At 42.8% G+C, this 69,421-nt stretch overlaps 1 protein-coding gene across 4 annotated transcripts; it reads right to left on the bottom strand.

The window, feature by feature from the left end:
• Positions 1 to 20,251: 20,251 nt before the first annotated feature.
• LOC106587393 (tyrosine-protein kinase Fes/Fps) lies at positions 20,252 to 62,358 on the bottom strand. 4 transcript variants are annotated; one of them, XM_014175745.3, is made up of 19 exons: positions 62,136 to 62,358; positions 59,890 to 60,166; positions 58,208 to 58,381; positions 50,006 to 50,102; positions 49,553 to 49,736; positions 44,525 to 44,662; positions 44,298 to 44,417; positions 37,784 to 37,906; positions 36,131 to 36,326; positions 31,086 to 31,163; positions 25,714 to 25,923; positions 25,516 to 25,638; positions 23,502 to 23,555; positions 23,261 to 23,379; positions 23,076 to 23,170; positions 22,848 to 22,971; positions 21,954 to 22,111; positions 21,392 to 21,514; positions 20,252 to 20,718 (listed from the first exon to the last, which is right to left on the bottom strand). In XM_014175745.3, exons 2-19 carry the CDS (start codon positions 60,112 to 60,114, stop codon positions 20,567 to 20,569), a joined length of 2,493 nt encoding a protein of 830 aa, XP_014031220.1. In that variant the 5' UTR covers positions 60,115 to 60,166; positions 62,136 to 62,358; the 3' UTR covers positions 20,252 to 20,566. The 4 variants fall into 4 exon arrangements, with proteins under 4 accessions (XP_014031220.1, XP_014031221.1, XP_014031222.1 ...); XM_014175746.3 differs by having other exon boundaries at positions 59,890 to 60,150; positions 62,136 to 62,343; XM_014175747.3 differs by lacking the exon at positions 31,086 to 31,163.
• Positions 62,359 to 69,421: the final 7,063 nt, after the last annotated feature.

Genomic DNA, 69,421 nt, shown 5'->3' with positions numbered 1-69,421 from the left:
ACGGCTAGCAGATGGGTCTTCGGTGACATCGCAACGGAAAAGCCTGTTGAAACCACATCGAACGATTACATCGGCAGACCAGTCGTGATGGATCGGCGGGGCTCTGTGTCGGCAATAAAGGGTCCAGGCCGATTGGCAAAAGAGGTATTGAAGCCCACGAATTAGCGGGTATACCTCTTCGGCTAGCCGGGAGATTGGCCTAGCTCGAGGCTAGCTCAAGGCTAACTGGTGCTTGCTTCGTGACAGAGGCGTTAGCCAGCGGTAGCCACTCGATTGCAGCTAGCTAACTGTGATGATCCGGTGTAATGGCCCAGACCTTGCGGCAGGAATCTGTTGATGTGATGGAGAAAAGCAGTCGGATATGCTCTGGGTTGATATCGCGCTGTGCAGACTGGCAGGTATTGACCAAGCTAAAGCTGGCTGGTGACTGACAAGCTGGCTGGTGACTGACAATGTGTACCACATTGGGTGTGGCGGGTTGCAGGAAAGTATATTTAGATCGTAGGTGAAAAGTGAGATTAAAATATATACAAAGAAAACTATGAGACCGACTATTTACATGGGACAAGACGGGACAAAACAAACACACGTCCGACTGCTACGCCATCTTGAATTAAGTTGTATGATATTGTATGACCACTATTCCATTCATATTGTAACGTAAAGTAGTAGTGTCTGAGATTTACTTACAGAAGTGATATAGCAGTATTCATTACAAACAACATTCTGCATTAGAGGTCAGAGAAACTACTAATACTGTAGGTCATGGTTGACATTTTTGGTAGTCAAAAGACAGATATATACAACATTTAAAGCTTGAATATGTAACTTTTTGGGTGACCGACCAAATTCACATAGAAATGTGAGTTATAGATCTGTAAATTGAAAGCAAGTCTAAGAAGCGGTAGATCTGTTCTATGTGCGCTATAGATGCTTCCCCTGCTCCAGTTTCGTTTTTGCATCTTTTACTTTTGGTTTGTACACCAGCTTCAAACAGCTGAAAATACAATATTTTTGGTTATGAAAAATATATTTTACAGCAGTTTAGATGGTACGTGAGAGTCATTTAAGATATTCTTCAAAGAGGTAGGGTTTCAGAGGTTTTCGGAAGAGGGGCAAGGAACCCTGTCCTGACTGTAGGGGGAAGCTTGTTCCACCATTGGGGTGCCAGGACAGAGAAGAGCTTTGACTGGGCTGTGCGGGAGCTGCCCTCCCTTAGAGGTGGGCTAAGAGACCAGGGGTGGCTGAACGGAGTGCTTGGGTTGGGACATAGGGTTTGAGCATAGCCTGAAGGTAAGGAGGGGCAGTTCCCCTTGCTGCTCTGTAGGCAAGCACCAGGGTCTTGGAGTGTGCGAAGCCATTGGAGTGTGCGGAGGAGCAGGATGACATGGGAGAACTTAGGAAGGTTGAACACCAGACATAAACAACACATTTGGTATGTTATCCCGCAGCACTGTGTTGTATCCCCTTCTACCTGCAGTGTTTATTTAAGAAAGCAGCTGATGGTTCAGCAACCTCAACTTTGGCTGCTTTGAGTTACCATGAACTGTATTTGCATCTTGGGGGGGATATTGCCCTATGAATTATGAATTAACATGTAGCTCAGTTGGTAGAGCATGGTGTTTGCAACACCAGGGTTGTGGGTTCGATTCCCACGGGGGGCCAGCACAGAAAAAAAAAAAAAAAAATAATAATAATGTATGAAATTGTATGAAATGTATGCATTCACTACTGTAAGTCGCTCTGGATAAGAGCGTCTGCTAAATGACGTAAATGTAAATTTCAATATTTATGTTTGGAAAAACAAATTATCCTTTTTGTTTAACATATGAGGACCTATTTGACAATGTCTGTCTTCCTTAATCCATTTGAGCAGACATAATTCATGTAGCCTAATAATGTTGAGATGAGTACCAAGGCTATGCAAATTACAGTACCAAATCTTCTACTTATAGCTTGCAGCTTAGTTGGTACATTATTGATAGAATTTAAGGTCAGTGCAATATAAAATATACTAATTTACAGCCTACATAGCGGCTTGGTTGTCCTGTTGATGGTGATGTTTGGGGTGATAGTGTACTACTTGGTGCCCTGACTCCTGTTGATGGTGATGTTTGGGGTGATAGTGTACTACTTGGTGCCCTGACTCCTGTTGATGGTGATGTTTGGGGTGATAGTGTACTACTTGGTGCCCTGACTCCTGTTGATGGTGATGTTTGGGGTGATAGTGTACTACTTGGTGCCCTGACTCCTGTTGATGGTGATGTTTGGGGTGATAGTGTACTACTTGGTGCCCTGACTCCTGTTGATGGTGATGTTTGGGGTGATAGTGTACTACTTGGTGCCCTGACTCCTGTTCATGGTGATGTTTGGGGTGATAGTGTACTACGTGGTGCCCTGACTCCTGTTGATGGTGATGTGTGGATTGATCTTAAATTAACACCGCAGGCAACAGGGGCATTTCTGGCATACAACACAGGCCTGCAGGATAACATACCAAATGTTTTGTTTATGTCTGTATCAATTTAAATAGACACACATAGAGCAATATCTGTCCAGTTATCTGCCCAAAGTGGTAATGAGGTGTATCTGAGGCTATAAGGGCATCCGGTAACTCCATGTGCCACAATGACTTCCCTGAACAGCAGGCCTGTATCAGTCTGGGTAATATTTACATAGTCAGAGCTTACTACTAAATATGTATTTTGAACAAAGTATATTGAATGAAATGGAATCTGGAATCTTAAAGTTTTGTTCAGGGTAGGGAGAGAATAGAGGAGTGTGAGAATTAGAAATTCAAGTAATCTAATCCTGAAACAAATGTTCAGTAAACAAAATTACTCTCACCTGGACCTTGATATGGATCAATGTTGTTTCGTTTACCTTGGAGACTCCCTGATGTGGTTTTCAGTAGAGCCCAAACGTTAGCTGTGATTTTGAGTTATAATTTGCCTTGATTGAGCCCCTACCAACCTCTACTTTCATTGATCAGTCATTGAAAAAACATTCAAAATTAATTTCAACATCTTCTAAAGGTACCGGTTGCTAACCACATAGGCCAACTACGGTACTATATATATGATGAAATACAGTATTATTGAATATTCCTCTTCTGAAACAACCCTTAGTGAACTCAGTATACTGTATCAATAAGGACCTGTGCACCTGTACAAGAAGAGAACATTCTCCTAAATGCATGTGTTTTCTAGGTATGCAGGCGACGCGTGCACATGGGGCCTGATAAGAACACACGTGACAGACACACACACAGCATGATGTTGCTGTCTTAGTTGGTGTCTTGCTGACGACTCTTATCTTAACTATGATCAAGGCCCTGGAGCGTTTCTTTGCTATTCTAACATCTACTGTAGTTTGACAGTTGATAATCAGAGGGAATTTATGGACAAGCCCGTGGTATTGGTACTGTACAAGATCTTAGTGACATAAGCATTAAAAAACTGTTAGGTAAAACCTAAATTGATGTTGTACTGTATGTAATCAACATGAAATACAATGATAATAATGCTATAATGATTGTAGTAGCTATTTTGCATTTCAGATTAGGTTTGAGGTGTCTCTTTACAATGTTATCTCCAGTGTTCAACTATGTTAGCCTGGTCCCATCTCTGTTCATGCTCTTGCCAACAAAAAAATAAATAAATGTAACCTATATTAAACTAGGAAAGTCAGTTAAGAACATTATTTATAATGATAGCCTACCAGGGAACAGTGGGTTAACTGCCTTGTTCAGGGACAGAACAACCAATTTTTACCTTGTCAGCTCAGGGATTCGATCCAGCAACCATTCAATTACTGGCCCAACACTCTAACCACTAGGCTACCTGCTGCCCCTTAATTGCTGTCATTATCAAGCCAACCATGACATTGGCATGATAACAAGTGATAGCGTAACTCAACTGGCACTGAGGCTTCAACTACGGGATAAAACTTCAACAAAATATGTTGTATGAGTAGGCCTAATTTGTCTGTAAAAAAAAGAAGAAATTATACGAGGACAGAAGTGCCTTGCACATCTAATAGGTTGTCTAATAAGGAGTTCTCTGATGGTTCGGAATAATACAACAACCTTATTCAAAAAGAAATGTATGACTGGGTCTCACCTCCTCGTTGTTATGAGCCTGAACAGCCTTCGAATAAGTAACCATTAGAGACAAAACTAATCAGTTAAAGAATGTGACCGAGGGATATGGAGGCACTCAGATCGTTATCTTCAAAGCTACATTCCTACAATGCTCTCTATCACATGGTGTGGTGTCCTCAACTGTCATTGTCGCAGCGCTGATACATTCCACTAGCGATGTACCATAAGATATCATGGAGAGCTGCCAATCAATTGGCAGGTGAGTCACAGAACAGCGTACCACAGATACTTCAGGCAATTTCTGAGTTTTTCTTCCTTACCCCTCTCTGCCCAAAACAGTGAATGTGGTTTGCCTGCCAATGCTGCAATACAATAACACTATTAACCATCTCTGACGCCACTGAGGGTTGTAAAACCACTTGAGCTCTGAGGATAAGAGAAGATGTACAATGTAAAGCAACAGGGCCCACTCTCCTTAAATTTAGCTGTGATTGCCTTGGTGCCAGTCTGTTTTTGCTCTCTTGCCAACTACTTATTGAATTATCATGTCTTTGACAAGGAGTTGGAATGATAGCACCGATCTGGGACCAGGCTATAGCTGTGAAGGAGAGAGACAGTGAATATGAATGACACAACATTGGAGATGTGAAGGGAAGGGGGATACCTAGTCAGTTGTACAACTGAATGCATTCAACTGAAATGTGTCTTCCGCATTTAACCCAACCCCTCTGAATCAGAGAGGTGCGGGGGGCTGCCTTAATTGACGTCGACATCATCGGCATCCGGGAAGCAGATGTTGTTAGAGGTTAACTATCTTGCTCAAGGGTAGAACGGCAGATCTTTCCACCTTGCTGGCTTAAAGGAAAATAAACTATGGGTTTTGCATCATGATGATGTGGCAAATGACACTTTGTCGAATATCTTGAAAACTTGAATGCTAATATGCAAAACATTTGGGGACTGTATCAACAGTAGACTAATGAAACGTTTTGGAGTGGGTTTTTCCTTTAAATCAGGGATTTACAACACAAGAAGATTTATAGTCCACCCGTTCTGCATAATAGCATTGCTATACCACAGTAATAGAAACCAAGCCAAAGAAAACAGGAACAACAGTAGAAGTTCCATTAAGGCCCAAGCCCAGTGATTGTTTAGCTTTGTCTCAGAAAGCTTCTCGTACGATCTCTACTGTGAAAACGAATCAAATGTGATTTATGTGATACATTTCCAGTTTGCTCCTTTGTTTGTGTACCTTGGTTGATGTTTATGGAGATAGCAACTGTACATTTTTTCCTCAGACTGTTACAGAGACATACAGTATGCATTCATGAGATAGGTGATAGCGTAGAGGAATGAGAGACAGACAGCTCTCTCTGGGTGACACCGACCCACGCTCACTCATAGCAGAGAGCAGAGATCACTGATCTACCGCAGAGATACACTTCATCATACCTCACTGACGTGAAACCCTTCACAATGGCTAATCATGTGATAACTCACTTTTAAGATGTCACAGACTGATGCAAACCCCTGCCAGTGTCATAAGGTTTCCTGCATCGTGATGTGTGGACAAAAAAAAACCCAGGTAATGCTGAGGGATGGGGAGATAGGCTTCTGAGAAGTTTGGAGATTATTGAAGTTATGGCACATAGAAGAAGCACGCTTTTATGAATTGGAATGTTTATGCAGCAGCATTTTGGGTTATTTTGTTGACCCCTACCCTGGTCATCCTGTGACATTCAGGCCCTGAAGTCATTGTGGTTCAAAGCTCAACCAGTAGGGTAGTAAGTAAAGTGGACAGGCTCGTAGAGCGGAGGGGCCAACCAAAACTAGCTATAAATCAGGCCCTGACTCAATTAAATGTTAAAGTACCTTTATAGCTAATGTTTAAAAATGGACTATTCCCAACACTTTGCTGTACTAGCTGCTTTTGAAATTGCTGTACTAGCTTTGAAAATCTTTATTAGCAATGAAATGTAATCTGTACTAGATGTACTAGCTCAGTAACTGTAACTGTACAAACTACACTAGCTTTGAAATTGTATCTGCTCAAAGAACATGCAGTGGTGTAAAGCAGGGTATCCCAAACTCGGTCCTGGGGACCCCCCTGGGTGCACGTTTGAATTTTTACCCTAGCACTACACAGCTGATTGAAATAATTTAAGCTCGATGATGAGTTGACTATTTGAATCAGCTTTGTAGTGCTAGGGCAAAACCCACAATGTGTGCCCGGGGGGGGGGGGGGGGGGGGGGGGTGCCAGGACCGAGTTTGGGAAACCCTGGTGTAAAGTACTTAAGTAAAAATACTTTAAAGTACTACTTAAGTAGTTTTTTTGGGGTATCTGCACTTTACTTTACTATTTATATTTTTTTACAACTTTTACTTTTACTTCACTACATTCCTAAAGAGAACAATGTACTCATTACATTTTGAATGCTTAGCAGGACAGGAAAATGTCCAATTCACACACTTATCAAGACATTTCTGGTCATCCCTACTGCCTCTGATCTGGCGGACTCACTAAACACAAATCCTTTGTTTGTAAATTATGCCTGGGTGTTGGAGTGTGCCCCTGGCTATCCGTAAATTAAAAAGAAAAACAAGAAAATGGTGCCATCTGGTTTGCTTAATATAAGGAATTTGAAATGATTTATACTTTTACTTTTGATACTTAAGTATATTTCAGCAATTAAATTAACTTTTGATACTTAAGTATATTTAAAACCAAATACCTTTAGACTTTTACTCAAGTAGTATTTTACTGGTAGTTGATTCACGTTGCTTAACCCACACTGTGAATGGAAAGAAGGAGGAAGGCATTTCTGCATTATTGATGTAAAATTAAGAATTTCTCCTGACCCATGTAAAGCTGGGATATATGAGATATGCGGTGCGAGTTTATGTACAAAAGCTTCAATGTCATGAATGTAAAACAGTTGGGCCACGTCAAGTGTTTGCAAACGGAATATCATTGTTGAAGAGTCAGGATGCAAGGTGTTCCAATTGTGATGGGAATCACATTCCAGAGTTCCCTGTTAGGGTGAAGGAGGTCAAAGTAGTAAGGATCAGGGCTGTCGAGAAGGTCTCCTATGCAGAGGCAGTGAAAATTGTCAAAGCAACGAGTTGAAATGATGAAGCTATGACAGTGGATGCCCAACAGTCTGTGGACGTCAGTCAGTTGAGAGATCCTGAAACATTAATCGTGAAGAATGCTGATTTTGTTTATTGCGCAGTTCATTAATTGTACAGGACAAACTAACAAAAAATCTGTAAATCATTGTGAAAGCGGCTAAAATATATTTGGATTTCCAGGATTTCAAAGCTGAAAACATTGCAGGGAATACTGTTTGAAGATGCTTCCACCTCTCAGGCCCCCATAGCCTGTAGTGATCTGAGTACATTTGTGAAGTGAAGGAGTACATTGACTTTTGTTTAGCTAGTTTTTTGATAATAAAACCTAGTTAGTTCGTAGCTCATGCAAGTTTATTGTGTATTGTCTAGAATACGGCTGGTCATGTAAAGTTATCATTTGAAAATGCTAGCGAGGCAGGTTAGCTAGCTATAGACTAGCTAATGTTAGCTAGTTATCTAGCTAGCTAACGTTGGCCTACAATTCGGGTTTGAAAGTTAGTTCGTAGCTCTTACAGGTGTGTTCTGTATTGTCTAGGGCAAAACGAATAATGGATGCAGTTATGGTGGTAGCTAACAAATGTCTGACTAATACAGTGAACTAGGACTGGAGCAACAAACCGTAACGGCGTTACCGGCCTGAATATAGTCCAATCTGGAGCTACAGTCATTCTACATCTGTAAAGCATATAATTAGGATTTCCACAAGTTACTACAGCCACAAAGTTAAAATTGTCTCTTTCGAAAAACCTATCAAAAAAATTATAAATCTAAAAGTTTGCCTTTTGGTCTTAAGTTAAGGTTAGGGTTATGCATAAGGTTAGCAGTGTGGTTAGGGTTAGGTTTAAAATCACATTCTAACAAGTGTAATTGTAGAAATAGGCAGTGTTCATAACTTTATAACTGTGCCTGTGGTAACTAGTGACGACCTAGAATTAGCTTGACCCGAGTTACTGCCTTGGTGACACAGACGGCTTCATCAACAACGGTAATGTGTGCTATATGAAAATGTGTATTAAAAAATACCCGGTAAATTAGTAGGTTAATTACTCAGCCAAGCAGATACAAGGAGTAGTTATTTTGGTTGTGAAGTGCATTATCAAAATCTTTGTCCTTTATAACAAAAAGCTATTTACCACTTGGGTATCTATTGAATAACCCTGTCACAGGCTCTCCCAGTCAACACCACCTCATAAGATGAGGAAGTACAGTGGGGGGAAAAAGTATTTGATCCCCTGCTGATTTTGTACGTTTGCCCACTTACAAAGAAATGATCAGTCTATAATTTGAATAGTAGGTTTATTTGAACAGTGAGAGACAGAATAACAACAAAAAAATCCAGAAAAGCACATGTCAAAAATGTTATAAAATGATTTGCATTTTAATGAGGGAAATAAGTATTTGACCCCTCTGCAAAACATGACTTAGTACTTGGTGGCAAAACCCTTGTTGGCAATCACAGAGGTCAGACGTTTCTTGTAGTTGGCCACCAGGTTTGCACACATCTCAGGAGGGATTTTGTCCCACTCTTTGCAGATCTTCTCCAAGTCATTAAGGTTTCGAGGCTGACGTTTGGCAACTCGAACCTTCAGCTCCCTCCACAGATTTTCTATAGGATTAAGGTCTGGAGACTGGCTAGGCCACTCCAGGACCTTAATGTGCTTCTTCATGAGCCACTCCTTTGTTGCCTTGGCCGTGTGTTTTGGGTCATTGTCATGCTGGAATACCCATCCACGACCCATTTTCAATGCCCTGGCTGAGGGAAGGAGGTTTTCACCCAAGATTTGATCCATCGTCCTTTTGATGCGATGAAGTTGTCCTGTCCCCTTAGCAGAAAAACACCCCCAAAGCATAATGTTTCCATCTCCACGTTTGACGGTGGAGATGGTGTTCTTTGGGTCCCAGGCAGCATTCCTCCTCCAAACACGGCGAGTTGAGTTGATGTCAAAGAGCTCCATTTTGGTCTCATCTGACCACAACACTTTCACCAGGTGTCCTCTGAGTCATTCAGATGTCCATTGGCAAACTTCAGACGGGCCTGTATATGTATTCTTGAGCAAGGGGACCTTGCGGGCGCTGCAGGATTTCAGTCCTTCACGGCGTAGTGTGTTACCAATTGTTTTCTTGGTGACTATGGTCCCAGCTGCCTTGAGATCATTGACAAGATCCTCCCGTGTAGTTCTGGGCTGATTCCTCACTGTTCTCATGATCATTGCAACTCCACGAGGTGAGATCTTGCATGGAGCCCCAGGCCGAGGGATATTGACAGTTCTTTTGTGTTTCTTCCATTTGCGAATAATCGCACCAAATGTTGTCACCTTCTCACCAAGCTGCTTGGCGATGGTCTTGTAGCCCATTCCAGCCATGTGTAGGTTTACAATCTTGTCCCTGACATCCTTGGAGAGCTCTTTGGTTTTGGCCATGGTGGAGAGTTTGGAATCTGAGTGATTGATTGCTTCTGTGGACAGGTGTATTTTTTACAGGTAACAAGCTGCGGTTAGGAGCACTCCCTTTAAGAGTGTGCTCCTAATCTCAGCTCGTTACCTGTATAAAAGACACCTGGGAGCCAGAAATCTTTCTGATTGAGAGGGGGTCAAATACTTATTTCCCTCATTAAAATGCAAATCAATTTATAACATTTTTGACATGCGTTTTTCTGGATTTTGTTGATATTCTGTCTCTCACTGTTCAAATAAACCTACCATTAAAATTATAGACTGATCCTTTCTTTGTCAGTGGGCAAACATACAAAATCAGCAGGGGATCAAATACTCTTTTCCCCCACTGTACATTGTTTATGAGGATTGCCTGCTGCAGAGATGTCAAGTTTGAAGCTGCACATGCAACATAGAGAAGACCAGCAAGGGGACCCTCAGCATCATGCAGACATGCCCTAGCTGTGAGCATTCCTATAAATGGAACATTTATAGTTAAAGGTCAAAACAGTTTAGAGTTTTTTTTCCCAATTCCCCTTCATAACTTAGCCTGGTGTAACCAGCCTGATCACTGTGTTTACCATTGTATTTCACTTCACATATCATTATATCTGAAGTGAAATAGAAAGGTGAATGCAGCAATCAGGTTGCTTCCACCATGCTAATCATAACCACCATTGATAATGTAATCAGTGCTTTGTGTGTGTGTTTGTATATGGCCGACCAGCATCTCTGATGAGGGGCCAGGAGCTGATCTACGCTGCCATGCCCATCAATGGGGTGCTGACAAAAACCTTACCTCCAGCCTCACCTCTTGCCATCTCACCAATGGTTGTCGATGGGGAGACCATAATTGATAGGTTTAGTCTGACCTGTTCAAACTTTAACATAGTATACAGTCGTGGCCAAAAGTTTTGAGAATGACACAGATATTAATTTTCACAAAGTTTGCTGCTTCAGTGTCTTTAGATATTTTTGTCAGATGTTACTATGGAATACTGAAGTATAATTACAAGCATTTCATAAGTGTCAAAGGCTTTTATTGACAATTACATGAAGTTGATGCAAAGAGTCAATATTTGCAGTGTTGACCCTTTCTCTGCAATCTGCCATGGCATGCTGTCAATTAACTTCTGGCCCACATCCTGACTGATGGCAGCCCATTCTTGCATAATCAATGCTTGGAGTTTGTCAGAATTTGTGGGTTTTTGTTTGTCCACCCGCCTCTTGAGGATTGACCACAAGTTCTCAATGGGATTAAGGTCTGGGGAGTTTCCTGGCCATGGACCCAAAATATCCATGTTTTGTTTCCCGAGCCACTTAGCTATCACTTTTGCCTCATGGCAAGGTCCTCCATCATGCTGGAAAGGCATTGTTCGTCACCAAACTATTCCTGGAAGGTTGGGAGAAGTTGCTCTCGGAGGATGTGTTGGTATCATTCTTTATTTATGGCTGTGTTCTTAGGCAAAATTGTGAGTGAGCCCACTCCCTTGGCTGAGAAGCAACCCCACACATGAATGGTCTCAGGATGCTTTACTGTTGGCATGACACAGGACTGATGGTAGCGCTCACCTTGTCTTCTCCGGACAAGCTTTTTTCCTGATGCCCCAAACAATCAGAAAGGGGATTCATCAGAGAAAATGACTTTACCCCAGTCCTCAGCAGTCCAATCCCTGTACCTTTTGCAGAATATCAGTCTGTCCCTAATGTTTTTCCTGGAGAGAAGTGGCTTCTTTGCTGCCCTTCTTGACACCAGGCCATCCTCCAAAAGTCTTTGCCTCACTGTGCGTGCAGATGCACTCACACCTGCCTGCTGCCATTCCTGAGCAAGCTCTGTACTGGTGGTGCCCCGATCCCGCAGCTGAAACAACTTTAGGAGACGGTCCTGGCGCTTGCTGGACTTTCTTAGGCGCCCTGAAGCCTTCTTCACAACAATTGAAACGCTCTCCTTGAAGTTCTTGATGATCCGATAAATGGTTGATTTAGGTGCAATCTTACTGGCAGCAATATTCTTGCCTGTGAAGCCCTTTTTGTGCAAAGCAATGATGACGGCACGTGATTCCATGCAGGTAACTATGATTGACAGAGGAAGAACAATGATTCCAAGCACCACCCTCCTTTTGAAGCTTCCAGTCTGTTATTCGAACTCAATCAGCATGACAGAGTGATCTCCAGCCCTGTCCTCATCAACACTCCCACCTGTGTTAACGAGAGAATCACTGACATGATGTCAGCTGGTCCTTTTGTGGCTTTACTGAAATGCAGTGGAATTTTTTGGGGGGGGATTCAGTTCATTTGCATGGCAAAGAGGGACTTGCAATTAATTGCAATTCATCTGATGACTCTTCATAACATTCTGGAGTATATGCAAATTGCCATTATACAAACTGAGGCAGCAGACTTTGTGAAAATTAATATTTGTGTCATTCTCAAAACTTTTGGCCACGACTGCACACTTAGTGGTCAGTTTAACTTGTTCACAAAAATGGATTGCTCCTACTGACAGTGAGTCACTGGGCAGTGGCTTGCTATATAAAGCAGGCCGACAGGCATCGAGGCATTCAGTTACTGTTCGATTGAATGTTAGGAATGGGCTAAACGAATGGCCTAAGCGACTTCAAGCACGGTATGATAGTTAGTGCCAGGAGTGCCAGATCCAGTGTCTCAGAAACGGCCTCCCTCCTAGGCTTTTCACACACAACAGTGTCGTGTTTACTGAGAATGGTGTGACAAACAAAAAACATCCAGTCAGCGGCAGTCCTGTGGGCGGCGGAAGGAGATTTGCAAGAGAGGTCAAAGGAGAATGGCAAGAATCTTGCAATCTAACCGGCGGGCCACAAACGGACAAATAACGGCACAGTACAACAGTGGTGTGCAGAATGGCATCTTGGAACACACAACTCGTCGATCCTTGTTACGGATGGGCTATTGCAGCAGAGGATCACACAGGGTTCCACTCCTATCTTCTAAAAACAAGAAGAAGCGACTCCTGTGGGCACACAATCACCAACACTGAACAATTGAGGAGTGGGAAAACATTGCCTGGAACATGACAGTGAGTTCAGTTTACTTGAGTGTCCTGCGCAGTCCCCAGACCTTAATCCAGTAGAGCATCTTTGGGATGAGATGGAACGGGCTGTTCGCAGCATGAACGTACCCCCGTCCAATCTGCAGAAAATGTGTGATGCCATCGCGTTAGTATGGACCAACATCCCTTTGGAATATTTCCGACACCTTGTAGAATGCCCCAAAGAATTCAGGCTGTTCTGGAGTCAATGGGGGGTCTGACCCAGTACTACTTAGATGGGTGTACCTAATAAATTGTCAGATATCAAGAGGATCTATGGACCCAGCACTTGGAGACTTGCAAGATGATGTGATAGAGTCCTGACTGACAGACAGGCTTGATACTGATGTCGCTGAATGGATGGAGACCTGGCACTCAGCATTAACATTTTACTAGACAACTTTACTTGTATTGTCTTTTTTTATTATTTAATTGAATCGTATGAGTCATTATGGGGAGAGAGAACTTGTGTGTATTCTACACCAGGATCAGGAAATTCCTGTTGTATACAGGACACAACACAGGAAGTTATGACCGCTCTGACATGTTTGCCAAGGTAGCCCTATTACCACCAGACAAAATGCCTAAGAATGACAATGAAGGTGCACATTGTTATATTAGCAGAACACTGCTTCTATGGTATTATGTAAATGATTGTTTATTGTACATGGACCTGTTGTTACATTTGAAACACTTAGTTTCAAATATCTACATAAATTCAGCAATTGCATTTGTCTCATATTACACTGTAGGCTACTGACCTATTCAACGCTTCACCAGGCATCTCACCATACTTTCATAGTTATTGAACTCAACCTGCAGGCGGTTTGTTTGTTGTGATTGAGTGGGGGAAACAGCTGCAGGCAAGGTTTTGACAGATGGGTGTGGCAAGGACACACCCAAGAAACACCCACATCAAATCACACCCCCAAGCCAACCCACATTTGGCTTCTGTCATGGCCTCCAGCATTTCTTGCGGAGCAAGCCAAAAAACGAGGCCAAATCAGCGGGTGCAGTTCCCCTTTAACTACAACAATGAATATAATTAAACACAAAGCTAATTTCAATCAAAGATGTTGCAACTGCAGCTTCCTATTTCATGTGTATAAAGTAGGGCCAAATTCACTCTTTGTTTTAAGTGAGATGTGAGAAATTGGTGTGTGTTGATTCCTGGAACAGAGTGCTTTTGGTCCTACATTTAAAAGCAGTCCCATTCCTTATTTTGCTTATATCAAATAGTGAATTTGGCCCTACTTTTATACACGTAAATGGGAAGCTGCAATTGCAACATCTTTGACTCTAACTTTTCATTTATGCATTTTCATTTTGTAGTTAATATTCAACTACTAAAAACCTAGAGACACACCACTGAGTGTTTGAACACTGCAATAATAAATAATTATCAATACAACTTTACTATAAGTTAAATGTTTAGTAGTTAGATTTTAACTACAAAAGGGAACATGCATAAACACATTGAGTCAAATATGTTGCAACTGCAGCAATCCATTTAATATCTACAAAATTCGGGCCAAATTAAGATCGGTATTCAATCCAATCACGAGTTATAGGCATTGCGGCTTTTAAAGGCAATGTTCCAAATTCACACTGTTACAGGAATCGAGGTAAAATCCTGGAACATAGTGAATTTGGTCCTACTTTTCAAACCAGCCCATTCCTTACATCTCACTTAGTACAAAGAGTGAATTCTACCCTACCTTTGTACACATTAAATGGGTAGTTGCAACATCTTTGACTCAAACTAACTCAAAGTTTATGTTTATGCGATTACATTTTTGTAGTTAGTAATGACTGCCTGTGACTACCTGCTATTGATCACATATGTGTTTGAGGAAAAATGGGTGTTATAATTGAAAAGAGAAAAAGGCCGTTGCCATACTTTACTTTCATCCACTGTAGTCAATAAGATAAATATCAGATGGGTTCGCTTTGTTTGTTGTTCTCTATAGAGACCGAACACACTCATCATGGACAACTACAAATACCTAGGTGTCTGGTTAGACTGTAAACTCTCCTTCCAGACTCACATTAAACATCTCCAATCCAAAATTAAATCTAGAATCGGCTTCCTATTTCGCAACAAAGCATCCTTCACTCATGCTGCCAAACATACCCTCGTAAAACTGACCATCCTACCGATCCTCGACTTCGGTAATGTCATTTACAAAATAGCCTCCAATACCCTACTCAACAAATTGGATGCAGTCTATCACAGTGCCATCCGTTTTTTTCACCAAAGCCCCATATACTACCCACCACTGCGACCTGTACGCTCTCGTTGACTGGCCCTCGCTTCATACTCGTCACCAAACCCACTGGCTCCAGGTCATCTACAAGTCTCTGCTAGGTAAAGCCCTGCTTTATCTCAGCTCATTGGTTACCATAGCAGCAACCACCCGTAGCACGCGCTCCAGCAGGTATATCTCACTGGTCACCCCCAAAGCCAATTCTTCCTTTGGCCGCCTCTCCTTCCAGTTCTCTACTGCCAATGACTGGAACGAACTGCAAAAATCTCTGAAGCTGGAGACTCTTACCTCCCTCACTAGCTTTAAGCACCAGCTGTTAGAGCAGCTCACAAATCACTGCACCTGTACATAGCTCATCTGTAAATAGCCCATCCAATCTACCTCATCCCCATACTGTATTTATTTATTTATCTTGCTCCTTTTCACCCCAGTATCTCTACTTGCACATTCATCTTCTGCACACCCTACGATTCCAGTGTTTAATTGCAATATTGTAATTACTTCGCCACCATGGCCTATTTATTGCCTTACCTCTTATCCTACCTCATTTGCACATGCTGTATATAGATTTTTCTACTGTATTATTGATTGTATGTTTGTTTATTCCATGTGTAACTCTGTGCTGTTGTATGTGTCGAACTGCTTTGCTTTATCTTGGCCAGGTCGGAGTTGCAAATGAGAACTTGTTCGCAACTAGCCTACCTGGTTAAATAAAGGTGAAATAAATAAAAAATCATGAGACAATCAGGTGATGCAGAAAGTGACTGAACATGCTTAACTGGCGAGGTGCTTTTCACATCAGGCTTGTTGCACAATCACAGAGAATGTGACATCTTTATCACCTGGCTGTCTTCCTGTCATGCTATTTGCTGAAGATGGGGGATGAGTGAATTGCTGCCACTCCTCCAGGACTGTGTAGGTATTGCTCCTGTTAGATCAGCAGAGGATGAATGGCTATTAAGCACTGCCATATTACACATCTGCATTCTTCTACAACAGACCGGATCCAAATCATTTGGGCTACTCTCCTGTAGGTTCATCTGTATTTTCCCTGGATCGGTCGGTGGATGGGCTAACCACTGCTTACCAAGATTAAAAACCTCTATTTTTTTGTGTTATCTTCATGTTTTTGATCTTATACACAAGTAAAATAAAAAATACAACACAAATTGCCCATGTTAGACACAATATCCACAGATTTGGTTACTGATATAGTACATTCAAACTCATGCTTAGACAGATAGAATAATGTGACATATTTGGCTAACAATGACATTCTCCAATAATTGGTCTCATTCTAAGTAATGCATAGTAGCAGTGCTTGTGTGATTCCACAGAAGGGGTTAGCATGTCCTCAGAAGTCTCTCTGGTGTCACTCCTGTATAATAAGTGGTTGATTCTGAGAAAGTTGCTCACAAGTCACTTAACTTGATTGTCATGCTATTTGCTGACCTTTCGCAATCAAGAGCTTTAGTGATGAGTCACAAGTATCACCGTTGTCTTTTAGCTCCTTTTTAGACCTCTGTTCTGCTAGTCTGGTCTCAGATCTGTATGTTCTTTAGCCAACCCTTCTATCGTTGTGTGTCAAGTTGGCTAACGCACAAACAGATCTAGGAACAAGCTACTGTTTTCCCTCTTGTCAATTAGTATTGTTGTGAAAGGTTTTGACATGAAAGATCTGAATAAAAACATATTGCTGCCCGTAGACGTCACTACAGTTCCTGGTTTGAATACAGGCTGTATCACATCCGGCCATGATTGGGAGTCCCATCGGGCGGCGCACAATTGGCCCAGCATCGTCCAGGTTTGGCTGGGGTAGGCCGTTATTGTAAATAAGAATTTGTTCTTAACTGACTTGCCTAGTTAAATAAAGGTTAAATACATATACTGCTCAAAAAAATAAAGGAAACACTTAAACCACACAATGTAACTCCAAGTCAATCACACTTCTGTGAAATCAAACTGTCCACTTAGGAAGCAACACTGATTGACAATACATTTCACATGCTGTTGTGCAAATGGAATAGACAACAGGTGGAAATTATAGGCAATTAGCAAGACACCCCCAATAAAGGAGTGGTTCTGCAGGTGGTAAGCACAGACCACTTCTCAGTTCCTATGCTTCCTGACTGATGTTTTGGTCACTTTTGAATGCTGGCGGTGCTTTCACTCTAGTGGTAGCATGAGACGGAGTCTACAACCCACACAAGTGGCTCAGGTAGTGCAGCTCATCCAGGATGGCACATCAATGCGAGCTGTGGCAAGAAGGTTTGCTGTGTCTGTCAGCGTAGTGTCCAGAGCATGGAGGCTCTACCAGGAGACAGGCCAGTACATCAGGAGACGTGGAGGAGGCCGTAGGAGGGCAACAACCCAGCAGCAGGACCGCTACCTCCGCCTTTGTGCAAGGAGGAGCAGGAGGAACACTGCCAGAGCCCTGCAAAATGACCTCCAGCAGGCCACAAATGTGCATGTGTCTGCTCAAACGGTCAGAAACAGACTCCATGAGGGTGGTATGAGGGCCCGACGTCCACAGGTGGGGGTTGTGCTTACAGCCCAACACCCTGCAGGACGTTTGGCATTTGCCAGAGAACACCAAGATTGGCAAATTCGCCACTGGCGCCCTGTGCTCTTCACAGATGAAAGCAGGTTCACACTGAGCACATGCGACAGACATGACAGTCTGGAGACGCCGTGGAGAACGTTCTGCTGCCTGCAACATCCTCCAGCATGACCGGTTTGGCGGTGGATCAGTCATGGTGTGGGGTGGCATTTCTTTGGGGGGCCGCACAGCCCTCCATGTGCTCGCCAGCGGTAGCCTGACTAGATGAGATTCTCAGACCCCTTGTGAGACCATATACTGGTGCGGTTGGCCCTGGGTTCCTCCTAATGCAAGACAATGCTAGACCTCATGTGGCTGGAGTGTGTCAGCAGTTCCTGCAAGAGGAAGGCATTGATGCTACGGACTGGCCCGCCCGTTCCCCAGACCTGAATCCAATTGAGCACATCTGGGACATCATGTCTCGCTCCATCCACCAACGCCACGTTGCACCACAGACTGTCCAGGAGTTGGCAGATGCTTTAGTCCAGGTCTGGGAGGAGATCCCTCAGGAGACCATCCGCCACCTCATCAGGACCATGCCCAGGCGTTGTAGGGAGGTCATACAGGCACGTGGAGGCCACACACACTACTGAGCCTCATTATGACTTGTTTTAAGGACATTACATCAAAGTTGGATCAGCCTGTAGAGTGGTTTTCCACTTTAAATTTGTGTGACTCCAAATCCAGACCTCCATGGGTTGATAAATTGGATTTCCATTGATTATTTTTGTGTGATTTTGTTGTCAGCACATTCAACTATGTAAAGAAAAAAGTATTTAATAAGATTATTTCATTCATTCAGATCTAGGATGTGTTATTTTAGTGTTCCCTTTATTTTTTTGAGCAGTGTATTTTAAAGACAAAAGCCAGTCTAATAATCTGGAATTAAATGAGCGGCACAATGAACTAGAAATAAAGTTCCAGAATATGAGAATGTGACAGTGCCAGTATCAATGTTTAGACAAGGTCCCGTGCAGAGGGTGTGTCACCTACCATACTGTACAGTAGTTATCTACATGTGAGCTGTCTCATCACTAGCCTCACTGTAAGTGGATCACTCTTTCACACACACAGCGCTGCTCTCTCGTGGCTACATTTTCAAACGCAGTAGAAAACACAGGCATCATCATGATCAGAGGATTTTAATTAATTTAAATACACTGAACAAAAATATAAATGCAACATTTTCAAAGATTTTACTGAGTTACAGTTCATATGAGGAGATCAGTCAATTTAAATTAATTAGGCCCTAATCTATGGATTTCACATGACTGGGAATACAGAACCATCTGTTGGTCACGGATACCTTAAAAAAAAAGGTAGGGGGGCGTGGATCAGAAAACCAGTCAGCATCTGGTGTGAACATCATTTGCCTCATGCAGCACGACACATCTCCTTCGTATAGAGTTCGTCAGGCTGCCGATTGTGGCCTGTAGAATGTTGTCCCACTCCTCTTCAATGCCTGTCAGAAGATCCTGGATATTGGCTGGAACTGGAACACGCAGTCGTAGACGTTGCTCCAGAGCATCCCAAACAAGATCAATGGTTGACATGTCTGGTAAGTATGCAGGCCAGGGAAGAACTGGGACATTGATAGCTTCCAAGAATTGTGTACAGATCCTTGCGACATGGGGCCGTGCATTATCATGCTGAAACATGAGGTGATGGATGAATGGCATGACAATGGGCCTCAGGGTCTTGTCACTGTATTTCTGTGCATTCAAATTTCCATCAATAAAATGCAATTGTGTTCGTTGTCCATAGCTTATGCCTGCCCATACCATAAACCCACCACCACCATAGGGCAGTGTTCAGAACATTGACATCAGAAAATCGCTCGCCCACACGACACCATACACGCTGTCTTCCATCTGCCCGGTACAGTTGAAACCGGGATTCATCTGTGAAGAGCACAATTCTCCAGGGTGTCAGTGGCTATCAAAGGTGAGCATTTGCCCACTGAAGTGAGTTACAACATCAAACTGCAGTAGGTCAAGACCCTGGTGAGGATGACGAGCATGCAGATGAGCTTCCCTGTGATAGTTTCTGACAGTTTGCGCAGCAATTCTTCAGTAGTGCAAACCCAGTTTCATCAGCTGTCGGGGTGGCTGGTCTCATACGATCCCGCAAGTAAAGACAGACTTGGAGGTCTTGGGCTGGCGCTGTTACACGTGGTCTGCAGTTGTGAGGCCGGTTGGACATACTGCCAAATTCTCTAAAACGACATTGGAAACAGCTTATTGTAGAGAAATGGCAACAGCTCTGGTGGACATTCATGCAGTTAGCATGCCCTCAACACTCCCTCAAAACTTGAGACGTCTGTGGCTTTGTGTTGTGTGACAAAACTGCACATTTTAGTAGCCTTTTATTGTCCCCAGCACAAGGTGCACCTGTGTAATGACCATGCTGTTTATTCAGCTTCATGATATGCCGCACCTGTCAGGTGGATACATAATCTTGGCAAAGGAGAAAGGCTCACTAACAGGGATGTAAACAAATTTGTGCACAACATTTGAGAGAAATAAGATTTTTTGGCATATGGACAAATTCTGGGAGCTTTTATTTCAGCTCATGAAAAATGGGACCAACACTTTACATGTTGTGTTTATATTTTTGTTCAGTGTATATTAAAAAAGACAAGACAACAGAGAAAAAGATCCCATCAACTCTTTAAAGCTGATATAATAGGAACATTCAATTTGTACATTTACAGTAATATAATACAGTAAAGAATAGCAACATTCAACAGATATAGAATATTCTACTTTGTAGAATATGGTACCAATGTTTTCAATATACACATGTCCTGTGTACTTACATTAGCTGTGGTCTCACAGCCTGGCGCATTATCACTACATAAATATGGTAAAATCAAGATCACATAGCAACTGGTTCTCTATAATCAATGTATATTAAATAAAGGCAACATCTGCTCCATATAAAAAGGTAAAAGAGAATCAAACAAGTCACTTGAGTAAGGACACTTTGTGGTACAAAGCACTGAGTTCGGTCCTGAGATTGCTGAAGGACGGCCGGTTCCTGGTGTCGTACTGCCAGCAGCGACACATAATGGCATACACATCTGGAGGACAGGAGTTTGGGGCTAGCATCCGGTATCCTAGGAGACGGGACAGGAGAACATGATTGGACATCAGGTTGGCTTCACCTGGGGTTAATCCAGAGGGGTGTAATGTTTTGGACTCCTGTATAGAGCTGACCTAACTCCATATTCTACCCAGAGTCATGTCTGTTCTATACACTTCTATAATGTTGCATCTCCACTCCTAAACTAGTTACACGGACTGTCTGAGTTAAACCTTGTATCCTTATTGACCTTTTTATTTTTGCACTGTCTATGCACACTCACAGCTCACTCACACATAATATGCACATACATTTATACTGACTCTACACACACGTACACCCACTCACATACAAGCTGCTGCTACTCTGTTTATTTTATATCCTGATGCCTTGTCATCTTACCTCTATACATACCTACCTCCATCACTCCAGTAGCCCTGCACATTGTAAATATGGTATTAGAACTGACCCTGTATATAATATGCTTACTTACTTATTGTGTTCTTCAAATTTCTTTTTTTTCTCCTGTTTTTTTTCTAGTAATACATTGTTATTGATTACTGCATTGTCGGGTTTTGAGTTTGCAAGAAAGGCATTTCACTGTACCGGTGCATGTGACATTAACACTTGAAACTCCGACAGAGCATGAACTACAGTCAACTCCAAATTCTGACTAATGTGTTAGAAATCTCATTGACTCGCTGTACCTTTCTCCACCTCGTCCCGTGTCTGCTGGTTGGACATGCTGGTGTAGGGGGTGACTCCCCTGGAGAATATCTCCCATAGGAGAACTCCAAAACTCCACACGTCACTCTCCGTGCTGTACCTCCCTGAAACACAGGCAGGGGGAAGCATTGAGACAGCTATTACATTTGACAGTGATCCTGTAGAGATGCCATACCCATTCAACTGTACTATTCCACAATCACAGCTTGAGAAAAGTAGTGATAGAGTTTTGAAATGAAGCTTCCTCTAAGCCCCAAAAGGTATGTTCTGACTTTTATTCTGACAGAACTCTTCTGTGTTTCGCCAGCACTCCAACCCCAGAGAGCACAGTTCACCGTGTGTCTGTTAGAGATGACATTTTAGAGAAATACAAAAGCAGTACACTGATCACAGGGTGAGGAATGATGGCTGGGTTGACAAGTTGTTGCCATGTTTAGTGGGTTCTCGCTAGCCTTGGGAGAGAGATTGATGAATAAAGAGAGGAGGGGGGAGAGGGATGGTTGTCAGTGTTGTGGCCGCGGGGCAGAGCCAGATGGGACGTACCATAGTTGAGGGCTTCGGGGGCCGTCCATTTGACAGGGATCTGTTTGAGGCCCCCCGCAGCAGAGTAGACCCCGTCCTGCTGCTCGCGAGACATCCCAAAGTCACTGATCTTCACCCTGCTCTGTTCTCCCACCAGACAGTTACGGGCTGCCAGGTCCCTGCAGAGAGAGAGAGAGAGAGAGGAGGGGGTAAGGAAAAGAGGAGCAAGACAGAGGGGTTGAGGAAAAAAATGAGAAGGCAATATAATCGAAGTTGAAAAAACAGGTAGAAGATGAGCCAGAGAGAGAGAGCGAGAAAGAGAGAGAGCGAGAAAGAGAGAGAGAGAGAAAGAGCAAGAAAGAGAGCGAGAAAGAGAGAGCGAGAAACAGAGAGTGAGAAAGAGAAAGAGAGCGAGAAAGAGAGCGAGCGAGCGCCAGAGAGAGAACCAGAGAAGGAAGCAAATGACAGCCGATAAATAAGTGAGAGAAAAATCAGCCGCTCTTGTCATCTGTGGGCTCCCTGATGCAGGGTATAGTAGTGAGCGGAGGCAGTTTGACATGCAGTGTTAGGAGGAGTGTTAGAGGGTAACGGGGGCTGGAGAATCCAGCCTGGATGTGTTCCTGCTTGGTTAATTATCCAGTACTCCTCTGATGAGCCAGGAGCCAGGGCTCTGAGCCCTCTGTCCTCTGCTACCTCCTCAGAGACACAGCAGCTTAACACTCCTAGGGTCATTCCTACACTACAGGCTCCAGTAGCCCCTACACACTGTGTTAACTTCACTGTCCCCAAAACAATATGTTTCATCGTCTAGAATAAATTGTGCAATCAAAGGCAATGTAATCTTGTCACATTGTATGGCAGCCTTCATTCAGCTCAATGTCTGAGAAGACTAGATCCATCTCCCTAGCCTCTCACCGGTGGATGCATTTCTTGCTCTCCAGATACTCCATGCCAGATGCCACATTCTCTGCCATTTTCACCAGCATATCTGACTTCAGGTTGTGACCTTCACAGCGCAGGAAGGACAGGAAGTCTCCCCCTGGCAGAACGCACACAGTCACACACACACTTTATTAGTCCATTGTAATGATAGAATGTACTGTAGCTGTGGTTAGTGTAAAGGCCCCTGACAGATTGGCTCACCTTGTACCAGCTCCATAATGATATAGATGGGTTGTTTCTGTGTGCAGACACCAATCAGCTTCACTATGTTAGGATGGTCATACTGCTTCAGGATCCTGCACAGCAGAGAGAGAGAGAGAGCAAGGTCAATGTGAATGAGAGACCGAGAAAGAGAACGAGAGAGGGAGAGAAAGAAACACACTGACCTGGCCTCCATAAGGAACCTGTTCTTGTGTTCTGGGGCCAGGTTCTCTCTGCAGGCTTTCACAGCTACAGGGGTGTTATCAGAAAGCAGACGACCACTGTACACCTCCCCAAAGTTACCCTGGACAACAGACACACATCAAGCTTCATTCTGGATCTTGGCTAAAACAGAAACAGAAGGCCAACCTAACAATCAGAGCCTCTCATAACTCCAAACAGACATTCCACGGGTGGTGAGCTCACCTGGCCAATGCTCTGTCCCAGGATGACATCATCGTGTTCCAGAACCCACTTGTCCTGGAGGGAGAGAGACAGAGAGGAACCAATCAGAGATACCGGTGCTGCTGTTCCTTCTGAATGGGTAGACTGACTTTGCAGCCTGGTAGGGGTATTTCGGACCAACTTCTAAAACTGCATTGTACGAGTGCAAAATAGTGTATGTGTACAGTATGTGTGTGTGTGTGTGTGTGTGTGTGTAGAATGGAGACCTTGTAGTGTGTGCAAAACACTGGAGCCCTTTTGATGGGCAGCATGGTGTTAGTACAGTATGCATGCAGCTCTAGACTCTAGAGAACATGTGAGTGTGGTATGTATAGCACTCTGGAGGAGGGTGGAGAGAAAGTATGAGTATGTGGATCTTGGGAGCTCATTAAAATCTGATGGATCCTAACGCTGAGACAGCTGCTACACAGAGTGGTGAGCAGAGCAGGTGTGTTCCGAGCCCATTCACTCCCAACATGCTCAGGAGAGGTGTAATAGAGGCTTGCGCACATGCAGGCACACACACACAGTGTTTTGCACACACTACAAGGTTGCTATTCCACACACACACAAAACATAGGCCTACATATATACATACATACAAACGCACTCCCTGACTCACACATCTCCCTCCTCCCGCATACATAAAGTTAAACCCACAGGTCCACCCAACACCAGCACACAGGACCAGAGACACGGGGCCCATTAACTACACTTTGCTAGGCCCCAGACTTAATTGATGGCCGCCTCATTATTCTCAACCTGTTAGAAGCATTAACCAACAGCCACTTGTCCCACAGCACAGAATGAGAAGGGCAGCTGAGGGTTTTTACTGTAATCCTGCCAAGGACAGAATGAGAAGGGCAGCTGAGGGTTTTTACTGTAATCCTGCCAAGGACAGAATGAGAAGGGCAGCTGAGGGTTTTTACTGTAATCCTGCCAAGGACAGAATGAGAAGGGCAGCTGAGGGTTTTTACTGTAATCCTGCCAAGGACAGAATGAGAAGGGCAGCTGAGGGTTTTTACTGTAATCCTGCCAAGGACAGAATGAGAAGGGCAGCTGAGGGTTTTTACTGTAATCCTGCCAAGGACAGAATGAGAAGGGCAGCTGAGGGTTTTTACTGTAATCCTGCCAAGGACAGAATGAGAAGGGCAGCTGAGGGTTTTTACTGTAATCCTGCCAAGGACAGAATGAGAAGGGCAGCTGAGGGTTTTTACTGTAATCCTGCCAAGGACAGAATGAGAAGGGCAGTTGAGGGTTTTTACTGTAATCCTGCCAAGGACAGAATGAGAAGGGCAGTTGAGGGTTTTTACTGTAATCCTGCCAAGGACAGAATGAGAAGGGCAGTTGAGGGTTTTTACTGTAATCCTGCCAAGGACAGAATGAGAAGGGCAGTTGAGGGTTTTTACTGTAATCCTGCCAAGGACAGAATGAGAAGGGCAGCTGAGGGTTTTTACTGTAATCCTGCCAAGGACAGAATGAGAAGGGCAGTTGAGGGTTTTTACTGTAATCCTGCCAAGGACAGAATGAGAAGGGCAGCTGAGGGTTTTTACTGTAATCCTACCAAGGACAGAATGAGAAGGGCAGCTGAGGGTTTTTACTGTAATCCTGCCAAGGACAGAATGAGAAGGGCAGCTGAGGGTTTTTACTGTAATCCTGCCAAGGACAGAATGAGAACACCATCTGAGATGAAATTGTATGTAAATCATCTGTAAAAGAGACATGGTTCCAGTATAACTCCCAGATAAATTAAAGGTAAAATTGTTATTACAGAACTACCCGAGAAAGATAACTAAACATGTGGGAATGTAATTTAATCCTTATTTAGGTAAGTTAAACTAATTACATGAATATTTAAGAAATACTTAGACAAATAAAGCATTGGGGAACCTTGAATTAAACACGATAAAACAAGGGACTTTTCAACAAAGGTAAAACAGGATCTAAAATATATTACAGTTGACCAGTGAGTGAGTGAGTGAGAGAGAAGCGTTACCTTTAGGACAGGTCTCTTCAGGACAATGTCGGACCTCTTGGTGACATGTTGGTGTGACGAGACCAGGTGGTTCATCAGCATGGGAACGGTGTGGAATCGCTCTCCATCCAGGCGGTACATATTCTAAACACACACACTTTATAACCATACAAACTGTACAGACATGATCATATTGTAAATACACACTCACTCACTCACGTCTGTGCTCTGGATAAGGAAGTGCCTGCAAGAGCCATCCCAGTGGACAGAGAGGACATACTCCTGTTTGCCCTGACTCTGTCTGACCAGAAAGTCTCCATCACTCGTCAGCAGCTCCTGGACTTCCAGCCTGGGGATGACTCCGTGGTACCAGTTCTGCTGCTCCAGGGGGCGCTCTACCTCTGGGACTGGGGACAGGGCAGGGGGCACCTGGAGGGGATTCACACAGCAAGGTCAATGAGGGGCCAGGTAAGGAGGGACCTGGGCATGGAGTGCCCACTGTGAGACTCATTCATAAACCATAGATTGATTTCAATGGGAGATTAGTGCGGTTTGAGATGCGGTTTGGCTACACCACTGGATGTACTTTAGTGCGGTTTGAGATGAGTCTCACACGTGTATCTCTAGATGAGATTCAGCACAGGGGAACAAATACTACTAAAGTGCATCCAGTGGTGTAGTGGAGAGTAAACAAGTCAACACAGTTTACATCTTTTTTTTGCCCAACAGTTTACACACCTTTTGCGGAAAAATGCAAAAATTAAAGAATAGGAAGGGTTACTTTTTTCACCACAAACGCGATCAGAGTTTACCCACCAACTTTGTTACCACTACATCACAGAAGAATACATAGACAGGGTAACAATACACTGCTAAGGAGACTAGATACAAGGAAGATACAGCTCCAAACTACATTGATCAGGAGATACAAAATGCACTGCTCAATACCATATATCTCTAAAAACCACACACATGGATACTAGTGGTGTAACGGACTGTAGTTGGTCCGTGATTCGGATCACCCCCACGGTTCGGCACACATGTGAACCGCGGATTAATTGCAAAGTTTAGTGTGAAATCAGGGGCATAAATCCCGGGGGGGACGGGGGACACACGAACCCCCATCCTGGGAAAAATATGATTTGTCCCCCCCAATATATCACTGAAACATAACTATGTAATTTAAATAATATTAATAATATGCAATGAAAGCAATTGTGCTGATTATAGACAATTAATAGCGCGTTTTTAAGTTTCAAAAGATTGCGACCCACCCGCCCTTTGCCTCACAATGGTTTGATCCACTGCCAGTTCCTTAGTTTGCACGTAACTGCCGTGAGGTTCATCCAGTCAATCGCGCACACACACACACACTAGCTGAATATGCAGAGCTAGCGCGCAAATATTAACTATTAAGCTAGCTAGTACCTATTCAATGTATGTGGCGTCGTCAAAGATGGAATCAGCATGCAGATGATGTAAGTTAGTGCTTCAAAGTCCCTGTGATAAGGTTAGCGATAAACTGAAGTCCAAACTGAACAGAACTACACTCTCTTCTACCAATGTCTTAAATATATTTAATGGTCTCGTTGCAAACGCTAAATTGTCGCAAGGGAACTTTTATTTATTTATTTTATTTCACCTTTATTTAACCCGGGTAGCAAAGATTATAGCAAACACCACTGAAACTGAATTGGTACTCGCTAGCTTTGCAAATTCAGCTATTGTTGGAAGCCAGCCAATATGAAACAAACTATTAAAATTACAAAAGGTTGCAGCATATGTTGTGTAAATGGTGAACTCATACAGCTGTCAACTCTTGTCATTTTAATCCGTTTCACATTTGCTAGCTACCTTTTAGATCGAAGCCCAAATAGAATGATTGAATATGATAGAAGCCCATCTCCTACTGTAAATAACCTACACACTGTGTGTGTAGCCAGCCAGCCAGCCAGGTAGAAAAATGGCAGAAAAATAAAAGACGGACATCAGAGTATTTTTCAATACACCAACACGCATAGTAAGAACCCTAGTAGCCTAATATCTCAAAGACTAGTTGATAAAATGTTCATAAGAAAGAAATGAAATTCTAATGGAAATGTTTCACAATGATGTCATTAGGCAGAGCAGGCAACAGATGGCACACAGACAGCAGAGTTGGGGACAGATATGCAGGGACAGACTGGCAGAGACAGGGAGTCTCAGGTAAGTTTGTTGAGTCTTTGTTTGGCAACATTATGAAAGGTTCTACATTTTTTTGACTTGTAAAATAGGAACATAATTGGAAAATGCCATGGATACCCCCACTCTCAACTTAAACTGGTGACTGAACTATGATTTGTTAAAGGCAATGGTATTGCTGTTGTGATTAGTTGTGTAGTTTTGGGTACCGGTAGTTAGGAGTATGGCAAACACCTTATTTCTTTGGTTCCTCAATATACATTTACCATATTACAATGTAGGCTATGTGTTACAGCATTACTTTTGGTGTCCCCCTCAGGAATTGCTCTTGAGAAAATGTCATGTAATTGTCCCCTCCAAAGTGGATTTCAGATTTTCGCCCCTGTGTGAAATACAGTTTTACTGCCGCTGTTACTTTTCAAAGTAATAATTCCCTAAATCTCAATGCAGAGTTGCAGTGAAAAGATAAAGACAAGACAGATGTGTTTTACTCTGAAGCCTGAAGGTTGATTTGTTTTAAAGCGGTTGTGTGTACTGTTCACGTGAACGGGGCATGTTGAATCTCAACGAATCAATCCTGGATAATCGCGTTACAAAAAGCAAAGAAGAAAAAAGAGCAGTGACAGCCATGGATAGCGGAGGAGCTGAAGAACTGGAAAAGCCTCCCGCTTCATTTAAGTCTCATGTATGGGAGCATTTTGGCTTCCCTGTCAAATATGATGACGGAAGAAGGGTGGTGGACAACACCATTACGGTGTGTAGGCATTGTGCCACAAGAAAGCCGTATGATCATGGAAATACATGGAGCATGGCCACACATTTAAAGCGTCATCACCCTGGTGTGTCAGAGACAACAACTTCTCACCGCGACATTTAAGCAGCCCTTTGCTGCAGAATCATCAGAACCATCACCAAATCTATTGGGATGTTTACCGCTTTAGACCTGAGGCCATACTCTGTTGTGGAAAACAAAGGGTTTCAAAATATTGTAATGAAACAGGCAGGGAGCAGGTCTCTAACCCTCGACCTTCTAGCCCGAAGTCCAGCGCGCTATCGACTGAGCCCCAAAAGCATGCTCGAGCGGCAGAGTCGATATCCGCGCTTATAACCCAGGGTCGTTACAATATGGTGAAAGTGCTTGAGCCACGCTACGAAATCCCCTCGCGCACCCACTTCAGTGTGAAGATCGTGCCAGATCTTTATGAACAGGAAAATAACAAAATTGCTGACGAATTATCCAAGGCATCCTCTGTTGCCTTCACCACAGACGGGTGGACCTCCTGGGCAACGGAAAGCTACGTGATTGTGACTGCTCACTGCACCACAGAGGAGTGGGAGATGCGAAGTCTGGTGCTACAGACACGCCCCCTCTACGAGAGTCACACAGGCACAAATCTGGCGCAGGAACTGCTAGGAGCAGTAGCAGAGTGGAAGCTAGAGAGGCCCAATGGCAATATCCCAATCACCACAGATAATGCCAAGAACCAAGTAAATGCAGTGATAGAAGCTGGACTGGGGCCACAGATAGCTTGCTTTGCACATGTGATCAATTTAGCATCCCAAAGTGGAGTCTCAGTGAACCAGATGGACCGCCTCCTTGGGAGGATCAGGAAGGTGGTTTCCTTTTTCCAGCCGCTCATGTGCTTAAGAACAAGCAAGAAATGCTACAGCTACCGACCCACAAGCTCATACACCATGTCACAACAAGATGGAATTCCACTTATGACATGTTGGAGCGCTATCTTGAGCAGCAGGCAGCTGTATACTCTGCACTGACTGACAAGACCCTGAAAAAAAAGAAAGACATCGTCACCTTATCCGATGACCTGAAAGTGGCCGTCTGTGTCCATGATCCTACCTCTGAAAACAAGGATTCTACAATCCATGGCCCCAAGTGAGGAAGACAGCACCATCACTAGAGATGTGAAGGCTGCCATTAGAGAGGACCTGAAGCCCAGATACCCCCTTAATGTACAGGACTACCTTCATAGATCTACTGCACTGGATCCAAGGTTCAAGTCCCTGTCTCACCTAGACCCTGCCCTTCACCGGAGGACATACAGTGATCTCACCACTGAGATTGTGGCCACTGAAGAGGTAAAAAAAAAAAAAGAGTGAATTACTTCAATAATAAATATACTGCAGTCAAATCTTAGTCTATGCTATTGGAATCATCCAGTTTTTATTTGGAATAATAATGGCTTTTATTAAATGTTATTGCCACAATTATAGTTCTAGAGCTGACAGGAGCAGACTCAGAGGCATCTCCTCCACAAAATCATTTGGCCATGAAGGAGCTTTTCGGGGAGACCTTTGCGAGCAAGGACACAGGCAAGACATTTGCCAACACCATCAAGAGGAGGTGGCATCCTACAAGGCAGGAAGTGGCATTCCAGTGGATGGTCATCCACTGGCATGGTGGAAAATCAATAAGTGTAAATACCCTCACATTGCCATGACGGCAAGATGCTACCTGGCTGTGCCTGGCACTTCAGTACCCAGCGAGAAGGTGTTCTCCACATCAGGGGACATAGTGACTGTAAAGGAGGTCTACCCTCTCCCCACAAAATGTAGACATCCTCATCTTTTTGAAAAATAATTTGAAGTTATAAGCTCAGGTCTGCTTTGCTTTCTTGTTGTACTTGTTTTTGATGATGTGGACACAGGCTATTTTTCATTCACTATTGTTCAAATGAATTAGGTATCATGCCTCATATTGCACTTTTTAATTTAACAATTGAGTATTGAATATTTTATTTAAACATTGAAAAGTTCCTTGCTTTAACTGTTCTTTAAGTAATAAATGGAAAGCAAAGTTATATTTGCCCCCCCGTTTTTTTTTGGCTGATCCGAAAAATGATCAGATCCGCGACTCAAAACCGTGATCCGATCTGAACCATGAGTTTTGTGATCCGTTGCACCACTAATGGATACCTAGTCATTTTCTTTTTACTACAGACAACATGGCGCCAATTCAAAAAGATACTACTGTTCAGATGACAAGATAAGGCATACTACAACATTGTGACACATCTCTAGAGAGAAGATAGGTAAAAAAGAGGAAAGCCAGATGAGAAACAAGGCGTTTCACAACTGGAGTCCTACTCTGAACAGTTAGGCTTACAGAGAAAACACGGCCAATCGCTGTTTGACAAGGGAACTGTTTGACTGTCTGACTTGAGTTGTTTGAATAGACAGAGACAGATAAATCAAAGGCAGCAGGTGGGTGAAAACAGAACAGGTCCATCTGTGACAGGGTGATCACAATGATGCCTCACTGACAATGAATGACTATAGTATGAAAATAACAGATTGTCTATGCTGCATCACTGGTATGACCATAACTGTGTACTATGTATGACCATAGCTGACTATTTCTGAACACTGACTGTGTATGTTACATCACTGACCGTGTATTTGGGTTTGAACAGGCCGCTAAAATGGCTTATGATGCCGTCCACACTGAGGTTTCTGAGGCCGTCCCTCTCCTGAAACAACACAGAGCACAACCATCATCAACCTCTCTTTTAGGAAGGCTCATCACCACCAGTACCTGTGTTAATAATAACAACACAGAGCACAACCATCATCAACCTCTCTTTTAGGAAGGCTCATCACCACCAGTACCTGTGTTAATAATAACAACACAGAGCACAACCATCATCAACCTCTCTTTTAGGAAGGCTCATCACCACCAGTACCTGTGTTAATAATAACAACATGTAACAGCACTCAGAAACACAACATAATCCACAGAGGAGAGAATGTTACAAAAAATTACAAACATGATGAGTGGAGAATGTCAAAGAAGAAAAAAACTTGTTTGCTTTAGGGTGGAACTGGATAAAACAGCGCTATGAAAATGGGTGTAGGAATGCACTTGAGTCAACACCATGACAGACAGCAAAGTACGCAAAGCACCAAGATCCTCAATCATGCCTCTGTTTCAATAGAGATGGTTGTATCTGAACGAGACAGGAGGATAGGTTGTCCTCAGTACAGAACAGACTGGTTGTATCTGAACGAGACAGGAGGATAGGTTGTCCTCAGTACAGAACAGACTGGTTGTATCTGAACGAGACAGGAGGATAGGTTGTCCTCAGTACAGAACAGACTGGTTGTGTCTGAACGAGACAGGAGGATAGGTTGTCCTCAGTACAGAACAGACTGGTTGTGTCTGAACGAGACAGGAGGATAGGTTGTCCTCAGTACAGAACAGACTGGTTGTGTCTGAACGAGACAGGAGGATAGGTTGTCCTCAGTACAGAACAGACTGGTTGTATCTGAACGAGACAGGAGGATAGGTTGTCCTCAGTACAGAACAGACTGGTTGTATCTGAACGAGACAGGAGGATAGGTTGTCCTCAGTACAGAACAGACTGGTTGTATCTGAACGAGACAGGAGGATAGGTTGTCCTCAGTACAGAACAGACTGGTTGTATCTGAACGAGACAGGAGGATAGGTTGTCCTCAGTACAGAACAGACTGGTTGTATCTGAACGAGACAGGAGGATAGGTTGTCCTCAGTACAGAACAGACTGGTTGTATCTGAACGCGACAGGAGGATAGGTTGTCCTCAGTACAGAACAGACTGGTTGTATCTGAACGCGACAGGAGGATAGTTTGTCCTCAGTACAGAACAGACTGGTTGTATCTGAACGCGACAGGAGGATAGGTTGTCCTCAGTACAGAACAGACTGGTTGTATCTGAACGCGACAGGAGGATAGGTTGTCCTCAGTACAGAACAGACTGGTTGAGTCAGTCTGTAGTTCAGATGCCTTCTAGTTGAACTGGAAGGTTACATAAGGGCAATTCCACGGTAGCAGAATGACGCTGAGATTTTTTACTTTCAAAGTATGCCAAACAAAAACCATTGATTGCAAAGTTAAACAAGTCATACAACTCTATGCACAAGCAGTACTTTTAAACATTTCCACAGAATTTTACAAAAACACAATTACTCGAAGAACAGTACAGATGTAAAGTTTGTTAACAGAATGACGGTAAAATCTCCCTCTGTTTTTTTTATGTGACCACGTTTTTCCGAAAACTTAAATATCTACTCCAAATTGAGATTCAAAGAAGTTTGCAGAAAGATTGGGGTGTCAGCTATAACATGATACCTTGAGTTTGACATTTTTTTATATTTTGGATATTGAACCACAGTAAGTGAAGTGGATTACCACCCGGTAAGAGTGATGGTATCATAATGACATCATGGGTACCTGAACTGTACTATACAGAAATGCATAATCATGAATGGCATTCTCTTCATGGTGATGTATCCTGAATAGGTACACAAAAGTTAGAAACATTTTATATCCTCCTTTGCATGTTTGGGTATTATTCTACATACTGGCTATTCTAATGAGCGCCGGCCCAAAACAAGACGAAATTTGGTTGGTCCGGACCACACCAAATCTGTACCAATCATAGACGTCTATGTTTCACAAGTTTGTACATCACAATTTAGCACAGAGTACAGTGCAGCAGAGTAGAGTTCAGTACAGTATAGGACTATACAGTAAATTATACTGTGCTCTACTGTACTAAACTCTACTGTACAGTAAAATACAGTACTGACCTATACTCTACTTTCCTTTACTGTACTCAATCAATTTGTATTTGTCACGTATAGACTTTATCGTGAAACTCTATCTCAGGAGCTCTTCCCAACGATGCACACTTAAAAATAAGAAAATAAGAAAAATACAAATAGTAACACAAGAATAAAGCTGAATAAAGGGAGTACCACTACCATGTCACTGAGCAGGGGTACAAGGTATTTGAGTTAGATGTGTACATGAAGGCAGGGTGAAGTGAATAGGCATTCGAATAGATAATAAGAAGAGTAAAATTAAAAACAGTAGCAGCATATGATGATTGTGAAATTATGTGTGTATGGCGCGTGTGTGTGTGTGTGTGTGTATATGTAGTGTATTTGAATGTGTGTGGGTTTGAGTGAGACTGTCAGTGTAATGTTTGTGGGTGACTCTATACATAGTGTGTATACAGTTGTATACAGAAGTTCACATACACTAGCCAAATATATTTAAACTCAGTTTTTCACAATTCCTGACATTTAATCCTAGTAAAAATTCCCTGTCTTAGGTCAGTAAAGATCAACACTTTATTTTGAGAATGTGAAATGTCAGAATAATAGTAGAGAGAATGATTTATTTCAGCTTTTATTTCTTTCATCACATTCCCAGTGGGTCAGAAGTTCACATACACTCAATTAGTATTCGGTAGCATTGCCTTTAAATTGTTTAACTTGGGTCAAACAATTCGGGTAACCTTCCACAAGCTTCCCACAATAAGTTGGGTGGATTTTGGCCAAGTCGTCCTGACAGAGCTGGTGTAATTGAGTCAGGTTTGTAGGCCTCCTTGCTGGCACACGCTTTTTCAGTTCTGACCACACATTTTCTATAGGATTGAGGTCAGGGCTTTGTTATGGTCACTCCAATACCTTGACGTTGTCCTTATGCCATTTTGACACAACTTTGGAAGTATGCTTGGGGTCATTGTCCATTTGGAAGACCCATTTGCGACCAAGCTTTACTTCCTGACTGATGTCTTGAGATGTTGCTTCAATATATCCACATAATTTTCTTTCCTCATGATGCCATCTATTTTGTGAAGTGCACCAGTCCCTCCTGCAGCAAAGCACCCCCACAACATGATGCTGCCACCCCCGTGCTTCACGGTTGGGATGGTGTTCTTTGGCTTGCAAGCCTCCCCCTTTTTCCTCCAAACATAACGATGGTAATTACGGCCAAACAGTTCTATTTTTGTTTCATCAGATCAGAGGACATTTCTCCAAAAAGTACCATCTTTGTCCCCATGTGCAATCTGGCTATTTCATGGCGGTTTTGGAGCAGTGTTTTTTTCCTTGCTGAGCGGCCTTTCAGGATATGTCGATATAGGACTCGTTTTACTGTGGATATAAATACTTTTGTACCCGTTTCCTCCAGCATCTTCACAAGGTCCTTTGCTGTTGTTCTGGGATTGATTTGCACTTTTCGCACCAAAGTACATTAATCTCTAGGAGACAGAACCCGTCTCCTTCCTGAGCGATATGATGGCTGCATGGTCCCACAGTGTTTATACTTGCGTACTATTGTTTGTACAGATGAACGTGGTACCTTCAGGTGTTTGGAAATTGCTCCTAGTGATGTACCAGACTTGTGGAGGTCTACAATATTTTTTCTGAGGTCTTGGCTGATTTCTTTTGATTTTCCCATGATGTCAAGCCAAGAGGCACTGAGTTTGAAGGTAGGCCTTGAAATACATCAACAGGTACAACTCCAATTGATTCAAAGTATGTCAATTAGCCTATCAGAAGCTTCTAAAGCCATGACATCATTTTCTGGAATTTTCCAAACTGTTTAAAAGGCACAGTCAACTTAGTGTATATGTAAACTTCTGACCCACTGGAATTGTGATACAGTGAATTATAAGTGAAATAATCTGTCTGTAAACAATTGTTGGAAAAATTACTTGTGTCATGCACAAAGTAGATGTCCTAATCGACTTGCCAAAACTATAGTTTGTTAACAAGAAATTTGTGGAGTGGTTGAAAAATGAGTTTTAATGACTCCAACCTAAGTGTATGTAAACTCCCGACTTCAACTGTATATAGTATTGTGAGTGTGCATAGAGTCAGTGCAAGATAGGGTCAATGCAGATAGTCCAGGTAACCATTTAGCAGTATTATGGCTATTTAGCCATCTTTAGCAGCCTTTGCTTATTCCTAATATTTAGGATGGAAAATGGTTAAACACGTTATACATGCCTTTGTAAAAATAGACTCAGCTTTCATTTGACAGCAAATTTGATGCGCTCCAATGAACTTCACATTTTAGTGCTCGTGTGGCTTTTTACATGGTGGCATTTTACAAATGCCCATAACACCAGGGTTACAACACAACCTGCGTGGGAACATTTATGCAATTCACTTTAGTCATCTGGAACTACTGTGTGTGTATAGAGGGGACGACAAACCAATTAACCTTTTGTTTAATTTCTTTCTGTTTCAAAACAATGGGATTTCAAAAGCTTTTATAGATCGCTCAGTGATTTTCATAAGCCCACAGTACATTCATGTTTTAGTGATGATGTATTTGTAGAACTTAGAAAGCAGCGAACTACCAAGCTAACAAACTAAAGTACACAACAATCACATATGATAATGAATGAGTAGAACCTGAACTCTGAACACACAATGGAGAACTAGAAACAAACAAGAGCCAATAACAACATGTTTTACAAGAGCTTACACAATGAATGCAATCACAGGTCAGGTTCCCATGGGAGACAAGTCAATGAAACAGACGCAAGGGACAGAGATAATCTCAACCACAGGAAGCATAGTATCTCTTTCAGATGAGTGGCAGGGATCAGATATACAGAGGGTGTGTGTGCGTGTGTTTGAGGGAGAGAGAGGAGACCTACACTAGAGGTGATGGAGGAGAGGGAGGTACGGTCCTCTTCCAGCCCCAGGGCAGGTGGGGGTTCACTGGATCCCAGCCATTCCAGCTTCCCCTTCAGCAGCAACCTCTGGGCCTCCAGCCTGGTTCTAGCTCCCAGGGACAGCATCACCTGCTGTCGGCTCTCCTCCAGCGCATGCCTCTTACTGAACTGGTAAACCCTGCAGAGAGAGGAGCAGCCTGTCAGCTCATCAATTAAAGCATTGTGATAACAATGTGGAACAATGTGTTTCCATTTCAACATATAGCAACAATTCCATTGACTTTCGCCTCACTGTCAATATATTTACAGCATAACTGACATGCCCGATGGTTTTACACAAGAAGGCTGGTTAACTGGCCCATCTCCTACACCTTAGCCATATCACTTCCGCAGGGCACTCACCAACAGTATAGTTTAAATGAGATATTCTATATGGGAGAAGTAGGATTAAAGATGCAGTAAGTCATGTCAGAAGGTAGCAGATGTATTACTTAACAACAGCTGCAAATTCCAATAATACTACATCACGTTTGAAGTTCACTTTCCTTGCTTTGTCTAGCAACACTATCACCTAGTGAAGAGGTTTTCTGGGTCAGAGTGCATATTTATTTAGTTCATAGCACAAATGTTTGTTAGCCCGTTTCTCACACTGGCTTTAGCCATGGCGGGAGCAGACCAGCCCAGGCAAGTGCAGGGAGATTGCCATGCAACACGTGCCTTAGAGGGAGACGTCTTCATAGTGTGACAAATTCCCATGATTTGTGAATCTGTTCGAACTGAACAGCCAGCGCGACAGCTAAAATGTCTTTGTAAAAATATATAACTACATTATGGCATTCACTAATCATAAACTTTTACATATAATAGAAATGTCGGTATATTTGTGGACAAAATTCTTCCTTACTTAGCTTTCAAATATTGCACTGCTACATTAACTAACATCACCACTTGGGTAAAAGAGTTCTTTACTAATCAAGGAAGCATTCAGTCACTCCCGTCTGTCTCTGTTGATTTCCAAAGTGTTTCATCAAACCCATGACTCCTTAAGGAGAAGCATGTTTCCCTTGGCACCAGTGAACATTAGGCTAGTGTCAGTCAACACAGCTGCTCCATCTATGCACTAAGAGCTTATTAGTAACTTCTAATAACAGCGGACAGGCATCTAAACCAAGACAAATGAGAGAAGCTTGAAAAGTCTCCTCATATCACCATGTTATATTCATAAGGCATAGTGAGTCTGTCCCCCAGAGAGCAGCCAGCTTAGCCAGCCATAGCAGAGAGGAGAGCAGCCTAAACTACTCTGATAGGAGACTGCTTGCAGATGAACACCACCGTTGAGAGGAGATACAGCAACACACTGCAAAAATATGTGCACAGATCAATGGCAAAATTCATTACTCTTTTTTTCCCAGTCAGTGTTGGTGAAGATGGTGGTTTGGTACTGCCAGAGCCAACTTTATCCTGGTTCAGACCATAAAAATAGAATTCTATTCTGTTTACCCAGGATAAATTACCATATTATCAGGTATAACAGCTGTAAGTACTATGTAATTACACTATATCTGCCTAAATGATTACCAAGTATGCTTGCCCATGTAAAGTTGGACCTTCCAGTACCTGTGGATATCGCCTCACCTCTGACCCCGTTTGATGCCCTCTTCCTCTGCCTCCAGCTCCAACTCCAGCTGGTTGACTGAGGCCTGTTGGGAAACCACATTACCAGCAAGAGACAGCAGTTCCTCTTCCACTGCAGTCAACCTGGTAGAGGGGTAGAGACATGGGGAGAGAAGGGGGACGAAGGGGTGAAATGTGTTGTTCGTGTTGAGATTGTGTGTGTGTGTGTGCGCCTTTTAAAATGATCAACTTGGATTAGCTAACACAATGTGGCATTGGAACACAGGAGTGATGGTTGCTGATAATGGGGTCTCTGTACGCCTATGTAGATATTCCATAAAAAAATCTGCCGTTTCCAGCTACAATAGTTACTTAAAACATTAACAATGTCTACACTGTATTTCTGATCAATTTGATGTTATTTTAAATGGACAAAAATGTGCTTTTCTTTCAAAAACAAGGGCATTTCTAAGTGACCCCAAACTTTTGAACGGTTGTGTGTGTGTGTGTGTGTGTGTGTGTGTGTGTGTGTGTGTGTGTATGTATGTATATATATATATCATTACAGGTCTTTAAAAAATATATATATATTTTCTAGTAGAATAATAGTGAAGACATCAAAACTGTGAAATAACACATATGGAATCATGTAGTAACAAAAAAAGAAAGTGTTAAACAAATCAAAATATATTTTATATTTGAGATTCTTCAAAGTAGCCACCCATTGCCTTGATGACAGCGTTGCACACTCTTGCCATTATCTCAACCAGCTTCATGAGGTAATCACCTGGAATGCATTTCAGTTAACAGGTGTCCCTCGTTAAAAGTTAATTTGTGGAATTTCTTTCCTGAATGCGTTTGAGCCAAGAAGGTGTTCCTTCTTAAAAGTGAATTTGTGTTGAATTTATTTCCTTCTTAATAGGTTTGAGCTAATCAGTTGTGTTATGACAAGGTATGTGGTATTCTGAATAAGGCCTTCATGGTCGAATTGCTGAAAAGAAACCACTTCAAAAGGACACCAATAAGAAAATAATTGCTTGGAGATTTTTGGTTCCAACCACCGTGTGGGTGAACGGATGATCTCCGCATGTGTATTTCCCACCATAAAGCATGGAGGAGGGGGTGTTATGGTGTGGGTGTGCTTTGCTGGTGATGCTGTCTGTGATTTATTTAGAATTCAAGACACACTGAACCACCATGGCTACCACAGCATTCTGCAGAGATACGCCATCCCATCCGGTTTTGGGATTAGTAGGACTATCATTTGTTTTCCAACAGGAAAATGACCCAACACACCTCCAGGCTGTGTAAGGGCTATTTTACCAAGAAGGATAGTGATTGAGTGCTGCATCAGATGACCTGGCCTCCACAACCCCCTGACCTCAACCAAATTGAGATGGTTTGGGATGAGTTGGGCCGCAGAGTGAAGGAAACACAACCAACAACTGCTCAGCATATGTGGGAACTCCTTCAAGACTGTTGGAAAAGCATTCCAGGTGAACCTGGTTGAGACAATGTCAAGAGTGTGGAAAGCAGTCATCAAGGCGATTATTTGAAGAACCTCAAATACAAAATATATTTAGATTTGTTTAACACTTATAATACATGATTTCATTCATATGTGTTATTTCATAGTTTTGATGTTTCACTATTATTCTTAAATGTAGAAAATAGTAAAAATAAATAAAAACACTTGAATGAGAAGGTGTTCTAAAACCTTTGAGTGAGAGAGAGAGAGAGAGAGAGAGAGAGAGAGAGAGAGAGAGAGAGAGAGAGAGAGAGAGAGAGAGAGAGAGAGAGAGAGAGAGAGAGAGAGAGAGAATATATATATATATACACACACACACACACACACACACACACACACAGTGGAAGTCGGAAGTTTACACTTTGGAGTCATTAAAGCTCATTTTTCAACCACTCCTCAAATTTCTTGTTAACAAACTATAGTTTTGGCAAGTCAGTTAAGACATCTACTTTGTGGATGACACAAGTCATTTTTCCAACAATTGTTTACAGACAGATTATTTCACTTATAATTCCCCGTATCACAATTCCAGTGGGTCAGAAGTTAACATACACTAAGTTGACTGTGCCTTTAAACAGCTTGGAAAATTCCAGAAAATTATGTCATGGCTTTAGAAGCTTCTGATAGGCTAATTGACATACTTTGAGTCAATTGGAGGTGTACCTGTGGATGTATTTCAAGGCCTACCTTCAAACTCAGTGCCTCTTGGCTTGACATCATGGGAAAATCAAAAGAAATCAGCCAAGACCTCAGAAAAAATATTGTAGACCTCCACAAGTCTGGTACATCACTAGGAGCAATTTCCAAACACCTGAAGGTACCACGTTCATCTGTACAAACAATAGTACGCAAGTATAAACACTGTGGGACCATGCAGCCATCATATCGCTCAGGAAGGAGACGGGTTCTGTCTCCTAGAGATGAACGTACTTTGGTGAGAAAAGTGCAAATCAATCCCAGAACAACAGCAAAGGACCTTGTGAAGATGCTGGAGGAAACAGGTACAAAAGTATCGATATCCACAGTAAAACGAGTCCTATATCGACATAACCTGAAAGGCCGCTCAGCAAGGAAGAAGCCACTGCTCCAAAACCTCCATAAAAAAGCCAGACTACGGTTTGCAACTGCACATGGGGACAAAAATCGTACTTTTTGGAGAAATGTCCTATGGTCTGATGAAACAAAAATAGAACTGTTTGGCCATAATGACCATCGTTATGTTTGGAGGAAAAAGGGGGAGGCTTGCAAGCCGAAGAACACCATCCCAACCGTGAAGCACGGGGGTAGCAGCATCATGTTGTGGGGATGCTTGCTGCAGGAGGGCCTGGTGCACTTCACAAAATAGATGGCATCATGAGGCAGGAAAATTATGTGCATATATTGAAGCAACATCTCAAGCCATCAGTCAGGAAGTTAAAGCTTGGTCGCAAATGGGTCTTACAAATGGACAATGACCCCAAGCATACTTCCAAAGTTGTGGCAAAATGGCTTAAGGACAACGTCAAGGTATTGGAGTGGCCATCACAAAGCCCTGACCTCAATCCCATAGAATATTTGTGGGCAGAACTGAAAAAGCGTGCACGAGCAAGGAGGTTAAGTCAAACGACACCGCTGGTCCTGCTCACATTGCCCTACCCTATGCTTTGACCTCTTTCTCCCCTCTCTCTCTAGATGAAATCTTGCGACTTGTGACGGCCGGCCGCCCAACAACCTGCCCGCTTGACCCTATCCCCTCCTCTCCAGACCATTTCCGGAGAACTTCTCCCTTACCTCACCTCGCTCATCAACTCATCCTTGACCGCTGGCTACATCCCTTCCGTCTTCAAGAGAGCGAGAGTTGCACCCCTTCTCAAAAAACCTACAAATCGATCCCTCCGATGTCAACAACTACAGACCAGTATCCCTTCTTTCTTTTCTCTCCAAAACTCTTGAGCGTGCCGTCCTTGGCCAGCTCTCTTGCTATCTCTCTCAGAATGACCTTCTTGATCCAAATCAGTCAGGTTTCAAGACTGGTCATTCAACTGAGACAGCTCTTCTCTGTGTCACGGAGGCTCTCCGCACTGCTAAAGCTAACTCTCTCTCTCCTCTGCTCTCATCCTTCTAGACCTATCTGCTGCCTTTGATACTGTGAACCATCAGATCCTCCTCTCCACCCTCTCCGAGTTGGGCATCTCCGGCGCGGCTCACTCTTGGATTGCGTCCTACCTGACAGGTCGCTCCTACCAGGTGGCGTGGCGAGAATCCGTCTCCGCACCACGTGCTCTCGCCATTGGTGTCCCCCAGGGCTCAGTTCTAGGCCCTCTCCTATTCTCGCTATACACCAAGTCACTTGGCTCTGTCATATCCTCACATGGTCTCTCCTATCATTGCTACGCAGACGACACACAATTAATCTTCTCCTTTCCCCCTTCTGATAACCAGGTGGCGAATCGCATCTCTGCATGTCTGGCAGACATATCAGTGTGGATGACGGATCACCACCTCAAGCTGAACCTCGGCAAGACGGAGCTGCTCTTCCTCCCGGGGAAGGACTGCCGTTCCATGATCTCGCCATCACGGTTGACAACTCCATTGTGTCCTCCTCCCAGAGTGCTAAGAGCCTTGGCGTGACCATGGACAACACCTTGTCGTTCTCCGCTAACATCAAGGCAGTGACCCGATCCTGTAGGTTCATGCTCTACAACATTCGCAGAGTACGACCCTGCCTTACACAGGAAGCGGCGCAGGTCCTAATCCAGGCACTTGTCATCTCCCGTCTGGATTACTACAACTCGCTGTTGGCGGGGCTCCCTGCCTGTGCCATTAAACACCTACAACTCATCCAGAATTCCGCAGCCCGTCTGGTGTTCAACCTTCCCAAGTTCTCTCACGTCACCCCGCTCCTCCGCACACTCCACTGGCTTCCAGTTGAAGCTCGCATCTGCTACAAGACCATGGTGCTTGCCTACGGAGCTGTGAGCGGAACGGCACCTCCGTACCTTCAGGCTCTGATCAGTACCTACACCCAAACAAGGGCACTGCATTCATCCACCTCTGGCCTGCTGGCCCCCCTACCTCTGCGGAAGCACTGTTCCCGCTTAGCCCAGTTAAAACTGTTCGCTGCTCTGGCACCCCAATGGTGGAACAAGCTCCCTCACGATGCCAGGACAGCGGAGTCAATCACCACCTTCCGGAGATACCTGAAACCCCATCTCTTTAAGGAATACCTGGGATAGGATAAAATAATCCTTCTAACGCACCCCACCCCCCCAAAAAAATACATAGATGTACTATTGTAAAGTGGTTGTTCCACTGGATATCATAAGGTGAATGCACCAATTTGTAAGTCGCTCTAGATAAGAGCGTCTGCTAAATGACGTAAATGTAAATGAGGCCTACAAACCTGACTCAGTTACACCAGCTCTATCAGGACGAATGGGCCAAAATCCACCCAAGTTATTGTGGGAAGCTTGTGGAAGGCTACCCGAAACGTTTGACCCAAATTAAACAATTTAAAGGCAATGCTACCAAATACTAATTGAGTGTATGTAAACTTCTGACCCACTGGGAATGTGATGAAAGAAACAAAAGCTGAAATAAATCTTGATGTTTATGGTTAGGTACATTCGAGCAACAGTTGTGCTTTTGTTAAATCACCCGTTTGGCAAAGTAGGCTGTGATTCGATAATAAATTAACAGGCACCGCATTGATTATATGCAACACAGGACAAGCTAGTTAACCTACTAATATCATCAACCATGTGTAGTTAACAAGTGATTATGTTTAGATTGATTGTTTTTTAAAAGATAAGTTAAATTCTAGCTAGCAACTTACCTTGGCTCCTTGCTGCACTCACGTAACAGGTGGTCAGCCTGCCACGCAGTTTCCTCGTGGAATGCAATGTACTCGGCCATAATCGGCATCCTAAAATGCTGATTACCGATTGTTATGAAAACTTGAAATCGGCCCTAATTAAATCGGCCATGCCGATTAATCAGACGACCTCTAATCCTACTAGTCTCCCTGTCCCTGCCGCTGAAAAACATCCCCACAGCTTGATGCTGCCACTACCATGCTTCACCGTAGGGATGGTGCCAGATTTAGTCCAGACGTGACACTTAGCATTCAGGCCAAAGTGTTCAATCTTGGTTTCATCAGACCAGAGAATCTTGTTTCTAGTGATCGGAGAGTCTTTAGGTGCCTTTTGGCAAACTCCAAACGGGCTGTCATGTGCCTTTTACTGAAGAGTGGCTTCCGGCTGGCCACTCTACCATAAAGGCCTAATTGGCGGAGTGCTGCAGAGATGGTTGACCTTCTGGAAGGTTCTCCAATCTCCACAGAGGAACTCTAGAGCTCTGTCAGAGTGACCATCAGGTTCTTGGTCAACTCCCTGACCAAGGTCCTTATCCCGCCATTGCTCAGTTTGGCCGGGCGGCCAGTTCTAGGAAGTCTTGGCGGTTCCGAACTTCTTCCATTTAAGAATGATGGAGGCAACTGTTCTTGGGGACCTTCAATGCTGCAGAAATGTTTTGGTACCCTTCCCCAGATCTGTGCCTCGACACAATCCTGTCTCGGAGCTCTACGGACAATTTCTTCGACCTCATGGCTTGGTTTTTCTCTGACATGCACTGTCAACTGTGGGACCTTATACTGTATAGGCAGGCGTGTGTCTTTCCAAATCATGTCCAATCAATTGAATTTACCACAGGTGGAATCCAATGAAGTTGTAGAAACATCTCAAGGATGATCAATGAAAACAGGATGCACCTGATTTCAATTTCAAGTCTCATTGCAAAGGGTCTGAATACTTATCTAAATAAGGTATCTGTTTTTTGCTTTTATAAATGTGCAAAAAATTATAAAAACCTTTCGCTGTGTCATTATGGGGTATTGTATGTAGATTGAGGAGGAAAAAAAACATGTAATACATTTTTGAATAAGGCTGTATCTTAAAAAAAATTGGGGAAAAGTCAAGGGGTCTGAATACATTTTGATTGCGCTGTGTCTGTGCGTGCGTATAAACTAACCTATGATGGATCCCCTCCACTGTAAGCTCATTTAGTTCCAGCTCTCCAGTCTTCAGTCGATCTGTGTTCTCCAGAAGACCAGAGTCAAACTCTACACCTACCGGAACCTCCCCTACAGACCTGAACACATGGTGAAACTTTTCAACCTCTTGACTGCACTAAGATCAGAATATTTACATTTTAGTCATTTAGCAGATTCTCTTATCCAGTGACTTGCAGCTAAATACCTGTTCTGTTGGATGAAGCTCTCGTACTCTCTGTGTGGCTCTATGGCCATCAGAGCAGCAGACATCTCCTCGTGGACAGATACGACCTCCTGTTGGAGCATACTGGACATGTCATAGTACTCCTGCAGGATCTCCTTCCTGGGTGACAGGGCAAAAGTCAGAGGTCAGGGCCGTATTATTCCATCCTGGTCTGGGGACCCACTGGGTGTGCAGGCTTTTTTCTAGCCCAGCACTAACGCACCTGCTTCATCTAATCAAAGGCTTGATGATCAGTTATTAAATAAGTACAGTGACTTCGGAAAGTATTCAGACCCCTTAACTTTTTCCACATTTTGTTAGGTTATAGCCTTATTCTAAAATTAAATTGTTGTTTTTCCCCCCTCATCAATCTACACACAATACCCCATAATGACAAAGCAAAAACTGTTTAGAAATGTTTGCTAATTCATAAAAATAAAAAAAATAATGGAACTATCACATTTACATAAGTATTTAGACCCTTTACTCACTACTTTGTTGAAGCACCTTTGGCAGCGATTACAGCCTCGATTCTTCTTGAGTATGACGCTGCAAGCCTGGCACACCTGCATTTGGGGAGTTTCTCCCATTGTTCTCAGCAGATCCTCTCAAGCTCTGTCAGGCTGGATGGGGAGGGTTGCTGCACAGCTATTTTCAGGTCTCTCCAGAGATGTTCGATTGACTTCAAGTCCGGGCTTTGGCTGGGCCTCTCAAGGACATACATGCTCTTCAACCGATTGCTGCCCGCACCTGCCCACCTGACTAGCATCACTAACTCTGGACGGTTCTGACTTAGAATATGTGGACAACTACACATACCTAGGTGTCTGGTTAGACTGCAAACTCCCCTTCCAGACTCACATTAAGCATCTCCAATTCAAAATTAAATCTAGAATCGCCTTCCTATTTCGCAACAAAGCCTCGTTCACTCATGCTGCCAAACATACTAGAGGTCGACCGATTAATCGGAATGGCCGATTAATTAGGGCCGATTTCAAGTTTTCATAACAATCGGTAATCGGCATTTTCAGACACCGATTATGGCCGATTACATTGCACTCCACGAGGAGACTGCATGGCAGTCTCTGTTATGCGAGTGCATCAAGGAGCCAAGGTAAGGTGCTAGCTAGCATTAAACTTATCTTATAAAAAACAATCAATCTTAACATAATCACTAGTTAACTACACATGGTTGATGATATTACTAGTTTATCTAGCTTATCCTGCGTTGCATATAATCGATGCGGTGCCTGTTAATTTATCATTGAAATTACAGCCTACTTCGCCAAACGGGTGATTTATCAAGCGCATTTGCGAAAAAAGCACTGTCATTGCACCAATGTGTACCTAACCATAAACATCAACGCCTTTCTTAAAATCAATACACAAGTGTATATGTTTAAACCTGCATATTTAGTAAATATTGCCTGCTAACATGAATTTCTTTTAACTAGGGAAATTGTGTTCTGTGCAACAGAGTCAGGGTATATGCAGCAGTTTGGGCCGCCTGGCTCGTTGCAAACTGTGTGAAGACCATTTCTTTCTAACAAAGACAGCCAACTTCGCCAAATGGGGGATGATTTGACAAAAGCGCATTTGCGAAAAAAGCACAATCGTTGCACGACTGTACCTAACCATAAACATCAATGCCTTTCTTAAAATCAGTACACAGAAGTATATTTTTTTAAAACCTGCATATTTAGTTAAAATAAATGAATGTTAGCAGGCAATATTATCTAGGGAAATTGTGTCACTTCTCTTGCGTTCATTGCACGCAGAGTCAGGATATATGCAACAGTTTGGGCCGCCTGACTCGTTGCGTACTAATTTGCCAGAATTGTACATAATTATGACATAACATTGAAGGTTGTGCAATGTAACAGCAATATTTAGGCTTATGGATGCCACCCGTTAGATAAAATATGAAACGGTTCCGTATTTCACTGAAAGAATAAACGTTTTGTTTTCAAAATGATAGTTTCTGATTTGACCATATTAATTACCTAAGGCTCGTATTTCTGTGTGTTATTATATTATAATTAAGTCTATGATTTGATAGAGCAGTCTGACTGAGTGGTGGTAGGCAGCAGCAGGTTTGTAAGCATTTATTCAAACAGCACTTTCCTGCATTTGCCAGCAGCTCTTCGCAAATGCTTCAAGCATTGCGCTGTTTATGACTTCAAGCCTATCAACTCCCGAGATTAGGCTGGAAATACTAAAGTACCTATTAGAACATCCAATAGTCAAAGGTATATGAAATACATATGGTATAGAGAGAAATAGTCCTATAATAACTACAACCTAAAACTTCTTACCTGGGAATATTGAAGATTCATGTTAAAAGGAACCACCAGCTTTCATATGTTCTCATGTTCTGAGCAAGGAACTTAAACATTAGCTTTTTTACATGGCACATAGTGCACTTTTACTTTCTTCTCCAACACTTTGTTTTTGCATTATTTAAACCAAATTGAACATGTTTCATAATTTATTTGAGACTATATTGATTTTATTGATATTATATTAAGTTAAAATAAAAGTGTTCATTGTTCATTCAGTATTGTTGTAATTGTCATTATTACAAATATATGTATATAAAAAATAAAAATACATTTGAAATACACTAAAAAAAATTTGGTCGATTGATCGGCATCGGCTTTTTTGGGCCTCCAATAATCGGTATCGGCGGTGAAAAATCATAATCGGCCGACCTCTAAAACATACCCTCGTAAAACTGACCATCCTACCTATCCTTGACTTCGGCGATGTCATTTACAAAATAGCCTCCAACACTCTACTCAGCAAATTGGATGTAGTCTATCAGTGCCATCCGTTTTTTCACCAAAGCCCCATATACTACCCACCACTGCGACCTGTATGCTCTCGTTGGCTGGCCCTCGCTACATATTCGTAACCAAACCCACTGGCTCCAGGTAATCTATAAGTCTTTGCTAGGTAAAGCCCCGCCTTATCTCAGCTCACTGGTCACCATAACAACACGCGCTCCAGCAGGTATATTTCACTGGTCATCCCCAAAGCCAACACCTCCTTTGGCCGCCTTTCCTTCCAGTTCTCTGCTGCCAATGACTGGAATGAATTGCAAAAATCACTGAAGCTGGAGACATATCTCCCTCACTAACTTTAAGCATCAGAGCAGCAATCAGAGCACTCTACCTGTACACAGCCCATCTGTAAATAGCACACCCAACTACCTCATCTCCATTTTGTTATTAATTTTTTTGCTCTTTTGCACCACAGTATCTCTACTTGCACATCTATCACTCCAGTGTTAATGCTAAATAGTAATTATTTCGCCTCTATTGCCTTACCTCCATAAACGTACTACATTTGCACACACTGTACATAGAAAAAGTCTATTGTGTTATTGACTGTACGTTTGTTTATGTGTAACTCTGTGTTGTTGTTTTTGTCGCACTGCTTTGTTTTATCTTGGCCAGGTCACAGTTGAAAATGAGAACCTGTTCTCAACTGGCCTACTTGGTTGAATAAAGGTGAAATATATATATTTTTTTATTCAGAGACTTGTCCTGAAGCCACTCCTGTGTTGTCTTGGCTGTGTGCTTAGGGTCGTTGTCCTGTTGGATGGTGAACCTTCACTCCAGTCTGAGGTCATGAACGGTCTAGAGCAGGTTTTCATCAAGGATCTCTCTGTACTTTGCTCCGTTCATCTTTGCCTCGATCCGGACTAGTCTCTCTGGCAGTGAAAAACATCCCCACAGCATGATGCTGCCACCACGCTTCACCGTAGGGATGGTGCCAGATTTCTTCCAGACGTGACGCTTGGCATTCAGGCCAAAGAGTTCAATCTTGGTTTCATCAGACTAGAGAATATTGTTTCTCATGATCTGAGAGTCTTCAGGTGCCTTTTGGCAAACTCCAAACGGGTTGTCATGTGCCTTTTACTCAAGAGTGGCTTCCGGCTGGCCACTCTACCATAAAGGCCTAATTGGCGGAGTGCTGCAGAGATGGTTGTCCTTCTGGAAGGTTCTCCAATCTCCACAGAGGAACTCTAGAGCGCTGTCAGAGTGACCATCGGGTTCTTGGTCAACTCCCTGACCAAGGCCCGTCACCCCCGATTGCTCAGTTTGGCCGGGCGGCCAGTTCTAGGAAGTCTTGGCGGTTCCGAACTTCTTCCATTTAAGAATGATGGAGGCAACTGTTCTTGGGGACCTTCAATGCTGCAGAAATGTTTTGGTACCCTTCCCCAGATCTGTGCCTCGACACAATCCTGTCTCAGAGCTCTACGGACAATTCTTTCGACCTCATGGCTTGGTTTTTGCTCTGACATGCACTGTCAACTGTGGGGCCTTATATAGACAGGTGTGTGCCTTTCCAAATCATGTCCAATCAATTGAATTTCCCGTAGGTGGACACCAATCAAGTTGTAGAAACAAGGATGATCAATGGAAACAGGATGCACCCGAGTTCAATTTCGAGTCTCATAGCAAAGGATCTGAATACTTATCTAAATAAGGTATTTCTGTTTTTTGTTTTTAATGTGCAAAAATGTATAAAAACCTGTTTTCGCTTTGTCATTATGGGGTATTGTATGTAGATTGCTGAGGAAATTGTTTTTAAAAAAAAAACAATTTTAGAATAAGGCTGTAACGTAACAAAATGTGGAAAAAGTCAAGGGGTCTGAATACTTTCCGAAGGCACTGTATATATAGTACAGGGCTGTAACAAAAGCCTGCACACCCCGTGGGTCTCCAGGGCCAGTATTGATTACATTATGTGTGTTTGGACAACAGCCTAAAACTATTATATCAAACTTCCCATGAGAGTGCTTGAAATCTTATCATCAAACGGGAAGGATATTAGGTGAGATACAAAACCATGCAGTGTAACGATGGGATGACCATAGAGTCAAAGTACTTCCCTACCGCGCTGTACACACAATATGATCATCACTGACTGGGAATTCACTGACAGAGTTGTGCTTTCCCCTCACACACACACACACACACACACACACACACACACACTTACAGTATGAGTACCATCTCCTGCTGTAGGCTCTGTAGTGCCATGAGCAGGGCAGGTTGGGCCTGGCTGTAGTGGTGCTGATGGTACACCTGGGCTGCTCTGACTGCCAGCACATACTCATTATGAAGCTCATGGAGCCTCAGAGTAGCCTTCACATAGCGCTCCCTCGCACGCTCACGTTCTTTATCTAAACAAACACAAGATATATATATCAGTAGAACACACACAAATGTAGCATAGAAGTGGAAAAACAATACACATGACAAATAGTCACTACTAATATGATCAACTGTGTTAATTTGGTGAATCATTAGGACAACAGTTGTCTAAACAGAACTATCAGGAGGTAATGATCATCTGTTGTCCAGAATGTAATCCTTTCAGCCAGTCAAAGTGAGAGTATCTCTGTGCTGTTTGGAGAAATGAGACGGAGCCAGACAGAGTGAGCTTCCCCACCTTTACTGGCCTCCTGGTACTTCCTCTTTGCCTGTGCTGCATCCCTCACCAGCTGTCTGTAGCTGGCCTTCAGCCTCTCCAGCTCTGTCTGGGTCACCTGACAAATGGAAAGGGTATATTAGTGTTACCTCATCCAAACAAGGTGCATAAATTGAAGAACAAATGGGATGCGTAGAGAGATATTTAGCCACTCTCTGAGAACAACGAGAGTCCTCAAATACATTTCTACTCGTCCTGTGATCTAACCACACAGCACTGTCATCAGAGGGAAAGGAGGGGATCATAAATGTACTTAAAAAGGAGTGGAGGTGATACTGTACAAACAAGTGATACGGGTGTGGTTTGTTAAAAGCGGGAGTGCCTTCACAATGCAGGCTTTTGTTTGACCCCAGCTTTGCCACCTCTGAGACAACACAGACAGACGAGAGAGAGCAGAAAGACCAGACAGGAAAGACTGGGACCTAGACCCTACGGGTCTGTATCCCAACACTTCTCAACTCAGAGGTAGAAGCACACAGGAAGTGGTTGGTGACATCAGAGAGGCCCTGGTAACAGAAACTGGTTTGACTGAAATTCTTTACCCTTAACATTTCCATTAAGCTACCATCTAAGGCAGTGGTCACCAACCTTTTCTGAGTCAAGATCACTTTCTAAGTCAAAATGCCTATGCAACATTAATCAATTAAAAACAGTTCTGTAGCAATGATGTTTGTGTAGTAGGCTATAGGCCTAATACATTATCACTGCATATTGGCTCTGCTTGAATTGCCCTGCCAATTATGTTCTTCTCAGACAATTTTTAAATTATATTTAAAAAATGTAGGTATATGATCACACTGGGAATAGATAATTTGTTGTAGTACTTGTGAGGCAGAGCTGAGTGAGCATAATATATATATATATATATATATATATATATATATATATATATATATATATATATATATATATATATATTTATATATTTATATTTATTTTTACTGGACTGATGGCCTGCATCTGATGTTCAGTCTGAGGGGAGGCAGGGAGCAGCGGTCCCTCCGCTGAGAAAAAAGGACAGTCTTCTAGCTGATGGCAAAACTCAAGTCACACTGCATTATTTCTGCCTCATGTACCAATTCATGTTGTTCTTCCTATGACCAGAGAAAGAGAAATATTCCTCGATATTAAAAAAGACACAAGCCACTAATAATAACAACAACAATGCAAGCTTATCGAAAATTTGCTACAATCATTCATTGCAGCTGCAGTGCTGGTTGTAGCATGAGTGGAAGTAGAGAGAAAGTGCATTTTATGGCTTATAAAAGTGTTGAACAAAGTCCTGACAATGTTGAATAACAACTTAAACATGAACTTACTCATAAAAACAGTAGCTCTTTGCTGTATTAGTTTTAACATTTCACAGTATCAACTTTGCTATGACAATGACGGTGCACTTGATTTGCTCTCTAAGTTCGCCGGGTAGGCAGAGTTCTACCTTCCGACACATGAAATGGTTAAAAATGGGAACACTTTGCCTTCCCGGGACTGGGGCTGCTGAATGAAGTGCACCTACCGCCAACAGCATGAAACAAAAAACAAAACAAAATAAAAAATAGGAACAAGGCTTTATCGTAGTTTTATTTACAGAAATGTTTGGTGATCGACTAGGAATGCCTTGAGATCGACCAGTCGACTGCAATTGGCCGGTTGGTGACCACTGATCTAAGGTTAATTATAACTATTTTTTATTCATTTATTTTTTAGGAGTAGATCAGATTTATTATTGCAGATAGATTGTGGCTTCCATCAATGTAATTGTCTGCATCATTTCCAATCCCCCATATGTATATATACAGTTGAAGTCGGAAGTTTACATAAACGAGTTTTAATGACTCCAACCAAAGTGTTTCAACAACTCCACTTGTTAACAAACTATAGTTTTGGCAAGTCGGTTAGGACATCTACCTTGTGCATGACACAAGTAACTTTTCCAACAATTGTTTACAGACAGATTATTTATTTCACTGTATCATAATTCCAGTGGGTCAGAAGTTTACATTCACTAAGTTGACTGTGCCTTTAAACAGCTTGGAAAATTCCAGAAAATGATGGCATGGCTTTAGAAGCTTCTGATAGGCTAATTGACATAATTTGAGTCAATTGGAGGTTTACCTGTGGATGTATTTCATGGCCTACCTTCAAACTCAGTGCCTCTTGGCTTGACATCATGGGAAAATCTAAAGAAATCAGCCAAGACCTCAGAAAAAAAACTGTAGACCTCCACAAGTCTGGTTCATCCTTGGGAACAATTTCCAAAGGCCTGAAGGTACCACGTTCATCTGTACAAACAATAGTACGCAAGTATAAACACCGTGGGACCACGCAGCCGTCATGCCGCTCAGGAAGGTGACGCATTCTGTCTCCTAGAGATGCACTTTTCGCACCAAAGTACGTTCAAATCAATCCCAGAACAGCAAAGGACCTTGTGAAGATGCTGGAGGAAACAGGTACAAAAGTATTTATATCCACAGTAAAACGAGTCCTATATCGACATAACCTGAAAGGCCGCTCAGTAAGGAAGAAGCCAATGCTCCAAAACCGCCATTAAAAAGCCAGACTACGGTTTGCAACTGCACATGGGGACAAAGATCGTACTTTTTGGAGGAATGTCCTATGGTCTGATGAAACAAAAATAGAACTGTTTGGCCATAATTACCATCGATATGTTTGGAGGAAAAAGGGGGAGGCTTGCAAGCCAAAGAACACCATCCCAACCGTGAAGCACAGTGGTGGCGCATAATGTTATTGCTATATTGTATTTACTTTGCCACCATGGCCATTTTTGCCTTTACCTCCCCTATCTCACCTCATTTGCTCACGTTGTATATAGACTTATTTTTGTACTGTATGTTTGTTTTACTCCATGTATAACTCTGTGTTGTTGTATGTGTCGAACTGCTTTGCTTTATCTTGGCCAGGTCGCAATTGTAAATGAGAACTTGTTCTCAACTTGTCTACCTGGTTAAATAAAGGTTAAATAAATAAAGAAATAAAAATGTTGTGGGGGTGCTTTGCTGCAAGAGGGCCTGGTGCACTTCACAAAATAGATGGTGTCATGAGGAAGGAAAATTGTGTGGATATATTGAAGCAACATCTCAAGACATCAGTCAGGAAGTTAAAGCTTGGTCGCAAATGTGTCTTCCAAATGGACAATGACCCCAAGCATACTTCCAAAGTTGTGGCAAAATGGCTTAAGGACAACAAAGTCAAGCTATTGGAGTGGCCATCACAAAGCCCTGACCTCAATCCCATAGAATATTTGTGGGCAGAACTGAAAAAGCGTGTGCGAGTAAGGAGGCCTACAAACCTGACTCAGTTACACCAGCTCTGTCAGGAGGAATGGGCCAAAATTCACCCAACTTATTGTGGGAAGCTTGTGGAGGGCTACCTGAAACATTTGGTCCAAGTTAAACAATTTAAAGGCAATGCTGCCAAATACTAATTGAGTGTATGTAAACTTCTGACCCACTGGGAATGTGATGAAAGAAATAAAAGCTGAAATAAATCATTCTCTCTACTATTATTCTGACATTTCACATTCTTAAAATAAAGTGGTGATCCTAACTGACCAAAAACAGGGAATATTTCTTAGGATTAATTGTCAGGAATTATGAAAAATGGAGTTTAAATGTATTTGGCTAAGGTGTATGTAAACTTCCGACTTTAACTGTATATATACACACACACACACACACACACTTTTCCCCCCCATTTATTTTCCTTTATTATTGTCCCTTAACTCTACCATCCCTTCCCTAATTGGAGTAAACTAATTAACAACAACACTTAGGCTTCTACATACTACCCCTCCTGTCTCAGCCTCCAGTAATTATGCTGCAATAGTTTATGTGTCGGGGGGCTAGGGTCAGTCTGTTATATCTGGAGTATTTCTCCTGTCTTATCCGGTGTCCTGTGTGAATTTAAGTATTCTCCCAACCCCCCCCCCCCACACACACACACACACACACACACACACTCGCCCGCACCTGCTGTCTAACTCTGAATGATAGACTATGAAAAGCAAACTGACATTTACTCTTGAGGTGTTGACCTGTTGCACCCTCTACACCCACTTTGATTATTATTATTACTTGACCCTGCTGGTCATCTATGAACATCTTGGCCACGTACTGTTATAATCTCTACCCGGCACAACCAGAAGAGGACAGGCCACCCCTCAGAGCCTGGTTCCTCTCCATGTTTCTTCCTAGATTCCTGACTTTCTAGGCTTTTTCCTAGCCACCGTGTTTCTACATCTGCATTTCTTGCTGTTTAGGATTTTAGGCTGGGTTTCTGTATAGCACTTTGTGACATAGGCTGATGTAAAAAGGGATTTATAAATACATTTGATTAATTGATTGATTTACAGACACAGCATATTTTACAATAGTAATCTTTTGTTTGTTTTTAATCCCATCCTTCAACCACTCAACCCCTCCCATCTATCTCTGAACACCATCCAGTTTTGATTTATATTTGCCATATATTTTTCAACTGTGCTGTTTCACAAAAGTTCACAAAAGGTTAATTATACATTGCACTACCAAAGTGCAGAGGATATCTGCATGACGCCTGTGACTTGTTTGTAGTGCACTGTACAGGGTACTAAGGCAAATCCTGACCCAGGCAATGTACAAACTGCAACCCATAAACCTAACAATTCATTAAAGATTAACACATCATTTGCTCGCCGTAATAGGGTAATGATAGAAACCACGGAAAGGGCAAAAACTATTGTCATATTAAAGTCCCCGATGGCTTTTGCTCATCAAAATGCATTTGCTATGCAAGAGCAATTCTCAATTAGACAACAATGGCCAAACTCAGTTACAGCCCATTGGCTTTCATTTCAACTGAGTGCTGTCTGTTAATGAAGTTGCAATAACTGTGCAGCTCTGCATCTCAATGAGGAGTGCCTGCTGCATATCCACACTGGTGAAAAGGGAAGGCATTATGTTCACACATTTGTGGTTCTTTTAACTATTTCAAGCCCAAAGATTAAAACAGCTTTCTAAGCAACCTATGCCACGATCTTCAAATTAAGCACATCATATTACAGATATTAGTACAAGGTGACCGTCTGTTTTGACTATTTGTTTCAGGTGATAACAGTATTCCTACGAAAGTTATGTAGGCACAATAAGCCTTAATAATAGTAATATTAATAGTCTTACAGTAATAGCCCTTTGTGAAACAGGGTTTTTGATCATTATCGTTTGTACATTTCCTTTTTTTATTTCACCTTTGTTTAACCAGGTAGGCCAGTAGAGAACAAGTTCTCATTTTCAACTGCGACCTGGGCACGATAAAGCAAAGCAGTGCAACAAAAACAACAACACAGAGTTACACATAAACAAACGTACAGTCAATAACACAATAGAAACATCTATATACAGTGTGTGCAAATGTAGAAGAGTAGGGAGGTAAGGCAATAAATAGGCCATAGTGGCGAAATAATTACAATGTAGCATTAACACTGGAGTGATAGATGTGCAGATGCTGATGTGGAAGTAGAAATACTGGGGTGCAAAAGAGCAAGAGGATAAATAACAATATGGGGATGAGGTAGTTGGGTGTGCTATTTACCGATGGGCTGTGTACAGGTACGGTGATCGGTAAGCTGCTTTGACAGCTGATACTTAAAAAAAGAGAGGGAGATATAAGACTCCAGCTTCAGTGATTTTTGCAATTTGTTCCAGTCATTGGCAGCAGAGAACTGGAAAGAAAGGCGGCCAAAGTAAGTGTTGGATTTGGGGATGACCAGTGAAATATACCTGCTGGAGTGCGAGCTACGGGTGGGTGTTGCTATGGTGACCAGTGAGCTGAGATAAGGCGGGGCTTTACCTAGCAAAGACTTATAGATGACCTGGAGCCAGTGGGTTTGGCGATGAATATGTAGTGCGGGCCAGCTAACGAGAGCATACAGGTCGCAGTGGTGGGTAGCATATGGGGCTTTGGTGACAAAACGGATGGCACTGTGATAGACTACATCCAGTTTACTGAGTAGAGCGTTGGAGGCTATTTTGTAAATGACATTGCCGAAGTCAAGGATCGGTAGGATGGTCAGTTTTACGAGGGTATGTTTGGCAGCATGAGTGAAGGAGGCTTTGTTGCGAAATAGGAAGCCGATTCTAGATTTAATTTTGGATTGGAGATGTTTAATGTGAGTCAGGAAGGAGAGTTTACAGTCTAACCAGACACCTAGGTATTTGTAGTTGTCCACATATTTGAAGTCAGAACCGTCCAGAGTAGTGATGCTAGTCGGGCGGGCAACAATCGGTTGAAGAGCATGCATTAATTTGACTAGCATTTAAAAGCAGTTGGAGGCCACGGAAGTAGTGTTGTATGGCATTGAAGCTAATTTGGAGGTTTGTTAACACTGTGTCCAAAGAAGGGCCAGAAGTATACAGAATGGTGTCGTCTGCGTAGAGGTGGATCAGAGAATCACCAGCAGCAAGAGCGACATCACTGATATATAAAGAGAAAAGAGTTGGCCCGAGAATTGAACCCTGTGGCACCCCCATAGAGACTGCCAGAGGCCCGGACAACAGGCCCTCCGATTTGACACACTGAACTCTATCTGAGAAGTAGTTGGTGAACCAGGCGAGGCAGTCATTGAGAAAGCAAGGCTATTGAGTCTGCCGATAAGAATGCAGTGATTGACAGAGTCGAAAGCCTTGGCCAGGTCGATGAAGACGGCTGCACAGTATTGTCTTTTATCGATAGAGGTTATGATATCGTTTAGGATTTTGAGCATGGCTGAGGTGCACCCATCACCAGCTCGGAAACCAGATTGCATAGTGGAGAAGGTACGGTGGGATTCAAAATGGTCTGTGATCTGTTTGTTAACTTGGCTTTCGGAGATTTTAGAAAGGCAGGGCAGGATGGATATAGGTCTGTAACAGTTTGGGTCTAGAGTGTCTCCCCCTTTGAAGAGGGGGATGACCGCGGCAACTTTCCAATCTTTGGGGGTCTCAGACGATACAAAAGAGAGGTTGAACAGGTTACTAACAGGGGTTGCAACAATTTCGGCGGATCATTTTAGAAAGAGAGGGACCAGATTTTCTAGGCCAGTTTACTGGTAAAGATCCAGATTTTGCAGCTCTTCCAGAACATCAGCTGTCTGGATTTGGGTGAAAGAGAAGCCGAGGGGGAGGGGGGCTTGGGCAAGTTGCTGCAGGGGGTGCATAGCTGTTGGCCGGGGTAGCCAGGTGGAAAGCACGGCCAGCCGTAGAAAAATGCTTTTTGAAATTCTCGATTATCGTATATTTATCGGTGGTGACAGTATTTCCTAGCCTCAGTGCAGTGGGCAGCTGGGAGGATGTGCTGTTATTCTCCATGGACTTTACAGTGTCCCAAAACCTTTTAGAATTAGTGCTACAGGAAGCAAATTTCTGTTTGAAAAAGCTAGCCTTTGCTTTCCTAACTGACTGAGTATATTGGTTCCTGACTTCCCTGAAGAATTTCATATCGCGGAAGCTATTCAATGCTAATGCAGAACACCACAGGATGTTTTTGTGCTGGTCAAGGGCAGTCAAGTCTGGGGTGAACCAAGGGCTATATCTGTTCTTAGTTCTACATTTTTTGAATGGGGCATGCTTATTTAAGATGGAGAGGAAAGCACTTTTGAAGAGCAACCAGGCATCCTCTACTGACGGGATGAGGTCAATATCCTTCCAGGATACCCGGGCCAGGTCGGTTAGAAAGGCCTGCTCGCTGAAGTGTTTTTTGCCAAAATGCTCTACATAGAGATGTATACTGTCTCTAAAAAAGAGTGTTAACCAAAGAAACTATCAGAACTCATAACAAACAAACCAGATACAGTATGAGCTACAAACAAGACTCAGAAATAGCACCACAAATTTGTGTGATTTTTTTCAACACTGTTGGCTACTGCATATTTCTCAACACAAGCATATAGCTGAAATCCAGCATGTGAAAGTGGAAGATACTTCCAATTTTGAAAGCAAACTGACAAGGTGTTTAGTGGAGGACTACAAAGTGCCTGGTAATATTTATCAGGGAAAATTGAGTTTTACAGAGTGATATGTTCATCTGTTTGTGTGGGTGCGTGCAGTCGTGTGTGTATGTGTGTGTGTGTGTGTGTGTGTGTGTGTGTGTGTGTGTGTGTGTGTGTGTGTGTGTGTGTGTGTGTCTGACCCTGCTGAGCTCCTGGCTGAGCTGGCTCCACTGCTCTCCGTAGGTCTTCCTGAGCTGCTGCTTGTCTCTGATCAGCAGGGTCAGTTTGCTGAGAGGCCCAACCTGCAGGTCCTCAGACTGCCGCCGCATCACACGACTCAAACTCTCCGTCTGAGCCACCAGCACACCCCACGACTGAAAGAGGAAGGAGGGTAGAGAGAGCGAAAGAGACAGGGAGAGACTGAATGAATAAAGAGAATACTCTGCGTATCGCCATCTACTGATCAAACGTAATGGTCAATCATCAATAATGTTTGAAAGGTCATGTCCACATTGCAGCTGGATGTGGTCTAATGTCTAAACCAGTGAGCTTGCTAAAACCCACTGATATAGTGTAGGGGTCATTCCATTTGATTTCAATCCATTTTTGACCGCACCCCTTTTGATTTGAATGAAACTTCCCATTCATATTTGCTCATGGTTGAAGTAAGTGGTCAGGAAGGGACTTAATGGACCGGAATGCAAAAACATTTAGAAGTTAGAGGTACTCAAAGGTGACCCATTTTGCCTACCCCACCCTACCATGAGACATACTGTACATGTCTTAATCACTGGAAAAGATAAATGGTTGAGTTTGACATAATTTAAAAAAATTCAACAGGGTTGTCAAACAAAAAAATAATGTCCTTTTTTCTCCTTTAATGTCAATTACCTACAAATGAGTAAACTACGTTTTTTTTGTTTCGCCTTATGTTGTAGCTTAGACCCTATTTTACATAATCTGAGAGGTTTATATTGTTCCCGCCAATGGTTGAGACGCAGTATACTTTTGAATACAGTGTGGGTGTCATATCAATCATAAAAATATATGGACATATCCCAGACCACTGCAATTTAGCTGGTACCTCATTGAAATGTAATATACATTTTTACTTCCAATTACTTCCACAAAGATGGCAACTGACCCACCCACCGTCAAATGTCAACTTAAATAGGAATGGCTAGAGGCGTCACTGTAGTCCCTGGTTCGAATCCAGGCTGCATCACATCCGGCTGTGATTGGGAGTCCCACAGGGCGGTACAATTGGCCCAGCGTCGCCCGGGTTTGGCTGGGGTAGGCCATCATTGTAAATAAGAATTTGTTCTAAACAGACTTGCCTAGTTAAATAAATAAAATAAAAAATGAAATAGGTTTCCTATGGAAGATTGACAGTATAATTTCAAACAACTGTCACCCACCCTGTACTCACGAACATGCTGTGTATCAACCGATGGCAGGCTCAACACAAACACATCAGATGATGTAAAATAGGGTCTAAGCTACAACATAAATCTGAATAAAATAAATCTGAGTTCACAAGTTAAATAATTGATATTAAAGGTTAAAAATAATGTTTTATTAAAAATAGTTTTTTTTCAAGAAATAATAAAATAAATGACAACCCTGTTTGTAAGCTTTTAAATGATATGAAACCCAACCGTTTATCTTTTCCAGTGACGAAGACATGGATGTCTCATTGTGGGGTATGCAAAATGGGTCAACATTGAGCACTTCTATCTTCTAAATGTTTTGGCATTCAGGTCCAAAAAGTTACTTTCTGACCACTTCTATGATGGGCAAATATGTATAGAAAGTTTCATTCAAATTAAAAGAGGTGCGGTCAACAAGAAAAAAATGTCAATCAAATGGACCCATAGAGTACCTGATTGAGCTGGCTGATGTAGTCCGGTCCTCCCCCAGGCTGGGGCCCCTCCAGTTTCTCAACCATGGCAGCCATCTGGTGCAGCTGAACAGAGAACTCCCGGTCGCTCTTGGACCGCTGGCTCATCCACTTCTTCATCACCTCCATCAGACGCAGCTCTGAGTCCTGCAGCCGCATCAGGGCCGCGTGGGCCTGGGGACACCACAGGTCCTCCCCAAACCCCATCAGATATGCACCCAGAGCAGTGGGAACCCAGCCAAACTGTAGACAGTAGACACTGGAGTGGATGTGAGAATAAACCACACACACACACACGTGACCTGGCTAATAAGGTGCAGGAAGAAAATAAAAACAATGAAAATGCATGGGATTTATCCTCAGTCTAGACTCTGAACTTTGGGTGTACTTTCTTTACTGGACTGTAGAGTCAGGTGAATTAGTTAAACTTGTGAGGCAAGGTGTATAAATAATACCAAGACTACACAACTGATTATTTAAACAAGTTGTGGCATGTGGAGGGTTTCACTTCTGGATGACTTATTTTCAAGGGAGAAAAAAGTTAGGCGGCACTTCCTCTTGAAATACAGAACCGATGAGAAGTGTGACACGACTCTAAACTGTTTATTGGTTTTAGTATAATTTTACTAAGTGAGTTATTATACTATTACAGAGAAGAACAGTATAATAAGTTAGATTTGAGGCTTAATATAATGCAGCCTACTGTGGAACTCTGGCATCATCCATAACCACTCTCCTTTGCCAAGATAATCCATCCACCTGACAGGTGTGGCATATCAAGGAAGCTGATTAAAGCGCATGATGTTTACACACATGAACTTTGTGCCAGGGACAAAAAAGGCCACTCTTAAATGTGCCGTTTTCTCACACAACCCAATGCCACAGATCTCTTAAGTTGAGAGAGCGTACAACTGGCATGCTGACTGCAGGAATGTCCAGCAGAGCTGTAGCCAGAGAACTGAACGTTCATTTATCTACCATAAGCCGCCTCCAATGTAATTTTAGAGAATTTGACAGTAAGTCCAACTGGCCTCACAACCGCAGACCACGTGTATGGCGTCGTGTGAGTGTGTGTAACAGTATAGCTTCCGTCCCTCTCCTCGCCCCAACCTGGGCTTGAATCAGGGACCCTCTGCACACATCAACAACTGACACCCACGAAGCATCGTTACCTATCGCACCACAAAAGCCACAGCGAGTGACGTCACCGATTGAAATGCTATTAGCGCGCACCACCGCTAACTAACTAGCCATTTCACATCAGTTACATGAGCAGTTTGCTGATGTCAACGTTGTTTACAGAGTGCCCCATGGTTGCGGTGGGGTTATGGTATGGGCAGGCATAAGCTATGAACAATAAACACAAATGTATTTTATCAATGGCAAATTTGAATGCACAGAGGTCCTGTGACGAGATGCTGAGGCCCATTGTCATGGAATTTATCCTCTGCCATCAACTCATGTTTCAGCATGATAATGTACGTCACCATGTCACAAGGATCTGTACTCAATTACTGGAAGCTGAAAATGTCCCAGTTCTTCCATGGCCTGCATACTGACCAGACATGTCACCGAATTGAGCATGTTTGGGATGCTCTGGAGTGATGTGTATGACAGCATGTTCCAGTTCCAGCCAATATCCAGAAACTTCGCACAGCCATTGAAGAGGAGTGGGACAACATTCCACAGGCCACAATCAACAGCCTGATCAACTCTATGTGAATGAGATGTATCCCAATGCATGAGGAAAATTATGGTCACACCAGATACTGACTGGTTTTCTGATCCACGCCCCTTTTTTTAAGGTATCTGTGATTAAGAGATGCATATCTGTATTCCCAGTCATGTGAAATCCATATATTAGGTTCTAATTTATTTATTTCAGTTGACTGATTTCCTTATATGAACTGTAACTGGGTAAAATCTTTGAAATTGTTGCATTTATATATTTGTTCTGTGTAAATAAAGCAGGGATGAGTAATGTGTTGACGAAACCTTGAACTGAACATGTAAAACCCGCCCTGCTGAGTTTACCTTGATCGAAATTCGATCACACAAAATCCTTTATCTAACTTCATAGGGAGATGTGCATGTGTAGCTAGCTGTTGAATCCGATACAAATGGTACCATTATCAATAGCCCATGTCGGCTATCATTAAGAGTTAAATAATAGTCTACTGTAGTGTAGCTTACTATGAGTTTACGTCGTCTGAAAAGAATATTCTCACCTCAGGTTATTGCAAGCAGTCCACTCCGACGTTTCAAGTATTTATAACATATGTAGGCTATGACGATTCTTATCGAGGAGGAATTAATTGTGCCGACAGAAAATGTTACAGTGAGGTAGTATTGTTATCACTGGTCTGGCACGGCGACCATACTCGCATCAGAAACATAAAAGCAGGAAGCCAGCGCTGTCCTATCAAAGCCGGACTGACTGGGGAAGTGAGTGACTGCGTCCTCTTCGGGACGGAAGGCTTGGTACAGCCCTGGTTTTAATGTCTGTGGGTACAGCACGGTTCAAGAACATAACAGTTTATCAACTGGGTGGATTAACGGGGAAAATAATTGCGGTAAGCAGGTGACTAAATTGGAACACAACATTAGCTTGAGCAGCGGTTGGCCTACAGTACTTGCCCTAGTGACATTCATGATCCAAAATTATACTTTCTGAAAATGCTGTATAACACCTGCCACATACATAACACCAACCTACAGCACACTGAAATGTATATGTATGAAATGTACATGCATAGGAATGCACCACCACAGTGTGAGTCATAATACCCATAAAACCTAGCGGGAAAGCAGGGAAATTGTTCCAATCGTTTTCTTACATATATTTTCCCCATCGGGAATTTTAGAAACACAAAAAAATAAGGGCTGTGGCTCGTGTAGGCTTACCCTGGCGTGACGTTTTGATAACAGTGTAAATCTCTCTAGGAAAAGGTGACTTCTTTGTTGCATTTCAGGTGAAGTGACATTGCTGACAGGCCAAAGCCCATATTCACAAAGAGTACCGATTTTAGGATAAATTTACATTGACAAGGGGGAGGTTATCCTAGATCATTGTGAAAACTGTGGCCTTCAATGGTACTGGAAGCAAGAGCCTTTCATGGGAGTACAGCAAGTCTCTCTCTCTCTCTCCATTCTGTTAACATGTATTCTATGTGAATTCATACAAACTGCTATGGATGCAATCACTGACTTCTATTCACTTTGGCTACTTGTCCCATTCTTCAATCTTTTCTGGGATATACTGTATATATTTTAGTTGACACACCTGTGTGATGTATCTGATATACATTAATACAAATGTATTCAGCCTGGAAATGAGACTTGCATTTACTTTAGAACTGATGTCTGTGTTAAGTTTACCACAGAAGTTAGCAGAAGTGAGTGTGAAGACCAACTTGACAAACATGCTATGAAAAAGTTGTTTTGTAATCTAACAAAATAAACATTTGTTTATACAAAACTTTATTGCATTTGGTCATTCCCAAGATGTGGCCTTTTGAAAGCCTTGATAGTTGCTTCCTTGCACAGGGAACTTTATGCAGATAGCTGACAACAGGGTGGCAGGTTTTTTGATGTGCTGCTCTGGAGTTCCATAGCCCAGCAGACTCACCTGGGGATAGGGGGATGGATACATGTTAGCTTTGATAAATGTCTGGGAGACTTTTACAGGGAGGAGAGCGCAAGCTTTGGCGTGGGTACAGTAAATCCAATCCAACCAGTGGCCTTGGGATAATATGCTATGTCACACAGGCAGACTGCCATAGTGAAGTAGGTTTACATAGTGCATCAGTTATACTATTATGAGTGTAGGTTACTTCTCTGTGCTCTGGAGAGATCACAGGTTGGTCAGAGGGCTCTGGAGGTCCGAGAGAGAGAGAGAGAGAGAGAGATTAAAGAGAGAGAGACGGATAGAGGTAGTGAGTGCTAGAAATGGAGAGAGTCCTCACCCCTGACCTCCAATTGACCAAGGGCCTGTAAATATCATGACTAGAGGTTGACAGATTATGCTTTCACTCTAGTGGTAGCATGAGACGGAGTCTACAACCCACACAAGTGGCTCAGGTAGTGCAGCTCATCCAGGATGGCACATCAATGCGAGCTGTGGCAAGAAGGTTTGCTATGTCTGTCAGTGTAGTGTCCAGAGCATGGAGGCGCTACCAGGAGACAGGCCAGTACATCAGGAGACGTGGAGGAGGCCGTAGGAGGGCAACAACCCAGCAGCAGGACCGCTATCTCCGCCTTTGTGCAAGGAGGAGCAGGAGAAGCACTGCCAGAGCCCTGCAAAATGACCTTCAGCAGGCCACAAATGTGCATGTGTCTGCTCAAACGGTCAGAAACAGACTCCATGAGGGTGGTATGAGGGCCTGACGTCCACAGGTGGGGGATGTGCTTACAGCCCAACACCGTGCAGGACGTTTGGCATTTGCCAGAGAACACCAAGATTGGCAAATTCACCACTGGCGCCCTGTGCTCTTCACAGATGAAAGCAGGTTCACACTGAGCATGTGACAGAGTCTGGAGACGCCGTGGAGAATGTTCTGCTGCCTGCAACATCCTCCAGCATGACCGGTTTGGCGGTGGGTCAGTCATGGTGTGGGGTGGCATTTCTTTGGGGGGCCGCACAGCCCTCCATGTGCTCGCCAGAGGTAGCCTGACTGCCATTAGGTACCGAGATGAGATCCTCAGACCCCTTGTGAGACCATATGCTGGTGCGGTTGGCCCTGGGTTTCTCCTAATGCAAGACAATGCTAGACCTCATGTGGCTGGAGTGTGTCAGCAATTCCTGCAAGAGGAAGGCATTGATGCTATGGACTGGCCCGCCCGTTCCCCAGACCTGAATCCAATTGAGCACATCTGGGACATCATGTCTTGCTCCATCCACCAACGCCACGTTGCACCACAGACTGTCCAGGAGTTGGCGGATGCTTTAGTCCAGGTCTGGGAGGAGATCCCTCAGGAGACCATCCGCCACCTCATCAGGAGCATGCCCAGGCATTGTAGGGAGGTCATACAGGCACGTGGAGGCCACACACACTACTGAGCCTCATTTTGACTTGTTTTAAGGACATTACATCAAAGTTGGATCAGCCTGTAGTGTGGTTTTCCACTTTAATTTTGAGTGTGACTCCAAATCCAGACCTCCATGGGTTGATCAATTGGATTTCCATTGATTATTTTTGTGTGATTTTGTTGTCAGCACATTCAACTATGTAAAGAAAAAAGTATTTAATAAGATTATTTCTTTCATTCAGATCTAGGATGTGTTGTTTAAGTGTGCCCTTTATTTTTTTGAGCAGTATATATATATATATATATATATATATATATATATATATATATATATATATATATATAATAATGACAATTACAACAATACTGAATGAACACTTATTTTAACTTAATATAATACATAAATAAAATCAATTCAGTCTCAAATAAATAATGAAACATGTTCAATTTGGTTTAAATAATGCAAAAACACAGTGTTGGAGAAGAAAGTAAAAGTGCACTATGTGCCATATAAAAAAGCAAACGTTTAAATTCCTTGCTCAGAACATGAGAACATATTATTTATTTATTTTTTATTTCACCTTTATTTAACCAGGTACGCTAGTTGAGAACAAGTTCTCATTTACAACTGCAACCTGGACAAGAGAAAGCAAAGCAGTGCGACACAAACAAAAACACAGAGTTACACATGGAATAAACAAACATACAGAATAACACAATAGAGAAAAAGTCTATATACAGTGTGTGCAAATGAGGTAAGATAAGGGAGGTAGGCAATAAATTGGCCATAGTGGCGAAATAATTACAATTTAGCAATTAAACACTGGAGTGATAGATGTGCAAAAGATGAATGTGCAAGTAGAGATACTGGGGTGCAAAAGAGCAAATGAATAAATAAATAACAGCATGGGGATGAGGAAGTTGGATGGGCTATCTGTGAGCTGCTCTGACAGCTGCTGCTTAAAGTTAGTGAGGGAGATATGGGTCTCCAGCTTCAGTGATTTTTGCAATTCGTTCTAGTCATTGACAGCAGAGAACTGGAAGGAAAGGTGGCCAAATGAGGAATTGGCTTTGGGGGTGACTAGTGAAATATACCTGCTGGAGCGCATGCTACGGGTGGGTGCTGCTATGGTGATCAGTGAGCTGAGATAAGGCAGGGCTTTACCTAGCAAAGACTTATAGATGACCTGGAGCCAGTGGGTTTGGTGACGAATATGAAGCGCGGGCCAGCCAACGGTAGTATATGGGGCTTTGGTGACAAAACGGATGGCACTGTGATAGACTACATCCAATTTGCTGAGTAGAGTGTTGGAGGCTATTTTGTAAATGAGATCGCCGAAGTCAAGGATCGGCAGGATAGTCAGTTTTACGAGGGTATGTTTGGCAGCATGAATGAAGGTGTCACGTCCTGGCCAGTATAAGGGTTAATTGTCATTTTAGTTTGGTCAGGACGTGGCAGAGGGTATTTGTTTTATGTGGTTTGGGTTGGTGTGTTAGTTAGGAGGGCGTTTGATTTATTATTTCCGGGTTTTGAGTTATGGTCTATGTTGATGTATTTCTATGTGTAGTCTGGTTGATCTGTTTCTATGTTGAGTTAATTGGGGTGGACTTCCAATTGAAGGCAGCTGTGTGGTGTTGCCTTTGATTGGAAGTCCTATATTAGTTGGGTATGTTTGTCTGTGTATTTGTGGGTGATTGTTTCGTGTTTAGTGTGTGTAAACCTAACAGGACTGTCAGTGTATCGTGCGGTTGTTTTTGTTATTTTGTATGTTCATTTTGGAATTTATTAAAAGTTCAAAATGAACCATCTCAACTCTGCTGCATATTAGTCCTCATTTTCCGATGATGATTTCGCCATATCGTCCTCCGACGAAGAAATCCCTGACAGAAGGATGCTTTGTTGCGAAATAGGAAGCCGATTCTAGATTTAATTTTGGATTGGAGATGCTTAATGCGAGTCTGGAAGGAGAGTTTACAGTCTAACCAGACACCCAGGTATTTGTAGTTGTCCACGTATTCGAAGTCAGAACCGTCCAGAGTTAGTGGTGCTGGATTGGCGGGCAGGTGCGGGCAGCGATCGGTTGAAGAGCATGCATTTAGTTTTACTAGCATTTAAGAGCAGTTGGAGGCCACGGAAGGAGAGTTGTATGGCATTGAAGCTCGTCTGGAGGTTAGTTAACACAGTGTCCAAAGAAGGACCAGAAGTATACAGAATGGTGTCGTCTGCATAGAGGTGGATCAGAGAATCACCAGCAGCAAGAGCGACATCATTGATGTATACAGAGAAAAGAGTCGACCAGAGTTTTTGAACCCTGTGGCACCCCCATAGAGACTGCCAGAGGTCAACAGGCCCTCCAATTTGACAAACTGAACTCTATCTGAGAAGTAGTTGGTGAACCAGGCGAGGCAATCATTTGAGAAACGAAGGCTGTTGAGTCTGCCGATAATTATGTGATGATTGACAGAGTTGAAAGCCTTGGCCAGGTCGATGAATACAGCTGCACAGTATTGTCTCTTATTGATGGCGGTTATGATATCGTTTAGGACCTTGAGCATGGCTGAGGTGCACCCATGATCAGCTCGGAAACCAGATTGCATAGCGGAGATGGTACGGTGGGATTCGAAATGGTCGGTGATCTGTTTGTTAACTTGGCTTTCATAGACCTTAGAAAGACAGGGTAGGATAGATATAGGTCTGTAGCAGTTTGGGTCTAGAGTGTCTCCCCCTTTGAAGAGGGGGTTGACCGTGGCAGCTTTCCAATATTTGTGGATCTCAGATGATACGAAAGAGAGGTTGAACAGGCTAGTAATAGGGGTTTCAACAATTTCAGCTGATAATTTTAGAAAGAGAGGGTCCAGATTATCTAGCCCTGCTGATTTGTAGGGGTCCAGATTTTGCAGCTCTTTCAGAACATACGCTATCTGGATTTGGGTGAAGGAGAAATGGGGGAGGCTTGGGCAAGTTGCTGTGGGGGGTGCAGGGGTGTTGACCAGGGTAGGGTGGCCAGGTGGAAAGCATGGATATGAAAGCTGGTGGTTCCTTTTAACATGAGTCTTCAATATTCTCAGTTAAGAAGTTTTAGGTTGTAGTTATTATAGGAATTATGCCGCCTCGATTATTTCTCTCTATACCATTTGTATTTCATATACCTTTGACTATTGGATGTTCTTATAGGAACTTTAGTATTGCCAGCCTAATCTCGGGAGTTGATAATCATAAACAGAGCTGTGATCAAGCACAGCGAAGAGCTGCTGGCAAACGCAGTAAAGTGCTGTTTGAATGAATGCTTACGAGCATGCTGCCTACCACCACTCAGTCAGACTGCTCTATCAAATCAGACTTAATTATAATAAAATAAACACACAGAAATACGAGCCTTTGGTCATTAATATGGTCAAATCCGGACACCTTCATTTCGAAAACAAAACATTTATTCTTTCAGTGAAATACGGAACTGTTCTAAATATTGCTGTTACATTGCACAACCTTCAATGTTATGTCATAATTATGTAAAATTCTGGCAAATTAATTATGGTCTTCGTTAGGAAGAAATGGTCTTCACACAGTTCGCAATGAACCAGGTGGCCCAAACTGCTGCTTATACCCTGCCTCTGCTTGCACTGAATGCAAGAGAAGTGACACAATGTCCCTAGTTAAAATAAATTAATGTTAGCAGGCAATATTAACTAAATATGTAGGTTTAAAAATATATACTTCTGTGTATTGATTTTAAGAAAGGCATTGATGTTTATGGTTAGGTACATTTGTGTAACGATTGTGCTTTTTTCGCGAATGCGCTTTTGTTAAATCATCACTGGTTTGGCAAAGTTGAGGTAGGCTTTGATTCGATGATAAATTAACAGGCACCGCATTGATTATCTGCAGCGCAGGACAAACTAGTTAACCTAGTAACATCATCAACCATGTGTTGTTATCGAGTGATTATGTGAAGATTGATTGTTTTTTATAAGATAAGTTTAATGCTAGCTAGCAATTTACATTGGCTCCTTGCAGCCACAAGGTCCTTTTGATGCTGCACTCGTGTAACAGGTGGTCAGCCTGCCACACAGTCTACTCGTGGATTGCAATGTAATTGGGCATAATCGGCGTCCAAAAAGGCCGATTACCGATTGTTATGAAAACTTGAAATCGGCACTAATTAATCGGCCATGCCGACTCAAACGAGTGTGCTTGCATAATCCCTTAAAAATACCTTTGCTTGAAAAACCATAAAAAAGCAGCAATAGTAGGGGAGACTTTTAGCAATAATGTCTGTAGCATTTCTCTACACATTCGTTGCTCATAATACATCTATGCACTTGGTAAAATAGTGCCATCTGCACTGCTATTTTAGTTATCAGTTAATCTGACTATTCTCTCATCATTGATTTAACTTACTTATTAGGTTTAAGGTTAGGAGCTAGGGTTAGTTTTAGGTTTAAGGTTAGGAGCTAGGGTTAGGTTTAGGATTAAGGTTAGGTTTAA

This window comes from Salmo salar, chromosome 26, assembly GCF_965601325.2.
Source record: "Salmo salar chromosome 26, fSalSal1, whole genome shotgun sequence".
In the NCBI taxonomy this organism is placed as follows: domain Eukaryota; kingdom Metazoa; phylum Chordata; class Actinopteri; order Salmoniformes; family Salmonidae; genus Salmo; species Salmo salar.
Note: the sequence above shows the minus strand (reverse complement) of the source record. Positions and strands in the feature narration are given on the sequence as shown.

Bases quoted from the DNA above. Each gene is read 5' to 3' on its own strand.
- LOC106587393 (XM_014175745.3), bottom strand. From the start codon at position 60,114: ATGGGGTTTGGGGAGGACCTGTGGTGTCCCCAGGCCCACGCGGCCCTG. The intron at 37,907-44,297 runs GTTAGTTTATAC...CCCCTCTACCAG, and splicing joins GTGGAGGGGATCCATCATAG to GTTGACTGCAGTGGAAGAGG. The intron at 22,112-22,847 runs GTGAGAGGCTAG...CTCTCTCTGCAG, and splicing joins AGCAAGAAATGCATCCACCG to GGACCTGGCAGCCCGTAACT.